General features: G+C 35.1%; 2 protein-coding genes and 1 long non-coding RNA gene across 5 annotated transcripts in view; 2 read left to right on the forward strand and 1 right to left on the reverse strand.

The window, feature by feature from the left end:
• The window catches only part of LOC126725551 (protein MLN51 homolog), a 7,734-nt gene extending 5,646 nt beyond the window's left edge, over window positions 1-2,088 (forward strand). The window contains exons 9-12 of one of the 3 annotated variants that reach the window (XR_007655497.1): window positions 1-2; window positions 80-158; window positions 1,505-1,595; window positions 1,689-2,088. The exon at window positions 1-2 is cut by the window's left edge and continues 66 nt beyond it. The gene's annotated coding sequence lies outside the window, so the exon portion shown is untranslated. Of the gene's footprint in view, window positions 162-1,504; window positions 1,596-1,688 lie in introns of those variants that run through there. The other 2 variants (XR_007655496.1, XM_050430332.1) reach the window with 2 other exon arrangements.
• Window positions 2,089-35,882: 33,794 nt separating this feature from the next.
• Window positions 35,883-42,990, forward strand: LOC126725552 (uncharacterized). Its single transcript, XR_007655498.1, has 4 exons — window positions 35,883-39,625; window positions 40,750-40,959; window positions 41,610-41,795; window positions 42,837-42,990. It is a non-coding gene; the product is annotated as an uncharacterized LOC126725552 (long non-coding RNA).
• A 24,212-nt stretch (window positions 42,991-67,202) lies between these two features.
• Window positions 67,203-70,520, reverse strand: LOC126725553 (putative receptor-like protein kinase At3g47110). Its single transcript, XM_050430333.1, has 2 exons — window positions 67,728-70,520; window positions 67,203-67,601 (listed from the first exon to the last, which is right to left on the reverse strand). Exon 1 carries the CDS (start codon window positions 70,411-70,413, stop codon window positions 68,806-68,808), a length of 1,608 nt encoding a protein of 535 aa, XP_050286290.1. The 5' UTR covers window positions 70,414-70,520; the 3' UTR covers window positions 67,203-67,601; window positions 67,728-68,805.
• Window positions 70,521-72,089: the final 1,569 nt, after the last annotated feature.

Consider the following 72,089-nt stretch of genomic DNA (forward strand, 5'->3'; position numbering starts at 1 on the left):
AGGTTTAATACCGCCCAATTAAACTTTTGTGTTGTCTGGGTGTCACAAAATTCTGAGTTGTGATTGCTTGGTGCTGCAGGCCTTCCTCCAGGCCCTTTGTGATCTCCAGCCTTTGTTCTGGAGCACTTTGGGCCGCAATAGGTTTCATGATATTTTAGGTAATTAATCTTGCTCCAATTAATATATTTATCTTTTATGTATTTTGGGTTTCAAAATTTTTATTTTTTATGAATATGTTCCATGAGATTTAGATAAATAATCTTGCTCTGATTAATATATTTCTTTCCATGTATTTTGTATTTCTCAAATTTTACCTTTTATGTTCACTGGGATATAAGAATAATTTTAAATGTTTTTTGACCTGGTATTCTGATATTTTTCCCCCCTTCAATCTGTTATGCGGTCTTTCTGCAATTTAACACAAAATGTGAGATCTCAAATTTATCTTTGCAGTATACTGACCCTCAATAGGAAGACCTATTAGTAATTTCTGCGAGTACTTCAAACTACAGGACTGGTTTAGTTCTTATACAAATTGAACTCACTGGTTTAATTTTTTCTAGTTTGTCTAGAATCTAGTCAGAATCAGTTTTAGTTAACATGCAGCATATGAAAATGTCAAATTTAAAATTAGTTTATGATAGGAATTAGTATGTGAAAACATCAAATTTTAAAAAGGACAAAGTTTAGCTACAAAATAAGTTGTAACTTAAGGCTACAACCTTACTCAGTACCTTTTTATGGGATATGAATTTTGACAAATCCTCCTCTAGATTACATTTTCTTTTTATATCATCCATGCTAGTGAAATTTCTAAAAAATTAAAGATCAATAGTTATGTCATTAATAAATTGTTTAAATTGCAAGTTTTTGTAGTTTTAAATTATTTATAAAATATAAACTAATAGATCATATAGTAAATAATATCCGATTGGCACAAAATTTGATATTTGTATTAAGAGCGTAAAGAACATAGAAGGTTAGATTTTTTAAATATGTTGTAACATTAATGCTTTTAAGGGAAGTTGTAGCCTTAGGCTACAACTAATTTTGTAGCTAAATTTTGTCTTTTTAAAAAATATGATTTTGTATGGAATATATTTGAAAGAACCAAAGTTAAAATTGGTTTTTTATATGGGAACATATCTGGTCCCATTTTGAACCAGTTTTTTAATGAAAAAGCTACCAAACTAAAAACAACTAAAACCAGTTTTCTTGTACTTTGCTTGTGTGGTTTTGTGGTTTGCCAGACACCCCATATGATTCAGTCTTAGGGAAAGACCTATATTACAGGGTTGATTATCATGTAATTAAAGCATTAATCAATCTCTGGAACCTGTATGCCTTCGTCAAGTTTTAGTTTTGGTGCTTAGTAGATCCATAATATCTCGGAATCCCACCATTTCTTTGTATCTACTCTTTAGTTTGCACATGCAGTTATTAACTTATTATTTGTCTCTGTTTTAACCTCCCTCTGTCTCTGTCTCTGTCTCTGTTCATGCAGTTATATATGACAAACACCTGCTCATGCTGCACTAAATAATTTAAAAACAATATTGTGGCTTGACGGGTGGCAGTTCCTTTTTAAACTTGCGGTAAGAATCTACTTCAAAGGATAATCCTTGACCTTCTAAATTCTCCAATTGACATTGGAAGAACTGATAATGTCCTGCTTTTGTTGATTTCAGGTTTTCTTGTGGTTTGGGTTTTTTATTGAAGCTTGTGAGAAATGTAAGCCAGCTTCCAAAACTATAAAGAAAAGGGAAAAAGAACAACATTTATTGTGCAGCAGCTGTTTGCTTGGTGGAGTTGAATTCTTCTATTTATTTATATAAATGGTTTGGGGTTTTTATTATTTTTTTTCCTGACAATAACAAGTTAAGTTTATTGAGAGACCCTTTCCATGTATGGGATTTTTCTGGAGTCGACTATGCTGTGGGGATCTTGCGGTTAGAGTTTTAGTTGATCATGGGACTTTCATAATAGTATTTGGTGTAATGAAAGGGTACTTGATGTTTTAGTGAGCTATTATCTGTGATTACTGATGTTTTTCTAGGTAATGCAACGCTTGGCAATAATTATTCTGTTTGCGTTATTTTATTTATTTGTAGACTCAGAAGGCAGGCCGAATGTAGCTACAAATGAGTGTCTGTAGAGAATACACCACCTACGTAAATTTTGGTAGAGAAGAAGTGAGAGCGCAAAACTCATTTTAGAATGTGGCCTTTCTAACTGTGATACTGCGAAAGAGTAAAGATGGACGTCAATTATTAATACAAGGGGGAAAAAAATAAGATGGATATCGACAGAGGTCAGGTTGCACATGTGAGGTATATAATGTGAGTTGCAAATTAGGGGGGAAAATAATAAGTATGTGTTTATACACTTGTGGCTTTTTTTTTATTTGTTTGTTTGTTTGTTTGTTGTTGTTGTTGTTGAGAGTTTTAACTTATGATGTCTGTTTTTTATAATAGTTTTTTATCATTAAATCAAGACTCCAATCGGTTTTTGGTATAAGTGAGAATTGAATTATAAATTTCTTATTAAATCATCAGAAATTTTACTAGTTGTTCTAATTAGAACTCACTATCTTGTGGCTTTGATGCTTATGCTTAGTTTAATTCTTTGTGATGTAAGAGATTCAGAGTCTATCTTTATCAAAATATTAATAAAATAAAAATAAAAATCAGGTCCTTTATTTATTGATGAAAAATCTGGTCCTTTATTCGGCACTCACTTGTCACCTGAGCATTGTCCCTTGGATGATTTAAGGGCATACCCACACACTCACTCCTGTGGCTGCTACCATTTTTGTTTTTATTTTATATAAATATTTTAGGGAAGTTAAAGAAGATTAATAATTAATTTATCTATTGATAATTTAATTTATTAAATTAAATTAATAATTTACTGATTTGCTTATTTAGTGAAAGTGGTTTAGAAACAAATTAGGCTTGAAAATTTTTTTAAAAAAAGAAAAAAGAAAAAAGAAAAAACTTATTTTTTAAGTGGCATGAAAAAGCCAACAAGGTGAGTTTAAGATTTGGGGGAAAAACTTTTAAGTAGTGGGATTCATAAGAGACAATTTAAACTTTAAACAGCTGAAAAACTTAAAGAACAGTGGAACTAAATACTCGCAACTGTGTAAGACTCAGGTCAAAAGGTAAATTCATACTCCAATCGTCAACTTACAGTTAAGAAACAGAAAGAGCATTTTAGAGTTGAAAGAATAGGTATTAAATATTCTTAGTCATTATCGAGACATTGTGTGATTATGATCATAGTGGGCATAAATGAGTCTAATCGAGTTAAGCATTAAAAGTTTAAGTTTGTTTATTAATTTTTACTTATAAAAAAAAAAGTTTGTTTATTAATTTTACTTCGAACATGAACTGAACTCGAGTTTATCACTAGTATTACATGTTCAAGTTTGGTTTATATTTTTTGTCAAATAAGCTTAAAGTTTGTTTATGAGTTGCTTGATTAATTTATTCTTTAAAAACGGTTTTTGTTTTCTGTCTATTTTGGGTTGCCAAACAAATTTTTTAGTTTCAAAAATAGAAAATTGTTTTTGGAAACAGAAAATAATGGGAAAAATAGTTACCAAACATACTCTAGTTTTTATTTGGGAACAATTAATAGTAGCCATAAGTGATGGGTCACAAAGTCTTGGGCCCCAATTTTCACAGCCTTATCTTTCAACTTAACAAAATAAATCACAAGTTCACTACAATTTAATAATTGGGCATGTGACTTTAATTAGATTTCCTAATAGAAATTTCATCAACTAGAAGCTGATGCTCTCTTGGTCATCCAGGCCATCAATGATAGCTCTACTGGCAATGAATTTGGCCACATCATTCAAGGGATCTAGCTTGCTCGAGGCACTTTTGTTAGCAGCTGCTTTCAGAATCTGAAAAGGGACTACAACGGGGTAGCATATGAGCTTGCCCAATATGCTAGACGCTGCGAATCCATGCATATTTGGAAGGGAGTTCTCCCCCTATTGTGTCATCGCTAATTTAGTTAGATTTGATGTAGTGGCCCAGTCATTACTGTTTTTTTCCCCCTTTGTTGTAATCCAATTACTATTTGATGATTAATATATCATGATTTCCACCTCAAAAAAAAAAAAAAAAAAAAAAAAAAAAAAAAAAAAAAAAAAACCTAGAAGTCTAGCTTATGTTAGTTTCGTCAATATTGACAATGGTTGCATGTAGCATGGCAGCAGATCTTTGGTGGCTATTGAACTATTATTGGTGAGATTCCCCACTCTTCCTTTTTTATTTATTTATTTTTTATTATTCAATAGTTATAATAGGAAATTGAAAATTTGAACTCTGGATGTCTTGAAAAGACTAAGAGGTGTTAACCACAACCAGTTGAACTATAAGACTCTTAGTGTTGGTGAGAATGAATTTCAGTTCATTACAAATTATACTTCAATATTTGCCAACAACTTTGAATGATGAATGGACCCTAATTTGATTGATTTACATTTGTAAGTGAAGGAATTCATCTGATCGGAATTAAAAATTGGAAATTTCTTCTCAAATTTGGGAAAGTAATTATGTTTGGAAAGAATGCATTGACAAAAAAATTTAAAATTCTCTACACTAGGAAAATAAGAAATCTTACAAAATATTTAGGTGGAAAAAACCCATACCTCTTTCTCAACCACCATATCTAACGGTTTATGTTAATGGTTAAAAAACTTGAAATTGTTATGGTTGATTATTAGGTGTTGCTTAATGAGGAGTAATAATACAAAGTTTGTATGCTTTTCTTCAAGTGGGTGAGAGGAATCGAACGTAACCTTGATTTTCTTCATAGAGGAGGCTTGAAAATATAACCAAAGTATAAGGCTCTTGATTTCTTGACTACATTATAATTATTTCATGAATACACACTTCGAAGAGAATCAGGATCCCATTGTGGATGCCCATTTTCTTTTTTTACCGAGTTTTGTTGCACATTGGGTCCTTGGTGACGTGACTCTTGTGTGATTGTGTCTCTAGGGTGGGATGTGTGTATGTGAGTACTTTTATATATATATATATATATATATATTAGGATTCGCCACCAACCAATGGTTTTGTATTAGTTGTGATTGGTCACTTAGATGTCTAACTTATTTTAAGTTACCTAATTAATTAAACCAAATTTTAAAGGTTCATTAATTAAGGTAAACCAAAAGTCTTTGTCTCTTTGAACCAAAGATCTTGGATTCGGAAGTTTGGTTACATGTGAGGAAGATGTTAGGCATCCCACAACACCTATTCAAAGATAATGCTTTATTTTAATTTATTTCAAACATTAACTTTTTATGACGAAATAGAATACTTGGAATTTTTTTTAAAGGTTTTTGCAAACAATATACATATATATACATGTGAGTAAATATTTACGTATAGGCATGTGAATATTAACTCCAATAAAATGAATACAATCAAAACATGTAAGATATATAAATATATATATATATATATATCTACGTAAATAATACAATAACGTGTGAGTACAAGTATATAATACAATAACGTGTGAGTATTTATTTACTACATAGCTAGCATATGAATATTAAATACTATATAAAACAAACACAACATAAGAAAAGAGTTGGAAGAGTAGCACCTTGCTGTCATCCATTATTTTTTTATTTTATTCATGCAAAAAAAAAAAAAAAATGACAAAAAGAAACTCATTAGTGCCAAGAAATATTAGGGACAATGTAAGCTTATAAGGTGTTCAAAGACTCACGAGAATGAGCCATGAACACAAATCCACAAACTACAATTATTCCAAGAAAAGACATGGAAATAAAAAGTTACAACGTTAACTTTTATTATCTTGGAAAGGCACTTTTTCTTTTCTTAGAAAAGATTTTATTGTGAGGTTTTGAGAAAAAAAAAACATTTTTTTTAAGGAAAATCCAACGTGGTAAAGAACATTTATCTTGGAAAACATTTCTTTCGGCTTTCTTAGGAATGACAAAGAAAACAATTTTCTTTTGAAAACATTTTTTTGGAAAACATGTATCATTGAAGAATCATTACTACCCCCCCCCCCCCCCCCCCCCCCCTTTTAAACGTTTTTTTGAATAAACAAAAAATTCTTGACATATTTTGAAAGGCACTTTTGAAAACATTTATTAAAAAAAGCCTTTTTGAAAACGCTTTGGAAAAACGTTTTTGAAAACATTTTTGTTATCACTTTTTTTTTTTTTTTTCAGGTTTTGGGTTTCCCTTAAAAAAACATATTTTGATTTATATTATTTTTTTGAAAATAGATTTTTGTTTTTTAAGACAGTTTCGGCAAAAAAAAAAATAATAATAATAAAAAAATAGATTTTTGGTTTTGAAAACAGATTTTTATTTTGAAAAAAAGTTTTATATTTCCTTTTAAATTAAAAAAAAAAGTTTTATAAAAAACGGTTTTGGGAAAACAGATATTTAATTGAAAACAGTTTTATAAAAACAGTTTTGGGAAAAACATATTTTTATTCTTTAAAACAGTTTTTTTTTTAGAAAAGCAGATTTTTAATTTTGAAAACATTTTTAGAAAATATTTTTTTTATTTATTAAGAAAACAGTCTTGAAAACAGTTTTTTTTTTTTTTTTTTTTTTAATGAAAACAGATTTTATAAAACAGTTTTTATATTAGTTTTATAAATACAGATTTAAAAAAAAAAAAAAACAGTTTTTGAAAAAACGGTTTTATTTTAAAAAAAGTTTTGAAGAAACAGATTTTTGTTTTTAAAATAAATTTCACGTTTCACCTCCCCCCAAAAAAAAAAACAGATTTTTTAAATTTATTTCGAGAAAAAAAAACAAAAACAAAGAAAAAGTTTTTGGTTTTGAAAACTTTTAAGAAGACATTTAAAAAAAAAATCATTTTTTGAAAATGACTTTATCTTTAGAGAGAGTTTGGAAAAGATTTTAGAAAAAGCATTTTCTTAGAATAGTGTGTAGTAGAAATATTTTGCCCAAGCATATTTATTTTATGGCACATTATTAATGAGGAATGTTTTTTTTTTTTTTTTTTTTTTGAGAATCAAAAACGTGCTTCTTATTAAAGGAGGCCAAAGAGATCAGCCTGTAATACAGATGAACTATCTGGTGGAACATTTTCCATCCAGATTTGACATTGAGAGGCTAACTTAGCTCGCCTTGCTAGAGAGTGAGCTAGAGCATTACATTGCCTTCTAACATGAGTATAATTTATCGATGACACATATGAGGCAATAAACTTGATATCCTGAACTATATGACCAAAGCTAGATAATGAATAAGAGCCTTCCCAGAGTGTTGTGATAAGGATCTGAGAGTCGCTCTGCAGAACTATGTTTCTGAAGCCTGTTTCAACAGCTAGTTCCAAACCTCTTCTCGCTGCCAACGCTTCTACTTCTAACACCGTAGAGGGCAATCGGATGCGTTCAGATAGTGAAGCCATGACCTGTCCATGCTCATTCCTAATAACCACCCCCAGATCGGCTATATTATCTGCCTCAAAGAGAGCTCCGTCCACATTAACCTTGTACTGGAAAGGACCCGGAGGCTGCCACCTTGTTGGTGGACGTCCCACAGGTTCAACCCGTGCTGTGTTGTAATGCTGGAAATCCCCCAGATGCTGCTTTGCCTGCTGCATCAAAATATTCAACGGTTCAGCCTTTTTTCCCAGCCTCAAATTGTTCCTACGATTCCATAAAGCCCACACCACCATAGCAAAAAAAGCCGGCTCCCTGTTTTCTGCAAAAACAGTCCCCAACAAATCAATAAAGGTCACAACTTGTTTTAAATTATCATGACTCCATTGTGGCATTTTTTTCCAGAACTCTTCTAACTTCGGACAGCTATATAGAGCATGCTTCACATCTTCTTTGTGTTCCCTGCACATATCACAGCAATCATCCTGAATAATCTTACGACGAACCAGGTTCACCTTTGACGGCAGAGAGTTTTTTGCTGCTCTCCATATCAGATTCTTGACTTTGTTGGGCACAGGAAGGTTCCAAATGGCTTGCCACAGTGGTTTTACGCCTGTAACATCAGATTGTCCCGGTTGTACATTCTGAAACTCCCTCTGTAGAAATTGATACCCGGATTTAACGGTGTATTCCCCTTTAGGATTATGAGGCCATGTAAGTATATTTGGTTGGTTTGTGCGACACAGGGGTATTGTGCTTATGGTTTCTACTTCAAAGCTGAGCAACATATTCTCCATTACCTCAGTTTTCCATAGCTTCTGCACCGGGTCTATCAGTGAGCTCACTTTGGTCCCTAACAATGCTTCAGGCCGAGGGGATAACACTCTTGGAGAGTGTTTTCGAGGCAGCCAGTTATCCTCCCAAATATCCACAGACTGTCCATCACCTATCCTCCATACTGCTCCTCTTTTAATGACTTCTCTACCTCTGAGTATACTACGCCAGGCATATGAAGCTGAGCTCGGCTTGGCTGCCTCCATGATGGAGTTATTTGGAAAAAATTTGGCCTTAAACACCCTATAAAATAGTGATGTTTTGTCATGTAAAAGTTGCCAAGTTTGTTTAGCCAATAATACATCATTGAACCTTGATAGATCCTTGAATCCCATCCCACCTTGTGTCTTTGGTTTGCAAAGCTCCTCCCATTTACTCCAATGGACCTTTCGGCCCTCTCCCCTTTGCCCCCAAAATTTTTTTTTTGATGAGAGCCTCAATTTCATGACATAATCCAATCGGCAATTTAAAACAGGACATTGTATAAGTAGGAAGTGCTTGAGCCACAACCTTTATTAAAACTTCTCTTCCCGCTTGTGAGAGCAATTTCCCCTCCCATCCTTGTAACTTTTTCCACACCCTTTGCTTTATGTTGTCGAAGCCCTCTTTTTTCTTTCTTCCAATAAAAGATGGCAGCCCCAAGTACTTCTCATATTTTTGGACCGCCGGAACTCCTAGTGCTTGCTTTATTGATTCTTGCATATCTGGAGTTGTGGACTTGCTAAAGAAGAGGGTGGTTTTATCCCGGTTTATCTGTTGACCGGATGCTCTCTCATATGTACCTAATATCTCCAATAATTCTAGCAGTCATTATTTTGTGCCCTGCAAAAAATAAGGCTGTTATCTGCAAAAATGAGATGGGTTAGTTTAGGGCCATAACGAGAGATGGAAACTCCTCTGATTTCTCCCAAATCTTCGGCTTTTTTCAATAGGCCATGAAAGCCTTCAGTACATAGTAGAAAAAGATATGGGGAAAGAGGGTCCCCTTGGCGAAGCCCCCTAGTTGGCACAATGTTTCCATGTGGCTCACCATTTATCAAGATTGAATAAGTGGCGGTAGATATACACCCCATCATTAACTTCACCCATGCATCACAAAACCCCATCTTTGTCATCAATTTTTCCATGTACAACCATTCAACCCTATCATATGCTTTACTCATATCCAATTTAAGAGCCATATACCCAGTGTTCCCTATGCTATGATTTTGCATGTAATGCAAAGTTTCAAAAGCGACCATTATATTATCAGAAATCAAACGGTCCGTCATAAAAGCACTTTGTTGTTCAGACACTATATTGGGCAGCAACTTTTTCAACCTATTTGCCAAAACCTTAGAATATACCCTATAAAGGACATTACTAAGAGAAATAGGTCGATATTGGGAGATATATTTCGGGTTATTTACTTTAGGGATTAAAGTAATAAAAGAGTGACCTCAGTACCCGTGTTCAAATACAAGAGAATAGCATCTACCACATCATTTCCAACCAAAGACCTATAATTTTGATAAAAAATTTGGGGCATACCGTTAGGTCCGGACGACTTTAAAGGAGCCATTTGTTTGAGAGCAACCTCTAGTCTACCTCATGTGCCGTGAAGTCTCCCATTAAATCTGAGTTCATCTCCTCGGTCACAACATGTGGAATTTGCTCCAGTATATCATCAAAACTGGTTGGGTTTGTGGAGGTGAACAGCCCTTGATAAAATTCCACAACTATAACCACCATACTTCTCGGATTAGTGCACCATCTGCCCTCTCTGTTATAAACTCCTTCAATGTAGTTATGGAGTCTACGTTGGGAAGCTTTGCTATGGAAATACCGGGTGTTTCGATCTCCATCTCTAAGCCACTGAATTTTGACTGTTGGGACCACATTTGAGCTTCACGGTCCATCAGTAAATTAACTTCTTGTTCAAGCACTCTCACCCAAGTAACGTCTTCACCTCTGCTAGCTACCAATTCCGCCTTAGAGAGAAGTTATCTTTTCTCCTTCAACTCCCTTCTCACACTCCCAAAACTTGTCTTACTCCACTTCGAAAGAGCTTCCCCACAATTCTAAATTTTTTTAATCACCCTATTACAAGCCGTAGCCTCAATGTCTCTTTTCCAAACCGCTTCAATAGTTGCTCCACACCCTTGCTCTGCCATCCACATCTGCTCAAACCTGAAAGGTTTTTGCAAGCTACACTCCATACCTTTTGGCCGAATCAAAATTGCTTTATGATCAGATGCCGTCACATCCAAATGGTACACCTTTGTATCCGAGAAATTTTAAAACCAATCGTTTGTTGCAAAAGCTCGGTCCAACCATTCCCATACTGTGTAATTTGCAAAGTGCTTATGCCAAGTGAACATAGTCCCCACAAATCCTAAGTCCATAAATCTGCATTCATCAAGCACATCTCTAAAAGCTTGCATTTGTCCATGTGGTCGTGTTCTGCCTCCAATTTTTTCTGATTGTTTTGTGACCTCATTAAAGTCACCTGCACACAACCATGGCGCCTTTCCTCTTGATTTCAAACTCCTCAATCTTCCCCAAGCTTCATGCCTTTTTTGAGTATCCGGTTCCCCATAGAAACCCATAAAACATCATTCCCCTTCCTTATTTTTCTTTATTGTACTATCTATGTGATACTGTGAGAAAGTATCAATTGTTAAGTCAAAATCCTCCTTCCAAAAAATCACCAAACCCCAAGTTTTATTTCTTCTAGGAGCTATAAATTTATTCTTCATCTTCAAACGATCTTGCACTAACACTAGCCTTGCTTCATCCGTCCATGTTTCGGCTAAAAACACAACGGAGGGATCTTTTGCCCACACCATCTCTGCAAGCTGATTTTCTGTTCGTTGGTTCCCAAGCCCCCGACAATTCCAACATAAAATACTCATTGGTCCTGGCGGGGCTGGGATCCAGCCTCCGCCACTATCAATTTGTTTTTCTTACCCCCCTAAGAAACCCTTCTCTTCTTTGGTAACTCGGATTAGTCTTCACTGCTATCCACCCTTCTTTTTTCACCCAAGATATCCTCCATTTCAATATTTGTCTCCATACCTATTCTGCTTAACCTTTTCCAAGTTGCACCCCTCTCTGTTGGTTGGAGTATGTTTTCACTAATAACAGACAGTGGCTCACGTGGTAATGGAGGTGAAAATTTAGGCTGCTGTGCACGTGAGGTGTTAATGTGCACGGGCTGCCCATCTTTTAGAGATAAAGTTGCTAGCAAGTTTTCCTTTCCCGTGTCAGCTATATTATTGGTTGCTATAGTTATCTTGGGATCAAATCTATTTAATTCATAATCAATCTCCCCGATTCTCTCCTCAAATAACTCATCAGCTGATCTACTCTCCTCCACATTTATTGCCTTCAAATTTGAATTCCCTAGGATCCCCAGATCAGTGGTATTTGGAATTGGAAATTGCAGAATATCCTCCTGAAAATCCGCACCCTTGTTTAGCTGTGGCGTATTGACTAGACTTTCCTTTTCCGGCCTCATTATCTCCGGTGAGGGCTTCCCTGTACGAACCACTACCACCGGTGGCTTGCTCACTGTTAGAGGAGGTGCAGTAGCCGTTTCTTTCCCCCTTCGAGTGTAAAAACCAAGGACTATGATCACATGTTTCCTAGATGGGAAGAATGGTGGTGCACGGATCCAAGGTCCAAACTGCTGAGACTCCTTTGACATACTGCCTTCTGATTCAATCCATTGTTCACAGTCCTTATCATCATGCATAAGGGAACCGCACTAGTAACATATATTTGGGAGTCGTTCGTATTTGAACGACATCCATATTTCCTTACCACTGTCAAGAGAAATCACCCTACCATGGCACAAAGGTTTGGAAATATCAACTGTGACTCTGTTTCTAATAAATCTGTCCCCCTCATGCTCATTCTCATCCGTTATCTCATGGACTGTACCAATGGCTTCACAAATCTTCGCAGCGACTCTTTTGTTCCTGAATCGGATTGGTATATCATGCACCTGCACCCAAAACGTAGCCCACTTGAAATCCATCTCTGTCAAATCCACCTCCTTATCATACTTCTGCAGCACCATTAAGTGTTTATCGAAGCTCCATGGCTCCGTTGCTATAATCTTATTCACCTCACTCTCATCGTTAAAGGTAAAGAGAACAATGTGATGCCCCTCCCTCTGAACTTTAAATCCGTTTTTTGTTCTCCATATCGGTGTGAAAGTTTTAGCAATAGCATCTAAATTAAGAGCACGCTTTGTAAGAAATTTTATTGCCAAAACATATTCTATCTCTGCCTGTTCTTCTGTTACACCAAGGCCTGAGCCTTCGTTCTCCGATAATGTAAGGCAGCTCCAAGATTTGGTTAGGTCTTCCATTGTATCAAAGAAAAATAAAACTAAAAAAATGTATCCCAGTAACCCACGAAGAAAAAACCCACAAAGCCTCACAGGTAAACTTGTTACCTCGAGGTATGACGACACCTTCCAGAGAAGGGACTGCAGTTCTACAACCTAGGAGAAGAGGGAAGACCCGCTTTCGCTAGCGAAGAGAAACTTTTTTCTTTTTTTTAATGAGGAATGTAAAATGATACAAATAAAATGTAGATTTTCATTTTTGATATATCAAATAGTTATTTGTATCTTTTATTTTGTTATATTTTTCTAATACTTGAGGGATACTAGTTTTATTTTTCATATAAAATGTGTCATACATCCAACACCCTAGGTATACTAACCCAACATATATGGAGGATGCTTTGATACGTGACCACAAAATTCAATGTTGTTCAGTAATTAGATCAGACAAAGACAAACACCTATAATTCGAAGGAAGTGATCAAGAATATTTCCTAGAAAGGAATTGTGAGATTCGTTAGTTCACATGGAGAAAGGCTAAGTGGCCCTGGTCTTGAATACATGGGGGAAAGAATTTGTGTTGTCATTTATAGGTGTATTGTAAAAAGCAATAAATTTGAAAGAAATCATTGGTGGTACTTGACCTTTAAAAAATTAATAATTTGAGCAACTGATAACGACCAAAGGCTTTTTGAAGTTTAACCATTTGCTCACTAATAATGACCAAAGGATTTTTAAAGTTTCAACTAGTACTTCAAAGTTCTACTACTTGATCAGAAGGCTTGCACAATTGGTATACTTAACAACTGACCATGCTGCTTTGGGCTCTGGTACAGGCTCCAGTTGCCATGCTACTTGGGGCTCCGATCCTATTACTGTCTATGTTGTTGCGGGCTCTCGTCCAAACTTCGATCCTTCTACCGGCCATGCTTTAGGCTCTAGTAGACGCTCTGATCCTACAATTGACCATGTTGCTTTGGGCTCTGGTACAGGCTTCGGTTGCCATACTACTTCGGACTTTGGTACAGGCTCTAGTCCTACTATTGGACATGCTGCTTCGGACTCTAGTCCAAGCTCTGACCCTACTTATGGTCATACTGCTTCAAGCTCTAGTCCAGGCTCTAGCCCTATTATTGGCCATGCTACTTCGCGCAACAATCCTACTCGCCATGCTGCTTCTAGCAAAGATCCAACTGCTGCTTTCTTTAATGCTGCTTTCTTCAACACTGCTCCATCATCATCAAATTCTGATGATGAAGTGCAGTTAACCAATTGAGTTTAGTGATGTTCAGCGCAATATTTCTTGACCATTCACTCTATGCTTGACCATTTACGTGCTCTAAGAATTTAAACCCCTCTAGAGAGTTGAGACTGAGAATGAGAGTACAGAGAACGGAGAGTGAGATTTTATAATATGAGAGAGCATTGTGAGCATTGAGATTTTATAATATGAGAGAGCACTTAAAGGCTGTTTGGCCACCATTTTTTGGTCACTCAATTTCCGTCACTCATCACTCTAAATACCAAGGCTGTTTGGCACCATCACATATGAGTGGATTGTTTGGAAATAGTAATTTTTTTTAATTAAATAAGATGAAGTACTCTGTAGATTTTTTTTTGTTTGTTTGTTTCTTGTTTTTGTTTGAAATTTAAAGTTTCAATTTGAAGGTGGATTTTACTAATGTGTGCTCTAAGAATTTAATTTCCATTTTTGGAAATTTGTTTTTGAAAATTGAAAAAGTAACGACAGCTTTTTCAATTCCTAAAAAAATATTTCCAAAAATAGAAAACTTAATATGTGCCTTTAAGACACACATTAACCGGACCCTTCTATCATTCATGCTTAAAGCTTCTCTGTCACGCAGAGTCCTCTTCAAACTCCTCTCTCTCCCTCATTCACAACAGATTCATTTGGACTCTACCTCATATTCTTTAGATTCATAAATTTTTTGATTCAAATCCTACTTCAGATCTCTTAACAAATGCTTCCCAACTTTCTCATAAATTTTCATAAATTCTTTAGATTCATATTTACTCCTCTATCCACCAACGGCCTATTCTCATAAATGAAGTCTTTCTGATTCAAATCCTACTTCAGATCTCTTAACAACTGCTTCCCAGCTTTCTCATAAATTTTCATAAATTCTTTAGTGTGTGCCCTAAGGACACACAATAGAAAAATTTTATCAAAAATTGAAAAAGTTTTGACAACTTTTTCAATTTCCAATAAAACTTATCCAAAAATGAATTTATTAGAGCACACATTAACCGGACCCTTTCCAAAATTTTGCACACGTTAGTAAAATCCATTTAATAAAGCAACCTAAAAAAAAATCACCTAAGAATCTTACCATAGCAGATTCATCAATCAGAAAGCAGCTTTACTGAGAACTAAGTAGTCACATCATAGAGTCTATGGACTCTAAACTTAAAGTTTTGATTTCAAACGTCAATTCAGTACCATCACTCTATTCTTAAAAGTCTTTATTTATTTATTTATTTTTCTTTCAAAAAATAAGTTAGAGTCTATGGACTCTAAACTTAAAGTTTTGATTTCAAACGTCAATTCAGTACCATCACTCTATACTTAAAAGTCTTTATTTATTTATTTATTTTTCTTTCAAAAAATAAGTTAGAGTCTATGGACTCTAAACTTAAAGTTTTGATTTCAAACGTCAATTCAGTACCATCACTCTATACTTAAAAGTCTTTATTTATTTATTTTTCTTTCAAAAAATAAGTTTTTATCTAGGGTCTGGTTAATGTGTGCCCTTAGGGCACATATTAACAAATCCATTTTTGGAAAAGTTTTATTGAGAATTGAAAAAGTTGTCAAAACTTTTTCAATTTCTGATAAAACTTTTCCAAAATTGGTTTACTATTGTGTGCCCTTAGGGCACACATTAATAAAATCCTTTTATCTAAATGTTAATTTTTCGTTATGTCAAATTATTTTCTAATTTTTTTAAAAATGTTAACCTGATCAATTTTTATTTAGGTCTAAGGCTCCAGACTCAAGTTCTGGTCCTCTAACGAGGGCGTGGGTTCTCAAATCCCACTTCTGACAAAAACAATCTTATTTACCAAAAAATAAAAAACTTTAGAATTCAAAGTTTGAATGTTTATCTTACCCAGTTAATTATGTGGCCCATATATCTGTCCTTAAAGTTGTTTTTTTCTTTTTTTCTTTTTTTCACCTTCACACGTTTTGCTTTCTTTATGTCTTGTCACTTTGCTTCACCACTTTGTTTTGAATGGCTACTCAGTTTCAAACTTTTAGCAGTAAATTTGACTTTTCAATATATTAGTGAATCTCGTGTACTGTTTACAAAACCTATAAATTTTACTTTTCAGTAATTTTTTCATTAAAAATAAGTTTTATGGTATTATTTACATATTTAAAAATTATTTTGTTACAACATTTTTAGTTTTTAGTTTTTAATTTTAATAAAATAAGTTCTATTTAGACGGACCATGATTGGAGGTCACTGGCTTCTTCGTGTGAGTGACCACCTTGACAAAGAAAATTCATTATTATATATAAATTTTAAAATTTTTATAACCTCCATTTCATGATTGATTGAAGTGTATTTCCCCATTAATTGAAATTACCATTAATTGAAATGAATGAATGAAGCACGATTTAAGGCACTACAACAACTTCCAAAAAGAAAAAAGTTTGATTGCATGGTAGATAGCTCTCTGGGGCCTTGGGTTAGTCTTAAATGTCGACCGCCAGATCTTTTGCTTGGAGAAAATGGTTTTCTCACCGATTACTAATAAAAAAGCTGCTCACATGCTCATCAGTACAAAAAGCTTGTCGCATAAATAATAAATTTACTTCTTGGGTTTTCACACCGATTTTTAATAGGATTTTACTAATGTGTGTCTTAAGGCCATACAATAATTAATCATTTTTAGAAAAAAAATTTCTTGAGAATTGAAAAAGTATTAACAACTTCTAAAATTTTCGAAAAAATATTTCTAAAAATGAAAAGCTAGCGTAAAGCAGCTCTTTTACGCCACCAATAATAATGTGCCACGTCAGAAAACTTAATACACCTTATTACACACGATTATAACCCACAAAATATCCCAAGACTCAAGCGTATTTTTCTCTCTGATCCCTCTCATCTCTGTTGCTCTCTCCCTCTCATCAAAACCCAGCGCCGATCTGCCAGAGCTTCTTAGTCCAAAGCATTTAAGCTTTATATTCTAGATCCCGACATATCATTTGTGAGCAATGGAACTTTTTTTGACAATATATAATCCAGATTGAGCCAACAAACACAATCAACAAAACCCCCTAATCATTCGGTGCATCTAGCAACAAAAACCCCAACAACTCAACCAACAAAAAACCCAGCAAATCAAACAAATTTTAGCAAAAAAGAAATTTTTTGCAGCCAATCGACACAAATCAATCAGAAAACGAAAACCCAATGCGCCAATATGAATTTGAGATTGAAAAATCAAACAAAAAAAATTACCTTCCATGGTGTGAAATTCTGGTGATTCCTTCTCTCTCACTCTCTTTCTTTCGATTCAAAAAGTTTTGTAGATTCTGTTGGCTCAGAAAGCAAAACCAATTTGACCAAGAAGCTTGAAGCTAAAGATTAATGCATCAGATACATCAGATATATTTGTAATGAGAGAAATTTTTAGATACAATGTGAAAAGGGAGGGGAATTTTTTTGACTCTCTACTTCCATTTGGTATTTGTTTGTTCTAATTTTACAGATTTTTTGTTTGTTTTTGTTTTTGTTTTTAATTTTAATTGAACATACCCAGCAACCCTTTAGAGTAAAGATGAGAGCTTTTCTGGAAAAACACGCTCACCCCACGCTCTTGCACTCCGCCGTCGTGCTTCTCGATTTTCTGGACTCAGTTGTTGGAGCATCATCGTTGGGTGATGGCAGATCGAAGGTGGTGTGGGTGATGGTAGATCGACGCTGGGTTTTGATGAGAGGGAGAGAGCAACAGAGATGAGAGGGATCAGAGAGAAGAATACACTTGAGTTTTGGGATATTTTGTGGGTTATAATCGTGTGTAATAAGGTTTATTAAGTTTAAAGTTATTGGATGACGTGGCGCATTATTATTGGTGGCATAAAAGAGCTGTTTTACTCCAGCTCTGGACTCCGGACCTAATGTTTGCTCTTTTTGGTTTTATGTTAAACTTTACAATTCACTTATATTATTAAAAAAAAAAAAAAAAAAAAAAAAAAAAAAAAAAAAACAATTCAGTTAGACTGAGATTCTCACTTGTGCTTGTCACTCAATGTCTATCTTCTGCAGCCTAAACTTTTAGGCTTTTTTGGAAAGACCGAACCTTCTTTAAAAAGCCTCAATCAATCTCTCTCTCTCTCTCTCTCTCTCTCTCTCTCTCTCTCTCTCTCTCTCTTAACGTCAGTTTCTCTCTTGTTCACTGTCAGTTTCTTTCTTTCCCTAATAAATTTTCTCAAAAGTAATGATAGAAGTAAAAACTAATCAGCTCTCTTGTGGGGTCAAGAAATTCCACCAAGTCTACCTGTATCTCTTGAAAAAAAAAAAAAACTAAACTGAAGAAAGAAAAGTGAAAATGTGGAGTAATGTTGGGAGTTAAACGCATAATACACATCAAAATTCTAGATTTTTTTTTTTTTTTTTTTTGTGACCAGCCATAGTTATCTGAAAGTTTTGTTAAATATTTGAAAGTAGGGTTTTTTTTGGGGATAAATTTGAAAGTGGGTTTTTTTTAGGGAAAAGTCGAACGTGGGTTTGAAATTTCAATGTGGTATTTGAATTTTTTTGGATTTCTTTTGGATATGATTGATTTTTAGTTTTTAGTATTTTTTTGGGGGGAAAAAAAAACAAACGTGAGATCAGATTGAGGAAACCGATTATTGAAAAAAAAAAGTTTAGTTTTTTTTTTTAATGCAAAGAAAAAAAAAATCAGTCTTGATAAAGGAAGAAAAAAAAAACTAAAGAAAGAAAAGTGAAAACGTGGATCAGGAGTTTTTTTTTTTTTTTTTTTTGTGAGAATTTTTAACATGGTAAGTTTCTTTAAAAAAACCTTATCCCCTCTCTCGGTGTGAGTAATGCTTAGAGTTAAACGTGAATATTAAATATTGCCTATTTCGTAGGCAAGGTCATAGGCGAGAGTTAAAGATGTATTTTTGCTATGTTATCCTCAAGATTTATATCTACTTAAATTTAGGTTGCAGGGGTATTTATTGGAAAAAAAAATCCGGTCCAAACAGGTGTAGCCCCTTAAATAGTAGTACAATTTTCCAATAGATTAAGAAGGTGATCCTATTTTGTAGGAAGTTAATGAGTAGAAGTAGGAATTTAAATCAACGTAAAAGTAGGAGTTAATTATAAGCAGGAAGACATTTCAACGTATAAATAAGAATTTATTAATTTTGTTAATTTACTATTTTAATCCAATTTTTAAGTTTTAGGTATGGGTACTTTTGACAGTAAAAAAAGTAATAACTAACTTTATTTTGCTAATTTACTATTTTAACCCCATTTTAAAGTTGTTGGTTAATTAATTTAGGGATATTTTTGACAAAAAAAAAAAAAAACAGTAACTAACTTTCTGAATTCTCTTAATAAATTTATAGCTCCTAGAAGAAATAAAACTGGGGGTTTGGTGATTTTTTGGAAGGAGGATTTTGACTTAACAATTGAGACTTTCTCACAGTATCACTTAGATAGTACAATAAAGAAAAATAAGGAAGGGGAATGGTGTTTTACGGGTTTCTATGGGGAACTGGATACTCAAAAAAGGCATGAGGCTTGGGGAAGATTGAGGAGTTTGAAATCAAGAGGAAAGGCGCCATGGTTGTGTGCAGGTGACTTTAATGAGGTCACAAAACAATCAGAAAAAATTGGAGGCAGAACACGACCACATGGACAAATGCAAGCTTTTAGAGATGTGCTTGATGAATGCGGATTTATGGACTTAGGATTTGTGGGGACTATGTTCACTTGGCATAAGCACTTTGCAGATTACACAGTATGGGAACGGTTGGACTGAGCTGTTGCAACAAACGATTGGTTTTCAAATTTCCCGGATACAAAGGTGTACCATTTGGATGTGACGGCATCTAATCATAAAGCAATTTTGAATCAAGCAATATTGCGCTGAACAGCACTAAACTCAATTGGTTAACTACGCTTCATCATCAGAATCTGATGGTGATGGAGCAGTGTTGAAGAAAGCAGCATTAAAGAAAGTAGCAGTTGGATCTTTGCTAGAAGCAACATGGCGAGTAGGATTGTTGCGCGAAGTAGCATGGCCAGTAATAGGGCTAGAGCCTGGATTGGAGCTCGAAGCAGTATGACCAAAAGTAGGGTCAGAGCTTGGACTAGAGTCCGAAGCAGCATGTCCAATAATAGGACTAGAGCCTGTACCAAAGTCCGAAGTAGTATGGCAACCGGAGCCTGTACCAGAGCCCAAAGCAACATGGTCAGTTGTAGGATCGGAGCGTCTACTAGAGCCTAAAGCATGGCCGGTAGAAGGATCGAAGTTTGGACCAGAGCCCGCAACAACATAGACAATAATAGGATTGGAGCCCCAAGTAGCACGGCAACCGGAGCCTGTACCAGAGCCCAAAGCAGCATGGTCAGTTGTTAAGTATACCAATTGTGCAAGCCTTCTAGTCAAGTAGTAGAACTTTGAAGTACTAGTTGAAACTTTAAAAATGCTTTGGTCATTATTAGTGAGCAAATGGTTAAACTTAAAAAAGCCTTTGGTCGTTATCAATTGCTCAAATTATTAATTTTTTAAAGGTCAAGTACCACCAATGATTTCTTCCAAATTTATTGCTTTTTACAATACACCTATAAATGACAACACAAATTCTTTCCCCCATGTATTCAAGACCAGGGCCACTTAGCCTTTCTCCATGTGAACTAACGAATCTCACAATTCCTATGTAGGAAATATTCTTGATCGTTTCCTTCGAATTATAGGTGTTTGTCTTTGTCTGATCTAATTACTGAACAACATTGAATTTTGTGGTCACGTGTCGAAGCATCCTCCCTATATGTTGGGTTAGTATACCTAGGGTGTTGGATGTATGACACATTTTATATGAAAAATAAAACTAGTATCCCTCAAGTATTAGAAAAATATAACAAAATAAAAGATACAAATAACTATTTGATATATCAAAAATGAAAATCTACATTTTATTTGTATCATTTTACATTCCTCATTAAAAAAAAAAAAGAAAAAAGTTTCTCTTCGCTAGCGAAAGCGGGTCTTCCCTCTTCTCCTAGGTTGTAGAACTGCAGTCCCTTCTCTGGAAGGTGTCGTCGTACCTCGAGGTAACAAGTTTACCTATGAGGCTTTGTGGGTTTTTTCTTCGTGGGTTACTGGGATACACTTTTTTAGTTTTATTTTTCTTTGATACAATGGAAAACCTAACCAAATCTTGGAGATGCCTTACATTATCGGAGAACGAAGGCTCAGACCTTGGCGTAACAGAAGAACAAGCAGAGATAGAATATGTTTTGGCAGTAAAATTTCTTACAAAGCGTGCTCTTAATTTAGATGCTATTGCTAAAACTTTCACACCGATATGGAGAACAAAAAACGGATTTAAAGTTCAGAGGGAGGGGGATCACATTGTTCTCTTTACCTTTAACGATGAGAGTGAGGTGAATAAGATTATAGCAACGGAGCCATGGAGCTTCGATAAACACTTAATGGTGCTGCAGAAGTATGAGCCAGGGGTTTAAATTCTGTACTCTCATTCTCAGTCTCAACTCTCTAGCAAAGAAAAATAAATAAACAAAGACTTTTAAGTATAGAGTGTTGAGTTTAGAGTCCATAGACTCTATGATGTGACTACTTAGTTCTCAGTAAAGCTGCTTTCTGATTGATGAATCTGCTATGGTAAGATTCTTAGGTGATTTTTTTTGAGGTTGCTTTATTAAATGGATTTTACTAATGTGTGCAAAATTTTGGAAAGGGTCTGGTTAATGTGTGCTCTAATAAATTCATTTTTGGATAAGTTTTATTGGAAATTGAAAAAGTTGTCAAAACTTTTTCAATTTCTGATAAAATTTTTCTATTGTGTGTCCTTAGGGCACACACTAAAGAATTTATGAAAATTTATGAGAAAGCTAGGAAGTAGTTGTTAAGAGATCTGAAGTAGGATTTGAATCAGAAAAACTTCATTTATGAGAATAGGCCGTTGGTGGATAGAGGAGTAAATATGAATCTAAAGAATTTATGAAAATTTATGAGAAAGTTGGGAAGCATTTGTTAAGAGATCTGAAGTAGGATTTGAATCAAAAAATTTATGAATCTAAAGAATATGAGGTAGAGTCCAAATGAATCTGTTGTGAATGAGGGAGAGAGAGGAGTTTGAAGAGGACTCTGCGTGACAGAGAAGCTTTAGGCATGAATGATAGAAGGGTCCGGTTAATGTGTGTCGTAAAGGCACATATTAAGTTTTCTATTTTTTGGAAATATTTTTTTGGGAATTGAAAAAGCTGTCATTACTTTTTCAATTTTCAAGAAAATTTTTCCAAAAATGGAAATTAAATTCTTAAAGCACACATTAGTAAAATCCACCTTCAAATTGAAACTTTAAATTTCAAACAAAAACAAGAAACAAACAAACAAAAAAAAATCTACAGCATACTTCATCTTATTTAATTAAAAAAATTACTATTTCCAAACAATCCATTCATATGTGATGGTGCCAAACAGCCTTGGTATTTAGAGTGATGAGTGACGGAAATTAAGTGACCAAAAAATGGTGGCCAAACAGCCTCTAAGTGCTCTCTCATACTATAAAATCTCAGTGCTCATAGTGCTCACAATGCTCTCTCATATTATAAAATCTCACTCTCCGTTCTCTGTACTATTATGTCATTTAAATTCCAAATTCTTTACTTTTATATCATTTAAATTTCAAGCTCTTTATTTTCCTTGCAATTTATATTCTGCACTTTATTTTTGTTGTAATGAGGAAAGTGCAGAAAATAAATTGCAAGGAAAATAAAGAGCTTGAAATTTAAATGATATAAAAGTAAAGAATTTGGAATTTAAATGACATAATAGTAAAGAGCTTGGAATATTGTAAATATTGATTTTTTTTTTGTTTCCGTTTTAAATAGATTTTAATTTCTTTCAAGTCTTATGGATTCTTCAATATAAAGAAATGGGAGTTCTAAGCCATCACCATTCTTATGAGACATACTAATATTGTGCTCTAATGGAGGTTTAAAAAACCATTTAAGAAAGATGATATAAAATCTGTTTTTTTAGTGTGTGTGTGTATATATATATATATATATATATATATATGAGTGCAATAAAATAAAGGGGGAGAGGGGATATGCAAGAAATTAAATGGGATGACATAAAATAAAAGGGGATGAAGATTACTTGAAAGTACATAGGATGACATGAAATTAAAAATCAATAATAATAAAATCCCTAGATGCCTAGGTGGGATGAGATTTCTTTCCCCTAAGGGTACTTTCCATACATAGCCTAGGAGATGGTCCAATACCCATGTAGGGATACCAACACAATAATATAAACCAACAACAATAATATGAACATTGAAATAAAGAGATAGATATAAACACAATATGTACAAGAACATAGTAAAAATAAAGCAACTATGAACAACAAGCAAAAAAGAAATGATTTTATATATATGGAAATGATGATTACAATATAATAAAAGGGGTGGGATGGGTTTAGTTATTAAGGAACTAACCCATCCCTATAGCCTTACCCACAAAGATTACCAAAAAAAAAAAAAAAAGGATAAGACTTTTTGGTGTAGGGTTTCCTAGAGAGAGAGAGAGGAGAGAGAGATTTTTTATTTTTTATTTTTAATTTTCTAAGGCTATTTTTTTTTCCAGAATTTCCTCACTTTTTCTAACTTTTCCTCACTTTTCTTCTCTATTTCTCTATTTTTTCCACTATTTTTCTCCCTAAAACTCTATACATATTTTTTTTCCTAAAAAATGGGGGTATTTATAGGGGAAGGTGGAAAAGGGGGGGCTGGCATTAGTGTATCAGGATACACGAGTGCTAGCCACCCGTAGCAAGGGGCGGCTAGCATTGGTCTAGCATTGGTGTATCTTGATACACCAATGCTAGCCTCCCACTTTTGCCACTTCATCAGCCATTTTTTCGTCTTTTTATAATTTCTGGCCCAATATTCACGTGGCTATTTGGAGGCCTTTTTGAGCTCTGTTTTCTTTGAATTTTATTTGCACGGAATTATCTAAATGTCTAGTTTCCAACAGTTCTGGCCTTGTTTGATTTGGAGTTACGGTCGTCGAGATATCACGCTCAAAAGAAAGGTGACGCAAAGCTGAAAAATTCTAGACATTTTTTCTTGATAAATTCGTATCTTTCAATCCAAAGCAGATATCATCGAGTCCTTTTGGTGAAAAATAGCTAAGACCTTTTTCTTCAAGATAGTCCAGCCTGCTTATTCCATTTCTTACCCAATCAGTACAGTTTATTGCGTGAAGTCGGGTAAAAAACTGCCAGTTTTTCCTAAAAAAACAGTGAAGATTTTATTAGGGTTTTTAGTATTTTTGTGATATCCTATCCAATTTAATTCCGATTTTGGCCCATAAACCATCGTTTCGAAGCAAAAAATATGCCCTACGAGATGGTCTAAAGTTCAATGTGATCTAGTGGTCGGATCAAAAAGTCTACCTTTTGACCATACCCAGTTAAGGTTTTGGTCTTAATTGCTATAAAATGGACTTTTCAAAGTTGTGACTTTTTGATTCACCATTCAAACATGTTGTACTTATTTTCACCCTTTTTGGCTTTGAAATTCATGATTTGGCACCCCTTTTTAATTTTTAAAATTTTTTTGGTCTTTGTTTTGACGTGTTAATCAGGGTCGGACAAAATACGGTATCGACACCCATCCCCAAACATTTTGAAAATTTCATACTCATCCCCCCCCCCCCCCCTAAAATTGAAAACTTGTCTTTAAAAACCCAAAAGTTAAGTGGTTAACTAGTTTGTATAAGTGCCATGTGGCCCCCTACCACAATAAAAATAAAAATAACTTTTTATTGATAAAACAAAACAAATCCTATAAAAAATTAATAATCTCTACTAAGAAGAAAAAATGCAAAAAACGTATGCATTATAACTGTATTTCATATGAGATTCTGGCAATTGGCTTACTCAAGATCTAATATTAAAGTTTAGCCAAAAAAAAAAAAAAAAAAAACAATATAAAAAGTCTGAGACTTAGTACAAAATTAATCATAGATGAATCTAATGACACAAATAAAATGTAGATTTTCATTTTTGATATATCAAATAGTTATTTGTATATTTTATTTTGTTATATTTTTCTAATACTTGAGGGATACTAGTTTTATTTTTCATATAAAATGTGTCATACATCCAACACCCTAGGTATACTAACCCAACATATAGGGAGGATGCTTCGATACGTGACCACAAAATTCAATGTTGTTCAGTAATTAGATCAAACAAAGACAAACACCTATAATTCGAAGGAAGCGATCAAGAATATTTCCTAGATAGGAATTGTGAGATTCGTTAGTTCACATGGAGAAAGGCTAAGTGGCCTTGGTCTTGAATACATGGGGGAAAGAATTTGTGTTGTCATTTATAGGTGTATTGTAAAAAGCAATAAATTTGAAAGAAATCATTGGTGGTACTTGACCTTTAAAAAATTAATAATTTGAGCAACTGATAACGACCAAAGGCTTTTTGAAGTTTAACCATTTGCTCACTAATAATGACCAAAGGATTTTTAAAGTTTTAACTAGTACTTCAAAGTTCTACTACTTGACCAGAAGGCTTGCACAATTGGTATACTTAACAACTAACCATGCTGCTTTGGGCTCTGGTACAGGCTCCGGTTGCCATGCTACTTGGGGCTCCGATCCTATTACTGTCTATGCTGCTGCAGGCTTTGGTCCAAACTTCGATCCTTCTACCGGCCATGCTTTAGGCTCTAGTAGACACTCTGATCCTACAATTGACCATGTTGCTTTGGGCTCTGGTACAGGCTCCGGTTGCCATACTACTTCGGACTTTGGTACAGGCTCTAGTCCTACTATTGGACATGTTGCTTCGGACTCTAGTCCAAGCTCTAACCCTACTTCTCGTCATACTGCTTCGAGCTCCAGTCCAGGCTCTAGCCCTATTACTGGCCATGCTACTTCGCGCAACAATCCTACTCGCTATGCTACTTCTAGCAAAGATCCAACTGCTGCTTTCTTTAATGTTGCTTTCTTTAACACTGCCCCATCATCATCAGATTTTGATGATGAAGTGCAGTTAACCAATTGAGTTTAGTGCTGTTCAGCGCAATATTGCTTGACCATTTACGTGCTTGGCTCTGTTATGCCATTCCACCGGTTTTTTTTTTTTTTTTGAAATAATGAGATCGATCATGTCTGAAAACGTTTTTCCTTTCCTCCTTTCATCTCTTTCTTTTCTCTCTTTTCTCTTTCTTTCTTCCTCCACTGCTTCTTCTCTTTCTTCTTCACCAGTGCTTCTATACAAAGTCCTTTTTTTGTTCTCAAAGAATGGTCTTTTTATACATATGGCAACCAAACCCTCCTAACCATTGATACACAGTCTGTTCTCAAAAGGTTGATTTGGGTTTGCCAAGAATTTGGGTTTTTTATTTTTATTTTTAATTATATCCTAAGGTGGACTTATCTCAACTCGACATGGAAGAGGTGGAGAAGGAAGTTTTGGAGGATCGTCCTTCTAGAGTGGCAATGGAGGGTGGGGTTATACCAGGTGTAACTGAGAGCCTCCCTACAGATCCTTCCCTCCCTAGTCTTCCTTGAGGATTTTCCTTATTTTTGCAATGCAAAGACATTATATCCCCCTTCCTTGAGCTCATCTATTTCAAGCACACAATTTAGGAATTTGTTTGTCATTTTGAATGTTACTGAAGTCATTTCCAAGTTGCATGAAGAGGTCATATATTTTCATCTTCTCTTTTAGGTCACGTATGAGTGATGATGTTGTTATGTTCTAACATCATTCTTCTGAGTCATGTATGAATGACATTTTAACAACATTGTTTGTAGGTCATGTAGGAATGACACTTTTTGTTATGTATTGATAACATTATTTTTGGCCACAGATGAATGACGATCTTGTTATATATTAATAACATTATTTTAAGTCATGTATGAATGACAATTTTGTTATGTATTACTTTATTCTAAGTCATGTATGAATGACGATTTCATTATGTATTAATAACTTTATTTTAAGTCATGTATGAATGACGATTTCATTATGTATTAATAACTTTACTTTAAGTCATGTATGAATGACGATTTTGTTATGAATTAATAACATTATTTTAAGTCATATATGAATGAAAATTTTGTTATGTATTAATAACCTTATTCTAATTCATGTATGAATGACGATTTCGTTATGTATTAATAATTTTATTTTAATTCATGTATGAATGACGATTTTGTTATGTATTAATAACAACATTATTTTAAGTCATATATGAATGACAATTTTGTTACGTATTAATAACTTTATTTCATGCATGAGTGGTGTTTGTTAATACGTATTAATACTTTTAAACGTCATGTATTAATGATGATTTGGCTAATGGTTTGTAATGTAAGAATCTGGTACATATAATTCTTGAATAGTACTTCTGTGTATGTTTTATTGATAGAGAGACAAAATATTCCTTCATTTATGTAAAGCAGATAACAATGAAAGGAAAAAAAAAAAAGGAAGTAAATATTATAAACATTTTGGAATACTTTGGGACTGTTCTTACTGGTAGTATCTCTTTAAGTGTTCTATGTTCCATGGACAGGTACTTCTTGGCCGTCCAACATCTTTAGGTAGTATGATCCTTCTCTGGAGTGGCGAATGACTTGGTAGGGCCCTTCCCATGCTGGGCCTAGTTTCCCTTGGGACGAGTCCTTTGTTGCTTGTGAGACCTTCCTAAAGACGAGATCACCTACGTTGAATCTTCTCACCTTCACCTTCTTGTTGTAGTATCTGGCCATTGCTGCCCTGTATTTTTCCATCTGCTTCGAAGCTTCGTCTCTCACCTCGTCGATTAGATCCAAATTATTGTTGAGTTCTTAGTGGTTCCTCTACTTTTCGTATGCTTTGACCCGGATGTTTGTCAATCCTATCTCCACTGGTATGACAGCTTTAGTTCTAAATGTCAGTTTGAATGGTGTTTCTTCGATTGGCACTCTTGTAGTCGTCCTATATGCCCATAGAACGTTAGGCAGCTCTTCTAGCCATGCCCCTTTTGCCCCTTCAAGCTGAGTTTTGATAATTTTGAGCAGACTTCTGTTCATCACTTCTGTTTGACCATTAGCTTGAGGGTGTTTTGGAGAATAGTAGTGGTTTTTGATGCCTAAATCTTGGCAAAATTTTCGAAACTTGGGGTTGTCGAACTGCTTCCCATTGTCTGATATGATTGTTGCTGTTGGCTCGGCTTCGACCCACTTTGTGAAGTAGTCGATTGCGATGATGAGGAACTTGTACTACTTCCTTCCTATAGGATGTGGTCCCATTATGTCATTCCCCCATTGGGCAAGAGGCCACAGAGTGGTTATCGGCGTCATTGGCTCACTTGGTCTCGTTTGGATGTTCACGAAGTAGTCTAGTCACATGCTTTGAGGAGGTCATATGCATCCTTCTGTAGCGTTGGCCAGTAATATCCTACTCTAAGTGCTTTTCTTGCCAAAGATCTCGCTTCTGCGTGGTTGCCACAGACCCCTTCGTGTATCTCTCAAAGTACGTAGTTGGCTTCTTCCTTGGTGACACAACGGAGATAGGGGAGAGAGTATCCTTGCTTGTAGAGGGGGTCGTCAATAAGGACGAAACAAGTAGCTCTGATCTATACCTTTCATGCTTCATTCTTGTCTTCTGGGAGTTGACTTTCTTTTAAGTAATGAATGATGGGAGTCATCCATTCGTTCCGTTCTTGTATCTTCATCATTTGCTCTCCCTCTGTGCTGGGATGTCCCCTTGTTTCCATGCACAACCAGAAGGCTTGCATAATTGGTATACTTAATAACTTGACCACAAAAAATTAATTAACCTGTATTTTTGGGGTCTAAACAACCCATCATCATTATTAACATATAGTACAAATTAAATAATCCTAATGATAGCTTAGGGTATTGTCTAAACAACCCATCATCACTCGAATTATTAACCGAATTCATTACTTCAATTCAAATAAGTGGTAAATTTAATGGCATGGTGGCCTAAAGCTAAATTATATAATGAGACCAACGATGATAAAAGAAACGAGATAATAAAATGAAATTATAAACAAGTGTAAGCAATAGGAATAACAATTATACTATTTAAAGCATGTCTAAACTTAACTCTTATTTTCACATCACCTGCTATACAAACCCATAACCAAACAGCAGAAAAGGAGAAGGTTGGGCTGGGTTATGCTATCCGGCCCATTAGTTTTTATTTTTTATTTAGGACCCCTTTATTCAAAATTCACAAAAAAAAAAAAAAGAAGCCCAGCCCAGCTAAAGCCCCTGCACTAGTTATTTAAACCTCTTTTAGCCAGCCACAACACCCAACGGCTCTTTTTCCTTTCCTCTTTTCTCTCTCTCTCTTTCTTTCTTTTCTCTCTTTTCTCTTTCTTTCTTCCTCCGCTGCTTCTTCTCTTTCTTCTTCACCGGTGCTTCTATACAAAGCCCATTTTTTTGTTCTTAAAGAATGGTCTTTTTATACATATGGCGACCAAACCCTCCTGACCGTTGATACACAGTCTGTTCTCAAAAGGTTGATTTGGGTTTGTCAAGAATTTGTGTTTTCATTTTTATTTTTAATTATATGTTGATGATTATTGAATGTATGTAGGCAAGCTGTTTGTTGAAAGGTTTCTTAGTGGATTAATGGGTTGTTTTGGGGTCTGGGTTTGTCCATTTGTTATGGGTTATTGGGTTTTTGTTTCTGAGTTTGTATGTAAAAGGGTTACTTAGAATGCTAGATGGGGTTTTTTAGGGTATTGGCTTTTTTTTTTTTTTTTTTTGAATCTCTGAGAATATAGATTTTGAAAACTTGGATGTTTGAATTGGCTTTTTATTTTATTTTTATGGGGTTTGTAGGGTTTCTAATGCTGTTTCCTTTGTTATTGTCTTATGAAACAGGTTGCAATCTGACTTGATGGCCTTAATGGTAAGAACCTTGTGACTTAACCTAAATTTGTCTATAATTGAGATGGGTTTTTCTTTTGTTATTGGGAAAGAACATAAGGTTTTTCAAAACAAAAAAAAAAATTGTGCAACCAAACGCTATCTTTGAACTCACAATTTGATTTCGGTAAGTGAAGATTTGGTAGTTTGGATTTGATTACTATTTGATTAACTTTATTCCTTGTTTTGCCACATTTTGCTTTTCATTTTCAGTTTGAGTTTTAGTTCAAATATGTTCATTTTTATAATGTTTCTTTTATAATAAAACATAACCCAATATTTGAATTTTTTTTTCTTCATAAAAAAAAAAAAAAATTATGTGCTCTTTGCTGTCAATGTTTCTTTTAGAACTAATTGGTTGCTTTCTGCTAAGGTTCATTGACAATACTTGATTACTTAAATGAAATAAATGCATTAATGAAGTGCAATGATAAATTTGAATACATGTGGCCGACCCTGATTAGTTTGTTTAGGATTTATAGCTGACTCTGAAATTTTTGGATTGTGTCTGTGTCTCTGTTTGTTTAGGATTTATAACTTATTTGGTAAAAAGTGAGGATTTGAAAAATTGTACATAAGAATCTTAAGGCTTTGTTTTTATTTTTTGTTGTTGTTATTGTTCACTGTCCAATCTTTGGTTACTTTCTTTCATTTCATTATTTTAGGCTTCTACTTCCAGTCCACATGAATATATGCCCTTTGGATCATTATATATTTTTCTATTTGTTACTTGATAAAAATTAAAATTATATCAAAGTGAAAGAAAGGTCACCATGTTTTGTCTGTTGCTTTGAGCAGTTAGCTTTGTGTGTGAGTTATTGATGCAGCTTTTTTTTTTTTTAATATTACTTTTTCTATTAAGAGCTTCTATTTTGAACATTTCAACTGTGGTTTGTGTTTTGGTGCAAGTTTACCACCAGTTCAAACATAATGTATCAAAGCATAGTTTTGCCTTCTGGATTTTTACATTGTAAATCCTGGTTTTAAATTGTTTTGTCCCCGCTTTACCTGTGAAGGTTTACTGATATGGAAGCATCTGGTTCAAATGTACCAAATTATGATGCGTTTGGAACAAGTCTTGATGGGTTTGGTCCTACATTTTCTTGGTAGACTATTCATTCTGCCTAATAGTCTAATTAATTGATGTTAATTGGAAATAGTGATGTTCCTACTGTGTTTTGCAGATAATTGTGGATTTGATATGCAACAGGTATGCATATTGTCTTGTTTATATTGCTTTCACTTAAGAAGTATCCATTCTTTGGTAGATTGTGATTCTGTGATGCCACATCTCAGTAACGATTTATTAGAATGAACTATCTTGCTTTTGGAGGGCTTTACAGAGTTGGTTGACAATTATTTGCTGCTTCTTTCCTCTTTGAAAAATTAATGTTAAAACATGTCTTATTTTACCTTATAATTTTGTTGATATTGTTGGTAGTTTTTTAAGGATAGTTGAACTGGATAGACTGGATAAACCGAGAAGGCCCAAGGGCTCGATGTGACCCGAGTGAGCCAAAGGCCTGAAAAATATCTATGCAGAACCAAGAGCCACAAAGCTTAGGCCTTTCTAAGGAACTGCCCAATTCTCATAAGATCCTTGTATAGCAAATGATACAGACAGAGCCCCAGTTTATCTATGGCCTTTTATGGAATCCCAGGCTTGAATTAAAATGAGAGACTACTAGACTAGTTGTTATTTAAAAAGTAAGAGGGGTTTTCATTTTCAAATGACTACCCATTTAAGCCCCTGAAGTTCAAGTTTGAAACCGGCTGCTTCCTTCCCAATGTGGATGTCTAGGGAAATATTTGCTTGGACATTCTTCAGGTACTTATTTTTTTCAATTTTTTTTGCTGGGCTTGTTGAGATCATTTAGCAGTACAATAATATATTGCTGAAAGTTTAATGCGTCGAAGTAATGATATGATTTGGCTGTGGTCTGCTGCTTCATAGTCTGATAACATGTGAAATCTTTATCTACAGGATTAGGATGTACAATTTGGATTTGTAGTTCTAGTGAGTAGGGGAATCAATTTGGCTTCATAATATGATTTGTCTTTAGGTGTTTGTTGGCTCCTTCTGAAATGTGTTAGGGGAACTTCATTGCTTTTCCTCAAACACCTTCCTTGTGGGGGTGGTTAAATTTATTATCTTTTCTTTCCTTGATATTTACATCCACTTTCCACAAACATTGGTGCTTGGATGTTATTTAGGGGTGTGTTTATACTTCCTATGTATGGGGTTTTGTTTTGTTTTTAAATTTTCTAACAAATTAGTTACCTAACAATGAAATTTTATATAAGGTAATGGGAGACTGATATAGCAGCCTTTAGGGCATTCATTACCATGTTAGATTTTATTTTATCCTCCCATTCTCTCTCACACGATCTTAATTTGCCTTGCACTATTTGGTTCTATAATAACATTTTGCTCATAATGTCTTTGCTTGTTTAGATCTTAAAAAACCTCGTCCATCTTTCCAAGACAACCAAAATCATTCAAAATGATTTAGGTACTTGAGAAAAAATTTTACTTGACATTTTTTGAAAGTTGTCATGCCCTACTTTTTTTATCCTGGCCACTCTCATTACACTGTCTCTACAAATTTTCACGTGTACTTTTTGACTTTTTATTTGTGCATGTGTGTGTGGGTGGGTGGTAGCTTTCTGAGCCCACCAAGAAAGAAGATGAGGATTTGGTAGTTGGTTCCTAATGAGTTTGGGTAGGTCTCTTCACTTATTTAAAAAAAGAAAAAAAGAGTTTGGGTAGGTCTCTTCTATTTAATTTTCAATTTTTTTAATGCTTCTTCCTTCTTTATATTTTGCAGATTTTATCTTATAGGTCTTAGATATACCATACTTACTATGACTATGATTAGAAGTCTGCTTGCAACTAAAAATTTGTAGTTTTCTTAATTCTTTTCATCAAATGTCTACTTTTTTATCACTATACACCATAGGGAAGAAAAAAGACATGTTTGAGTTGTCTCTTTCTTTTGGTAGACAGATTTATGGAAGTAAACCAAAATATATAAAATCTATTTGCACAAGGGCATCGCAATGCAGTAGAGGTGTAAGTGGAAAGCAACATGATAGATATAGTTTGGTTATGTTAGTTTTATGAATGTTATTTTTTCTTCTATGATAGATATAGTTTGCACCTGATTTAAGTGTCCGTTTGGAAACAGTTTATCTCATTTTTTCTGAATACCTTTTGCTGAAAGTAGTATAGATAAAAGGTAAAAGTTAAATAAAATAAGTAGGTGACTCACGTGGGGCCAACAAATAGTAGGAAAAATTAGCAATAAGTTGGCTTACAAATGCAGCCCAAATGGACGCCTATTGGTGTGATAAATCATAATTTCTGTTTAAATAAATTTCCCTATAAAAAACAAAATTATGTTTAGATGTTGTAGATGGTACCCCTTAATTGGTTTCTTATCATATGAATTTGATCACTAATGAGAAATAAGATTATTTTTTATTTCAAAAGATTTGAACATGTGCAAAAAAGTAAAGAAAGTCTTTTAATGGCAACAAGAAGAAAGTTTTGGTTGAACTTTTAATTTTGTACTCTTTGCTGCCAAAGTGTGGTTTGGACATCTATGTGGTCTAACTCAAACTCTACTTTGGGACCTTGGGTTTAGAAAGTCAGACAATCTTGGCATTATACTCATACAGCTCCACAGGGTGGGTCTACGGCTCTTTGCTGCCAAAGTGTGGTTTGGACATCTATGTGGTCTAACTCAAACTCTACTTTGGGACCTTGGGTTTAGAAAGTCAGACAATCTTGGCATTATACTCATACAGCTCCACAGGGTGGGTCTACGGGTTCCTTGAACTCATGATTTCTCACCATAAAGTCTTGAGTTCATCTTTATCCATTAGTGCATAAGAGGTTGTCCATATTTGGGAATTGGTTATGTGCTCATGAGTTTTGGACACCTTGTTAGCCAAAAAAGAAAAGACTTTATACCCATACACAAATTCATAGGTTTATTAAGTAAATGGGTTACATACTTAATCTCTAAAAAAGTATGTCTTAAAAATCAATATCAATTTTTGACATCGATTAAATCCCAAACTATGTTGAAAATCTTTCCATGCACTTATGGAGACAAAGTTATTGCCCTTAGGTTTGATGAATAGAGTTCTTGTCCCTCAATCCCACTAGGGAAAAAATGTGTTACGCATGACAAGAAAATTTGGTTAACTAGATATATCTCTCTTGTAAGCCGTGGCCCGATGCCCTTGTAAAGAAGAGGCTTCAAGAGTTTTGCTTAATTACCATCTAATTCACATTGAGTATCCCTTGTACAAATCTTCTGTTGTTCAGTAGACCTTCTGATATGTGTGATATTTAATTTTTGAATTTTAATCTTCCATGTTTCTGTTGTCAAGGAAATGAGCCTCATGGTGAAGTATGGTCACCCCCCTTATGAGCACATGCGTCCTCGCGTGTGGGGCCCACACTTCTAGCCATTGCCCTGCAATCGCAAATTGCTCAATTGCCTGTACATTTCACATGTCATCTAATAGGGTAGACTATATGTGGTCACATGCTAGCATATCTATTTATTCATTTGTCATCACATAGTATAAATTATATGTTATTCTCACATGTTCAAGCACCTCACATGCTCATGCTTTCGTATATCATATGGTCTTCCTAGCTCCTATGTTTATGCATTCTACATGTTAGACCTTATGTTGATTGTACATGTTCAAATAAAAAGGATTTCCTACAAGAAAATAAATTTGTCAAATGACATTCTTCTCACACTTTATAAACATTTAACCATTGTATCCATTTGTTGTCTCTTTGTGTCTTTTTGCTTAAGAAAAATATGTTGAAGGGAAAAAGTGGAAACTAAACTTTTTTTTTTTTGATAGGTACAAACTGAACTTGTTATGCTATGGTTTGAATGAGGTTGGTTGTATTTAATTCAATAATGCAATTTACTTTCCTAGCCAGTGCCACGAATCACATGCATAGTTAAACTCTTTAATTTTATTTTCTAGTGTAAATTGCTAACTTGCCCATTCATTTCACATGTCATCTCCTTGGGTAGACTATATGTGCTCACATTCTCCCATATTCATGCATCCATTTGCAATCACTTAGGATAGATCACACGTTCATGCACCTCACAAGTTCATGCACCTCACAAGCCCATCCTTTCATATATTATACGTTCTCATTTAGGACTGATTATATTATATGCTCATATGGTCACATGACCATGCTTTAGGGTTTAGGGTTTTAGGTTTCATGCTTTAGGGTATAGGGTTCAACATTTGGGGTTTAAGATGTTAGGGTTTAGTGTTTTAGATCCATATATCCAGTCAATTTACATATTGATGCATTCGTATATCATAGGTTCTCACTTGCCCATATGTTTATGCATTCTACTTGTCATCCCTTAGGTTGATTGTACATGTTCACATGCTTCTAAAATTTGTAAAATGTCAAATTCTAAAAATATCCATTTGTGAGCAATTAACCTTTATATCCTTTTGTTGTCTCTATGTATTTAATTCAAGAGTGCAATTTTCTTTCCTATCCATTGTCATGCAATCACATGCTTAGCTATACTCTTTAATGTTATTTTCTAGCATAAATTGCATAAATGCCCATGCATTTCACTTGTCATCTCACATTCTCACATATCCTTGGATTCATTTGTCATCACTTAGGATTGATTATATTTTGTGTTCAAATGTTCATGCACCTCACATGCTCATGCATTCATATATCATACATTCTTCCTTGCCCCTATGTTTATGCATTTTACATGTAGGTTGATTGTACATGTTCACATAAAAAAGATTTCCCACAAGAAAACAAAAATTGTCAAATCGCATTCTTGTCATAGTTTATAAACATTTAACCATAGCATCCCTATATTGTCTTTTTGTGTCTTTTTACATGAGAAAAATATGTTGAAGGGAAAAATTGCAAAGTTTGGCTTACCTCAAGTATTTTTTTAACTGGACATGTCCTTTTGTTTTAAATCTACAAGTGATAGTGTATTTTAATCTCCACATTTTATTTAATTAGTGGGTAACGTGGTAGTCTCTTATAAAAACAAAAGGAGATTCTAGTTAAAAAAGTACTGGAGGTAAGCCAAAACTGCAAATTGAGCATGTTATGATACACTTTTGAATGAGGTTGGTTGTATTTAATTCAAGAATGAAATTTACATTCCTAGACATTGTCATGCTTATCTGTACTTTTTAATGTTATTTTCTATCATAAATTTCTCACATGCCCATGCATTTCATATGTCATGTCATAGGGTAGACTATATGTGGTCACATGCTCACATTTCCATACATTCATTTGTCATCACTTAGGATAGGTTATATTCTATGCTCATATGTTCGTGCACCTCACATGCCTTTGCATTCATATATCATATGTTCTCACTTGCCCCTATGTTTATGTATTCTACATGTCAGCCCTTAGGTTGATTGTACATATTCACATAAAAAAGATTTTCTACAAGGACAATAAAATTGTCAAATGATATTCTTCTCACACTTTATAAGCATTTAACCATTGCATCCCTTTGTTGTCTCTGTGTCTTTTTGCATGAGAAAAATGTGTTGAAGGGAAAAAGTGCAAATCGAACTTATTATGCTATGCTTTGGAATGAGGTTGGTTGTATTTAATTCAAGAATGTAATTTACTTTCCTAGCCAATGACATGCAATCACATGCTTGGTTATACTCTAATGTTATTTTCTAGTATAAATTGCTCCATGCCCATGCATTTCACATGTCATTTGATAAGGTAGACTATATGTGGTCCCATGCTTACATATCCATGCATTCATTTGTCATCACTTAGGATAGATTATATTCTATGCTCCTCTGTTCATGCACCTCACATGCCCATGCATTCATATATCATATTTTCTCACTTAGGACTAATTATATTCTATGCTCACATGCTTAGATGTCCATGCTTTAGGGTTTAAGCTAAGGACTGACATGTTATTCTATGCTTCGGAAAAATTGCAATTTAGTTTCCTAACCATTTGCCATGTAATCACATGCTTGGGTAGACTATATGTGGTCACATTCTCACATATCAATACATTCATTTGTCATCATTTAGGATAGATTATATTCTATGCTCGCATGTTCATGCACCTCACATGCCAATGCCCATGCATTCATATATTATATGTTCTTACTTGCCCCTATGTTTATGCATTCTACATGTCAGCCGTTAGGTTGATTTTACATGTTCACATGAAAAGAATTTCCTACCAGGGCAATAAATTTTCAAATGACATTCTTCTCACACTTTATAAACATTTAACCATTGTATCCATTTGTAGTCTCTTTGTGTCTTTTTGCATGAGAAAAATGCATTGAAGGGAAAAAGTGCAAATCAAACTTGTTATGCTATGCTTTGGTATTTCAATTGACTTGATTTATAGTTTCATTCTTCCCCTGTGAGATGGCTGGAGCCGCTACTGGTAATGTTTTTTCTTGTCTTTTTTTTATTGTGTGTTAAATGTGATTTGGTTTGGGTATTGTGGGTGGATTGGTTTTGATATAGGAATTTTGTTTTTTAAGTTGAGGCTGTTTTTCTTTTCATTTGTGGTTGAGATTTTCTATTACAATCTCCATATAATTGTGACTGCCCAATTGATGTTTTTCATCGAATTTGCTTCTTGGTTGACGTTTTTTGTTTTGAATGGTGCTGGATTAATCCGGATGAACTATGGGCTTTAATTTTTCTTCTTCAGTTTGTATGATTATTGAATGTATGTAGGCAAGCTGTTTGTTAAAGGTTTCTTAGAGGATTAATGGGTTGTTTTGGGGTCTGGGTTTGTCTATTTGTTATGGGTTATTGGGTTTTTGTTTCTTTTGAGTTTGTATGTAAAAGGGTTACTTAAAAAGCTAGATGGGGGTTTTTAGGGTATTGGCTTTTTGTTTATTTTTGAATCTCTGAGAATATAGATTTTGAAAACTTGAATATTTGAATTGGCTTTTATTTTTTTATTTATTTTTATTTTTTATTTTATGGGGTTTGTAGGGTTCTTTGTTATTGTCTTATGAAACAGGTTGCAATCTGACTTGATGGCCTTAATGGTAAGAACCTTGTGACTTAACCTAAATCTGTCTATAATTGAGATGGGTTTTTCTTTTTGTTATTGGTAAAGAACATAAGGTTTTTCAAAAAAAAAAAATTTGTGCAACCAAACGCTATCTTTGAACTCACAATTTGATTCCGGTAAGTGAAGATTTGGTAGTTTGGATTCAATTACAATTTAATTAGACTATTCATTATGTCTAATAGTCTAATGAATTGATGTTAATTGGAAATAGTAATGTTCCTACTGTGTTTTGCAGATAATTGTGGATTTGATATGCAACAGGTATGCATATTGTCCTGTTTATATTGCTTTAACTTAAGGAATATCCATTCTTTGGTGAATTGTGATTCTATGATGCCACATCTCAATAACGATTTATTAGAATGAACTATCTTGCTTTTGGAGGGCTTTACAGAGTTGGTTGACAATTATTTGCTGCGTCTTTCCTCTTTGAAAAATTAATGTTAAAACATGTCTTATTTTACCTTATAATTTTGTTGATATTGTTGGCAACTGGATAGACTAGATAAACCAAGAAGGTCGAAGGGCATGGTGACCCCAGTGAGCCAAAGGCCTGAAAAATATATATGCAGAACCAAGAGCCACAAAGCTTAGGCCTTTTTAAGGAACTACTCAATTCTCATAAGATCCTTGTATAGCATATGATACAGATAGAGCCCCAATCTATGGCCTTTTATGGAATCCCAGGCATGAATTAAAATGAGTGACTACTATACTAGTTGTTATTTAAAAGTAGGAGGGGTTTTCATTTTCGAATGACTATTTAAGCCCCCAAAGGTCAAGTTTGAAACTGGCTGCTTCCTTCTGACATTCTTTAGGTACACTTTTTTTTTTTTTCAAAATTTTTTGCTGGGTTTGTTGAGATCATTTAGCACTACAATAATATATTGCGGAAAGTTTAATGTGTCGAAGTAATGATATGATTTGGCTGTGGTCTGCGGCTTCATAATCTAATAACATGTGAAATCTTTATCTACAGGATAAATGCACCATTAACTGGGATATAAAATTTGGATTTGCAGTTCTAATATGATTTGTCTTTAAGTGTTTGTTGGTTCCTTCTGAAATGTGTTAGGGGAACTTCATTGCTTTTCCTCTAATGCCTTCCTTATGACCTTTTCTTTTCTTGATATTTACATCTACTTTCCACAAACACGGGTGCTTGGAAGTTATTTAGGGGTGTGTTTATCCTTCCTATATATGGGGTTCTATTTTCTTTTGTAATTTTCTAACAAATTAGTTACCTAACAATGAAATGGTATAAGGTAATGGGAGACTGATATAGCAGCCTTTTGGGCATTCATTACCCTGTTAGATTTTATTTTATTCTCCCATTCTCTCTCACATGATCTTAATTTGCCTTGCACTATTTGGTTCTATAAGAACATTTTGGTCATAATGTCTTTGCTTGTTTAGATCCTAATAAACCTCTTCCATCTTACTTTATTTGAAATGATTTCATAATCTGCCTATCGTCTCTGTATTAGTTCTGTTGCAAAGGAGGTTGAAGAATTTCAATCTGACACTGAGGACTCTGGAAGTGTTGATGATGACGCCAATGACTGTGGTCCATGTAGCGACAACAATGATTTGGCTTGTGAATCAGGAAATTCCAATTCAAGAAAACTTTAGTATATGAACCATGAAATAACATGCTGAGTATCTATGTTAGGATTGATGGAAGGTGAATATTCTGATTTCAGCTTAGAATAAAAGTTGAATGCATTAGTGGCTCTAACTTATCTTCTTCTTGCTGAATCTAGTATCAGAGTAGAGGTAATCTATAGACCATTATAGCAATGTTCTTAATTTTGAAGTGCTTTTTTTTTTCCTGTGTGTGGCAAGTGACCTCTTAATGAAAGATCTGCAGCCCTACATACTATAACTCTGTTCAATAGTGAATGTTTCTTCGTTACTTATGATATTTGGTGAAACCAAAATGAAATATGATGATTTAGGGACATTCTTCTTGCTTCTTACCATATCATCATCTTTTCAAATTGGATTTGGGTTCAACAATTGTGGTTTCATCATCAATTTACTGGGTCTTCCCTTACTCTATTGTTGACAGGTTTATAAGTAGTGCACAAAATAAGTGTCTTTTCATTAATCACATGGTAGTTCAATTTCCACACAATGTATTGGTTTTAATTATTCAACTGTAGCTATAGATTTGTGTGTGCCTTGTTGTCAGTTTTAGATGACAGAGGTAAGTGGGAGGCTATCCTTATTGAATCTTTGGAGAAGTGAGAAGCATTTCTTTGTCAAGCAATGTCAAATAAAATAGTCTGATCAATCTGAGCTCGATATGGTCGGAGAGGACAGTTGCTCTCCAGTATCTGATGTAGATAACTTAAGCCTGACTGAGATGTTGGAAATAAGGGAGAAGAACAATAAGAAAGATGGAACCGACTACAAGAGATTGATTCTTGGATATGGAATTATTTTTACTCAAATCTTTACGTTGTAAAACATGGTAAAAGATTGTATCTTGATTCACTTGCTATGTGTGAAAAGACCAATTTGTTGCACATTAGCTTGAGGTGCATTTCTTGATTGTTGAATAAAGAACCATTGTAGACTCACATTAAATTTATTTTGTGTACTAAATACAGAAAGTATGCAAGATATGAGGTAATAATTTAATAAGTACCTTTTTTAGCTTTAAATTCTTATTAAGTTTTTGATGGGCTGGAAATTATTTCAAATTTTATATGCAAAGAATGGAGGGAATGTCAACTGTTGTTTTTTGATTTATTGAGTGGTTTTAGTTGGGCTGCTTCATATTATGCTTCTTTGTTGGTGCAGTTGGTGGTCTAGGCCAAGGAGCGAGAAGCTGTAGGGTTGAGGACTAGCTTGAACACACTGATGGTTGAAGTACAGCGTTTGAATAAACTATGTGCAGAGAGGAAAGAAGCTGAAGATTCTTTAAAAAAGAAATGGAAGAAGATTGAAGAGTTTGATGCCTGAAGATCTGAACTTGAAACAATATATACTGCTCTTCTTAAGGCTAACATGGTATGATATCTCAACTTTACTGTTTGGAGGCATTGTTAGGGCATATTTTGTTGTTCCGTAGAAATTGGATGGTCTTATTTATTTTGTATAGCATTGAGAAATTTAATAAAGCTAGGCACACAACAAAATTTCACAAATTAGCCAACTACCTCACACATGGGCCCGCCACAATTTAAATTATAATTTTTTAAGGGTACCTCTCTGCATGGATTTTAGGCTTTGGTTTTAGATATTTGAAAAATCCAAAGGATTTTTTTTTTGGTATTATTCTCTTGTTAACCCAAACAAAGTAAATGAACATTAGAAATTCCCAAAGAACTTTAAGTAAAATTCCATTTCAAAATTCCTCATCCAGGCACAACATTAGCTTACCAACCAAAAACAAACAGGGAACATTTTTTTAGTTTGTTTTCTATATACAGCCAGGGGGCTCACAATACGTATCTGGGATTTTATATTCATTTTTCCATTGATGTTTTGTATCTTATTCATCAAATCATTTATGTCTTGTGGCGATATATTTATATTAAAATATGGATACGTTTTTGCGTTTTTGGCTGCTGTTTTTTTAGTTAAGCAACATAATTCCAACAGTGTATAGCTTTTTATTTGTCATAAATGATTTTCTGGTAATTTCATTAATCTTGTAGGATGCCGCTGCATTCTGGAATCAGCAGCCATAAGATGTGAGGGAGTATGCGTCCAGCACTATAATTCCTGCTTGCTTAGTTGTCGTGAAAATTTCCAATGGTGCAAAAGTTTTTATTGATAAATAAGTTTCTGCTTTCTTTCGAAGTCCTGATAATAGCCTCTACATGCTTCCGTCAATCCCACAGGTAATCTGTATATTATTCTCATTGAGTATGGCCTATGGATATTGCTGGTAATCAACTATGCCATATTATAATCTAACATTTTTTTTATAGGTAACTATAATTGCTAATTAACAGTCATTGATTTTTGTAGTAGTTTTAGACCCTTTTTTTTTTTTTTTTTTTTTTTTTTTTAGGTGAGACTCAATTGTTCAAATCTGTTGAAGTAGAGAAGAGTAGGTTATGAATATGTAACAGAGTTAGATGAGAATCATTTCATGGTCACAGAGTAATAGTGGATCATACTAAGGTTTGCTTATTGTGCCTAAGTCAGACATGAACGAAAAAATCTATAATAAAATAATTCTAATAAGTTTTTGTAAAGAAAATAATATGCATCAAGAGGTTCTAAGGATGGGTTCTTTGGTCTCACGATTCTAAGCCATGCCCAGTGCTAGTGATGAATTGGAATTGCTAATGCTACCTCACTGTACACGTCTAAAGTTGCGTTCTTTTTTTTAGCATATAAACTTATGCTAATTGAATAATCTTTCCCTCAGTGTGAGAAATTATTATTTTTCCTTGAACTCATGGAACTACTGAACATCCTAAACTAGAGAAAGATTCCTTTATTCTGAAAGTGGTGATGTATTGCCATTGTTAGGTTCCTCATGGCTCTTGAGATACAATTTGTAAAACTTGTGAATGTTTTTCTTAACCATTGCCTGCAACGAAGCAATTTGCATCTTTTGCAAGACCTGATACCTATCATTGATTGGCTTGAGCTATAAAGTTTTTTGTGGTCCAAATACCATAGATATCATTCTGCCACTTATAAAAAAAACCATTGATAATATCTTGTCAATTCTGTGATACATTGACATTCAAGTTGGATGTTGATAATGTTGTCATGGCCTAATGGGATTCCTATAATTGATTACTAGTAACTAATTATGATGTCATATATTTATGGGATTCAAGTTTTCTTTATGATTTTGAGCCCCTGAAATTTTCTGTAAAAACATGAATCCATGAGCTGTTGGACCTATCTATTAATTGCATCAGGCAATCTTGGAGTCCATGGGGGCTAATGAATCTACTGGACATGAAGCTGTTGCTGCTGCAGAAAGAGTGCGGCTTTATTGACTGCAAGAGCTGGTTCCAGGGATCTATCTGCAATTCCATCAATATTCCGTGTTTCAGCTGCCCTTCAATATCTTGCTGGTGAGTTTTGGTCATTAATATAGAAATGCTAGAGTCATGGCTTATACAAGAGGTCCAGTTACCTTCTTGGGTGTTTTAGATCATGTTTTTAAGGATTTGATAGTTATTTATTTTGAAAACTTAAAATAAACAAAAATATATGCTTATACACAACATAAGTAGAAAATACTAGGAAGCACGGTTATGGGAATGGGTATAGGTATGGGTACAATACAGTGACATAACAATTTTTGAAAAATTAGAACTTAGCTAGGAAGCACGGATAAAACATCCCAAATGAAGTGTCCGTGCTACCTAGATAAACTACCTATATATAGACACACACACATGCACACACATATATAAATTAAATTAATTTTCATATCTTTATTGTGCTGTAAATAAATTCACAAAATAACAAAAATCCCCTAAAGTTCAAAATTTGCACAAAAGTCCACGAGGTTATAAGAATCACCATTCCAATACTATATTTCAAAATAAAAGGGGATTTCCTTCAAGCACAATAAAATTGTCAAATGACATTCTTCTCATACTTTATAAGCATTTAACCTTTAAATCCCTTTGTTGTTTTTGTGTCTTTTTGCATGAGAAAAATGAGTTGAAAGAAAAAAGTGCTAATCAAACTCGTTATGCTATGGTTTGGAATGGGGTTAGTTGAATTTAATTCAAGAATGCAATTTACTTTCCTAGCCAATGTCATGCAATCACATGCATAGCTATACCCTTTAATGTTATTTTCTACCATAAATTGCTAATATGCCCATACATTTCACATGTCATCTCCCATGGTAGACTATTTGTGCTCACATGCTCACATATTCATGCATTCATTTATCATCACTGAAGAAATATTTTATTTCATGCTCACATGTTCATATACTTCACATTTTTCATGCACCTCACATGCCTAGGCATTCATATATCATATGTTCTCACTTTCCCATATGTTTATGCATTCTACTTCTCATCCCTTAGGTTCATTATACATGTTCACATGTTTCTAAAATTTGTCAAATGTTAAATTCTTAAGTTGTCCATTTGTAAGCATATAACCTTCCTATACCATTGTCGTCTCTTTGTGCCTTTTTGTATGAGAAAAATGCTAATCAAACTTGTTATTCTATGCTTGGGAATGAGGTTAGTTGTATTTAAATCAAGAATGCAATTTACTTTCCTAGCCATTGCCATGCAATCACATGCTTAGCTATACTCTTTAATGTTATTTTCTAACATAAATTGCTCACATGACCATGCATTTCACATGTCATCTCATAGGGTAGACTATATGTGGTCACATGCTCAATATCCATACATTCATTTGTCATCACATAGGATAGATTATTCTATGCGACTTTGTTCATGCACCTCACATGCCCATGCATTCTGATGGGAATCAAGATCAATTGATTGAGAGCTTGAACTAGAATTGCATTAAAATTAAGAATTAAAGCTAGAATTACAGAGAAACTGGAGAAACAAAGTTTCTGTCCAGGTCTGAAACTAAATTAAATTCACATCAAAAAACTGATTGTACTCTTACATAGTAAGCCTATTTATAATCTTTAACTATTAGGAAATAAAATAGCTAATAGTTACATAAGTCAAAGCTGTAATTAAAGAGGATACATGGCAAATATGAGAAATCAAAATAAGGGGGTTGTAGGCTGCCCTAAGAGGTCAGAAAGGGTGGCTGGTTGTCAGTCCTAATGGTAAAGGGGGGGGGGGGGGGATTGGTTGGCTTGCCTAAGGATAGAGGGTGGCTACATCATACTCCCCTCCATAAAGGAAACTTTCCCTCAAGTTTCAGTTGGAAAATAAGGCTTCAAATGCTTCACATTGAAGGCATTAGAAATGATTAAGAGAGGGGAGAGTTGGACTGTGTAGGCATTGTCTTTGATTTTAGTCAATACTTTGCATGGACCTTCCTTGCTCCCAACGTGGTATAGGAGTCATGAGGACACATTTCTTTAGTCAAAATCACCCATACAAGGTCCCCTTCCTTAAAAATTAGTCTCATTCGATGAATATCAGCAATAGCATTGGAATGTTCAATTCTCTCCTTAACTTGTGCGTTGATAGATTACATAAAATCTTTCATTTCTATTGCTCTTACATTCTCTTTCTTAGAAAGTGGCAAGGGTGCCAAATCTAAGACACTCAAAGGTTTATTCCCATTCACAATTTCAAAAGGAGATGTGTTAATAGTCTAATTAAGAGAAGAGTTGTAAGCAAATTCAGCCAAGGGAAGGATACTTTCCCAATTCCTTGGATTTTCTTCAATCAAGCATCTCAAGAGATTCCCAAGACTCCGGTTGACAACTTCAGTTTGACCATCCATTTGAGGGTGGAAAGAAGTGCTAAAGCTCAATTCAGTTCCTATCTTGTGCCATAGAGTTCGCCAAAAATGGGCAAGAAATTTTGCATCCTTGTCGGAAACAATAAATAGGGGTACACCATGAAGCTTGTAGACTTCTTTGAAAAATAAAGTAGCCACATTGGAAGCATCCGAAGTCTTCTTGCATGGTATGAAGTGAGCCATCTTGGAGAAACGATCCATTGCCACCCACCATTATTGAATCACTCTTTCGTTGTGTAGGTGGAAGGCCAAGAACAAAATCCATACTAATATATTTCCATGGTTTATTAGGCACTGGAAGGGGTAAATACAGACCTGCATTAGTGGTTGTACCCTTTCCTTTTTGACAAACTTGGCACCTTTGAACATGCCACTCAACATCTTTAATCATTCCCGGCCAAAAGTAGTCTTGTTTAAGGAATTCTAGGGTATTTGATTTGCCAAAATGCCCCAAATTATGTTGTTCAACAATCATCAACTCCCTTAGAGAACATTTTGGCACACATAATTTCAGCCCTTTGAAAAGAAATCCATCCTTCAACCAAAAGTCAAACTTGGCAGGTTGCTGTCCCTGCTGCAATTGTTGGTATAGATCACCAAAATGTGGGTCATCTTGGTAATTCTCCTTGAAAACTTCAAAACCAGCGACCTTAGCTTGCATTTCCACTAAGAAATTAGTCCTCCTACTCAACCCATCAGCCACTTTGTTGAGAATTCTCGACTGATGTTTCAATAAGAAAGTGAATTGCTGCAAAAAGCTTACCCACTTAGCATGTCTCTTGTTCACATTAGATTGGCTATTGAGATATTTCAAAGCCTCATGATTGGTGTGTAGAATAAACTCCTTGTAGGCCAAATAGTAACTCCAATGCTTGATGGCTTAAACAATAGCAAAATATTCCTTGTCATAGGTAGAATACCTAAGTTTTGCTTCATTTAACTTCTCACTAAAGAATGCTATGGGCTGCCCTTCTTGCTAAGAAAACCCCCAATTCCCACTCCTGATGCATCACAATTAAGCTCAAATATCTTGTCAAAATTGAGCAAGGCGAGGATAGGAGCTTCGGTTAACTTCCTCTTCAAAAGTTGGAAGCTGTCTTGGGCTTTATCAGTCCAAACAAAGGACTTTTGTTTGAGACAATTGGTGAGAGGTGCAATGGTGCTAAAATTGCTAATCAACCTTCTATAAATGGTAGCAAGACCATGGAAACTCCTCACCTCATGCAGACTAGAAGGTGTAGGCCAATCAACAATTGGCTTAACCTTGTTTTCATCCATGAACACTCCTTTGGAAGACACAACATACCCCAAGAACACCACTTGATCCATCTCAAAGTTACACTTTTTCATATTACCATAAAACTTTTCTCTCCTCAAAATGTCGAGCATAAGCTGTAAATGCACCGAGTGATCCTCCAAACAGCGGCTATACACCAAAATATCATCAAAATACATCAAAACACAAACCTCAATAGTGGTTGCAACATTTGCGTCATCACCCTCATGAAAGTGCTAGGTGCATTTGTCAAACCAAATGGCATAACAAGCCATTCGAATAATCCATGATGTGTCTTGAAGGCCGTCTTCCATTTATCTCCTGGGCCAATTCTAATTTGATGATACCCACTTCGAAAATCAATCTTGGAAAACACCTCTGCACCCGCCAAGCAATCTAGCATTTCATCCAATCTGATTGGTCTAGGGCTTGGGGACTCACCTCTAGTGATTCTCTCCCTTTGTTCCTTTGTTCTCTCTTTTGTATTTAGTTCTTTGTTGTTTTTTGCTTGTTTTCTTGTTCTCTTTTCTTTTTTCTGTTTGTTTCTTCCTCTGTATTGTCTGTTCTGCCTCTGTTTTCATGAGGTAGCCTATTGAATATACTTCTTTCTTACTTATCAAAAAAAAAAAAAAGAATTGAAAAATGATGCTTGTGATCTTGTTGATAGCTCTACTATCCACACACATCCTCAAAGAGGCATCCTTCTTAGGAGTCAAGAGAGTGGGTACCGCACAAGGGCTAATACTAGCTCGAATTTAGGCTCTATCAAGAAGCTCTTGAACTTGTTTTTGCAACTCTTCCTTCTCCTTTGGAGCCATATGATATGCTGCCTTGTTTGAAAGGGGTGCACTTGGTACCAAATCTGTGGCATGTTGAATGTCTCGCATAGGAGGCAAGTCGGGAGGTTACTCATGGGGAAAAACAATCACCATATTGCTGTAATAACTCAGTGATAGCACTAGGAACATCAGTTCCAGCCATTGTGTTGACCGGAATTAATGCCAAAGAGTAGCCACTATTTTGACTTTCTTGAATGAAGCTTTTAGAAGCAAGTAAGGAGGTTGTAGAGGATTTAGAAGTCACTTTTTCCTTCATTGGCAGCAAAGTAAATTCCCGATTGTCTTCGCTTAAGGTATAGGTGTTCTTCTTCCCATCATGCATCGTTTGACGATCATATTGCCAAGGTCTTCCATGAAGGATATGGCATGCATCCATTGGTACTACATCACACCAAATTTCATCAAAATATTTCTTCCGGATAGAAAATGGCACCAAGCAACGCTTCGTTACTTTCATCTCATTACCCTTCTTGAACCAAGAAAGTTTGTAGTGGGTGATCTTGAGTGGCAAGCCTCAACTTATCAACCACCTCCTGAGAGACCGCATTTTCACAACTTCCCCCATCAATGATCATACTACAAACTCTTCCTCCAATGCTGCAAGTTGTATAAAAAATTTTGGTTCTCAACCAATCTTCTTTGGAATTGAATTTTGGAGCAAGAAGAGGCTTTTCTCATCACAAGTGTCAAGCCCTCTTCTTCTTCAAAATCACCACCAACCTCATTTGAAGGTTGATCAAAAATGGGTTCTCCATCTTCATGTTCAAGCTCTTTTACTTCCTCCAACATAAGAGCCTTCTTCTTACAATCCGAAGATCGATGCCCCGGCTCTCCACACTTGAAACATTTGAAAGTACCCACCTGTTGCTGTCTACCCCCGCCAACAGTGGCTGTTTGGGACTGTTTTGGGGCTGTAATAGTAGATTTAGGACCTGCTGGTTGCTGTCCAGCCCCAGAAGTTTCTCCTCTCCCATTTGTACTTGAATTCCCAACCTTATATTGGTTAGAAATCCCCTGCCCAGACCTGGAACCCCACTGTCCAGACCTTAAAGCTGGCCTAGCTTGTTGCTTCTCCTCCAGTAAAGCCCGGTTGTAGGCTTCCGACACGTTCCACAATGATTGAAGACTAAGGACATCTTGGATGGATGGCTTCAATCCACTCAAGTACCTTGCAACCATTTGTTCTTCACTTTCATTCAAATCTACCCTTACTATAAGTTGGTGAAATGCCTCTATATACTCCTCTACACTTCCTTCTTGCTTAATGTTGTGTAGGTCTTTGTAGAGTGATTGGGTGTAGTTGAAAGGAAGAAATTGCTCACGGAGCTTTTTCTTTATCTTCTCCCAACTCTTGATCTTGACTTTACCACTTCTTTGGCGAGAAATTTGCAATTGTTCCCACTAAACGGAAGCTCTCCCTTTAAGGCAAATAGCAACTAGCTTCACTTTCTTTTCATCCATAACTTCATAATAATCATCAACGTTGTTAAGCCAATCTACAAAGTCTTCTAGTTTGAGACTCCTTTGAAATTTTGGAATTTCAACCTTGAAGTTGTATTCAAGCCTTGGCTCATTTCTTTCCACATAAGTTTTACCCTTTGGAGGAGCTCCAAAAGGGTTCTAAAATTGAGAATAAGAGTCATCGGACTCATCGGTAGCCTCATGAGGAGGCTGCATACACTGCACCACCTCTGTAAGTACTTGTCTCCTTAATTTAGCAATCTTGTCTCCTCTCTCTATATTTTGATTCTGTCCTCCATTCCTCCCTATCAGAGGATTGGCTTCAACTCCTTCCCCAACATCCATTTGATTCCCCCTTGTTCCACCTCTCCTTCCTGTCCTTCTTTGGGCCATTAGAAGCTTCACAATCTTTGGAAAAAAAAATTGTAAATAGCAACAACAACACAAGTGATCAAATCTGTGATATTTGCAACAGCCACAGATTTGGTTGGCACAAGGAACCTAGATCTGAATTCTAGGATCTTGAATGGAGGGAGAAAAAAAAGAAACACAATGAAATCTAGAGCTCAAATGATCAAAGTGGTAGGGAAAAAGAGGACCAGATCTGTGCTATGATACCAAATGATGGGAATCAAGATCAATTGATTGTGAAGTTGAACTAGAATTGCATTAAAATTAAGAATTAAAGCTGAAATTACAGAGAAACTGGAGAAACAAAGTTTCTGTCCAGGTCTGAAACTAAATTAAATTCACATAAAAAAACTAATTGTACTCTTACATAGCAAGTCTATTTATAATCTATAACTATTAGGAAAGTTTCTTTGGGGTTCAATTCAAGAGACAAATTGGTGGGTGAGAGTTCGAGGGTTGTTGTGAGGGTATTGATGGGTGCTATGGATGATTTGGTGGCCGATAAATGGATTGAGACGAGGCGCGATACCTCCAAGATGCTTCTCGACTCCATCACAACTCAGTCTTCTGCTGGCTTTGATAGCAAGCCTAGTCTCAGAGTTGATATTCACGGCTTCAACAGTGAGGTGATCTCGGCATTGATTAGATCCTCGAATAACGATCATGCGCAAGTACTTTATTAGCATCCTTGGGTGGTTTAGAATAGATTTGCGCCTCTGATCAACTTGGGTAACCAGGTGGGTTCTAGGTCTGAGGAAGGGGAAGATTTAGAGAAGGTTTTCAGTGAGTGTGGTCAACAGTGGGTTACTCAACAAGCTGATGAGGTGTTGCCGAGCTCTAGGGATATTGTTGGATTACAACAACTTGACCCAAAGCTATTTCTTCTTCTGTTGTTCACAGTGGTGCTAATAGTAGTGGGTGGGGCAGTTTGGAGAATGAGAATCGTATTTTGGAGTGTCCTCCGTTGTCTCTTTGGGATCCTAATGATTCTAGTGAGTTGTTGTTGGCTCAGGAAATTGCAGAGGGTGAACTTGGGGTGGCCAGAGACCAAAAGTTCGAAATGGGTTTCCAAATTGTTAAAGAGTTTTTGTAAACTTTCCGATTGTGAAACATGAAGCTCAGTGTGTGGCTTTGTTTTTCCTTCTTGAACAGGAATGTCTTGCTGTGAGAAAGGAAGGGAGGGGTGCCTAAATGTCCTGCAAATTAAGGGAAGAAAGGTCCTAGAGAGCTTAGGGGGCCTTGGGGTGGTAGAGATAGAAAATTCAAAATGGATTTCCTAATTGTTAAAGAGTTTTGGTAAACTTTCTAATTGTGAAACATGAAGCTCAGTGTGTGGCTTTGTTTCGCCTTCTTGAACAGGAATGTCTTGCTGTGAGAAAGGAAGGGGTGCCTAAATGTCCTGCAAATTCAGGGAAGAAAGGTCTTAGAGAGCTTAGGGGGTTGGCTTCTACTATAAACTATGATGGGTTATCTTCTAGTGGGAGAAACAAAGGTTCTTTGAATGGTTCAGGGACCATAAGTGCTTATAAATGAATTTACGACTCTTATCATGGAATGTTAGAGGACTTAACAACAACCCTCGAAAGCGAGAAGTTTGTAGGAATCTTTTGAAGGAATGGAAGTGTAATATTTTCTACTTCCAGGAAACTAAGTTATCTTCCATAGATGTTGCTGTTGTTCGAAGTCTCTGGGGTAGTCCTTTCATTGATTAGGCGGTTTTGGATGCAGTTTAGACTTCAAGAGGAGTTTTACTGGTTTGGGATAAAGGGTGTTTGAAAAAGTTGATGTTATTGTAGGAAAATTTTCTGTTAATGTTTTAATGAAAGGGGTTGTGGATGGTTTTGTATGGACCTGTATAGGGGTTTATGGCCCTAATGACGATAGACGATGGGCTGCTTTATGGGAGGAGCTAGCACGTGTGCGCACTTGTTCGACCATGGCATGGTGCTTAATCGGTGATTTTAACATTATTAGATATCCAAGTGAGAGACTTGGATGTGATTCTTTCAGTCTAGCTATGTTTGCTTTTTCTGATTTTATTGAGGATAATTATCTTGTTGATTTACTGTGAGAGGGAACTTCTTTTACTTGGTTTAAGGAATTAGTGACACCTTCTATGTCTAGAATTGATAGGGCTTTGGTATTATTGGATTGGGAGGATCATTTTGGGAATGTATCTCAAAGAGTGCTTCCCTGGGTTATTTCAGATCACTGTCCATTCTTGTTGGAAGCTGATGGTTTTCATAAGGGCCGGTGTGTGCCTTTAAATTTGAGAACATGTGGTTGAAAGCTGAGGGTTTTGTTGAGAGAGTTTAGCAATGGTGGAACGGGTACTGCTTTGTGGGTTCTCCTAGTTTTATTTTAGCTAAAAAACTAAAGGTTCTCAAAGTTGATCTCAAGAAGTGGAATAGGGAGGAATTTGGAGACTTGGCCTTTAGGAAAATAAGTTTGCTGTCTGAATTGCTGGGGATTGATGGCTATTGAAGAGGTGCGGTGTCTCTCAAATGAGGAACAGTCTCACCATATACAAATGAGAGGGGATATTGAATATTTAGCTTCTTTGGAGGAGATTTTTTTGGAGACAAATCCCGTGTCTTGTTCCTTTCATAGATTAGCAAATTCCCATAGAAGAGCTAATCAAATGAGATGGGTGTGCGTTCTCAGGTAGTTCAGTTCTATCAGGCTTTGTATCAGGAGACTGAAACAAGGCGGGTCTATGGATGGGTTGGATTTTTCTTGTATTGAGGAGGAAGAGAGGCTGTCTTTAGAGAGAGTGTTCTCTAAGGAGGAAGTCATCCAGGTTTTAAAGGAAATGGAGGGGGATAAAGCCCCTGGTCTTGATGGATTCACTATGGCTTTTTTCCATAAATGTTGGAGTGTTGTAGAAAAGGAAGTTATGGCTTTTTTTGAACACTTTCACCGTCACTCTGTGTTTGAACGGTCTGTGAATGCCTCCATTATTACTTTAATTCCTAAGAAGAGTTTTGCTCTAAACATTAAAGATTTTAGGCCCACTAGTTTGGTGGGTAGCATGTACAAGCTATTATCTAAGGTGTTGGCTAATAAATTGAGGGCAGTTTTGGATAATCTTATTTCTGAGTCTCAAAATTCCTTTGTTGGTGGGAGGCAAATTTTGGATTCTATGCTCATTGCCAATGAATGCCTAGATAGCAGGTTGAAAATTCGTTTACCGGGTATGGTTTGCAAGCTTGACATTGAAAAAGCCTACGATCATGTTAATTGGGATGCCTTGTTCTACTTGTTGGATAGAATGGGTTTTGGGGTGAAATGGAGTGGGTGGATTAAGGCATGTGTCACTTCTGTCCGGTTTTTTGTCCTAGTGAATGGATCCACTAAAGGTTTTTTTGGAAGTTCACAGGGTTTAAGACAAGGTGATCCTTTATCCCCCTTCCTTTTCCTTTTGATTATGGAAGTCTTAAGCAAGATTTTGAGAAAGACCTAGAATTGTGGTTTGATTCATGGTTTTCATATGGGACCAGTGAACTCTATTGGTGTTCGCATTTCTCATTTATTATTTGCGGATGACACTATATTATTTTGTGATGCTTCTAGGGAGTAGTTGTTGTCTATAAGATTGGCCTTGTCCTGTTTTCAAGCTTTTATAGGTTTGAGGGTTAATGTGGGGAAGAGTGAGGTTGTCCCTATTGGGAAGGTGAATAATCTGATTGCTTTGGCTGATATTCTTAGTTGCAGAGTAGGAAGTTTGCCTATGAAATACTTGGGGATGCCACTTGGTACTTCTTTTAAGACGGTTTCTATTTGGAATCCCATTTTGGAGAAAATGGAGAAGAAATTATCGGGATGGAAGCGCCTTTATTTAACAAAGGGTGGTTGACTCACTTTATTGAAGAATACTCTTTCTAGCCTTCCCCTCCCCCCCCCCCCCCCCCCCCCTTCTTATTTACCATTCCTAAAGTTATGACCGATAGGCGGGAAAGAATCCAGAGAAATTTTTTATGGGGTTCTTCTGAGGGGAGTTTCAAATATCCTTTGGTAGCTTATGACAAAGTTTGCTTACCTATTGAAATGGGTGGTTTAGGGATAAGGAATGTGGTGTCTTTTAATCAAGCTTTATTAAGGAAGTGGTTGTGGAGGTATGGTCATGAAGTTACTTATCTTTGGCGGAGGGTTATATCCACTAAATATGGGGAGGGTTATATCCATTAAATATGGGGAGGGTAAAGGGGGTTGGTGTACTAAAGTTTGTAGGAAGACTCATGGGTGTGGTTTGTGGCGTAGTATTAGTGAAGGGTGGGAGAGCTTTTCTATGCATTTTTCTTTTGTTGTGGGTGATGGTACCCGGATCCTATTTTGGCATGATAGATGGGTTGGGGTTGATTCCCTTAAAACCCTCTACCTTGAGCTATATGTAATTTTGGCTGAAAAGGAAGCTAGGAGGGGGATAATGTTAGATATTGGAACTTGAGGTTCTATAGGGATTTTAAAGACTGGGAGTTTGCTGCATCTTTTTCTCTACTTGAATTTATTCAAGCTCGTCTTCCACGAGGAGTAGGCAGCAATTCTTTGTGTTAGGGCATTAATGGAAGTGGAAAAATTGATACTCATTCCTTTTACAATGAGTATCTTTCCTTGGAAGGGTATTTGGAAAGCAAAGGTTCCAAAAAGGTGGTTTTTTTTTTTTTTTTGGATAGCTCATGATCGCATCCTTACTTTGGACAATCTCATGCTAAGGAGTCGCTCTTTGGCAAATCACTGCTGCATGTGCCGCTATAGTGGGAAATCTGTGGATCATCTCCTTCTTCAGTAGCGCATTCTTTATGGGTTTTTATGCTTGAGGCTTACGGTATTTAGTGAGTCTTGCTTAGCTTTGTGGCAAAAGTATTATTTTGTTGGAGTCATTTTCTTGGGAAGTATAATTCAAATATTTGGAATTTATATCCAGGTTGTTTGATGTGGACTATTTGGACGGAATGAAACCATCGTTCCTTTGAAGATTCTGAGAAGTCTTTGGTTGAGTTAAAAGGCTTGTGTTAGCGTAGCCTTTTTTATTGGTCTTGGTGTTGGGGTTTTACAGATTGTTCTTCTCTTAGTTTAGTTTCCTGATTATTGTTCTATATGTTTTTTGTTTTGTTGTTGTTCATCCTCATGAACAAATTGTATGTTTCTTTTTTATTTTTTCATCAATAATAGTTCTCATATTACCTATCAAAAAAAAAAGAAAAAAGAAATGGTTTTAAGGTTTAGGGTATTAGGTGTAGGGTTTATGGTTCAAGATTTAAGGATTTTGGGTTTAGGATTTAAAGTTTTGGATTAAGGGTTTAGTGTTTTAGATCCATAGACCTATGCATTCATTTGTCATCACTTTGGATAGATTATATCTTATGTTCACATGTTCATACACCTCCCATGCCCATGCATTCATATATCATATGTTATTCTATGCTTTGGAAAAATTGCAATTTAGTTTCCTAACCATTGCCATGCAATCACATGCTTAGCTATACATACATTTTAACGTCATTTTCTAACATAAATTGCTCACATACCAATGCATTTCACTTGACATCTCATAGGGTAGACTATATGTGGTCACCTAGGATGCACGGACACGGCAAACTGGCCGCCGCACCCGCGTCTGACGCGGCGAAGCACGAGGGACACCGCTGCCTGTGCGACGAACTGCTTCCAGTTTTCGCTTTTTTTGTTTTTTGTTTTTTGTTTTTTTTTTTTTTTTTTTTTTTTTTTTTTTTTTTCGTTTCGCAATACGCGCCGACATGGGCTGATTCGCTCCGTATCGGATCGTATCGGCCGAAACCACAGATACAGGCCAAAATTCAAGTTAAACAAAAAAAGTGCAAAACGCACTGTTTCAACTCAAACTAACCTTCAAAACCGAAAACCCTAAGTCATTTGTGAATCATTTGCTCAGCCCCTCTCTACCTCTCGGCTCTGTCGTGTCTCCGTCTCCTCTCTCTACTCTGAGCTCACCGTTTCAACTGAATCAACTCAAGCTTCAAGCCTTCAAAATCTTGGTCTCAGTTTCAACTCAAGCTTCAAAATGTCCACTCGGTTTCAACTCCCAACTCCCAAGATCACCGAGCCAACTCTCAACTCAGGTATCAAAGCTTCCCTTTAGAACAATAATTATCACACTTTTTTTTATTGTACTCACCATTCAGTTCACACACAATATTTTTATCTAGACTCTCTATTGAAATCTCGGTCTCATTTTTTTTTTTTTAATCTAGACTCCCTATTGAAATTAATATTTTTATTACGTCAATAAATTGTGAATTACTTGTATGACCATATAAACATATTAAATATTTCTTTATATAAGCTGCCTGTAATAGTGTAATGTTGTGAACTTGGGAGCTGTGACTTGGGTTTGATAGTTTATTTAGTTATTATATATTTGTCAATATATAATGTTTAGCCATATATAGAAAAAAAGGTATGCTTAGTAATATATAGAAAATATAAATAAAAATATTTTTAATAATTTTCTAATCGCCACACCCGGCCGCACCCGCACCCTATTTTTTCAAAAATTGCCGAGTCCCGCACCCACACCCGAATCCGGAAACGCACCTATGCTTCATAGGTGGTCACATGCTCAAATATCCATGCATTCATTTGTCATCACTTAGTATAGATTATATTCTATGCTCACATGTTCATGCACCTCACATGCCCATGCTTTCATATATCATATGTCCATACTTGCTCATATGTTTGTGCATTTTACTTGTCATCCCTTAGGTTGGTTGTGCATGTTCACATGCTTCTAAAATTTTTCAAATGTCAAAATTTTAAGTTATCCATTTGTCAGCATTAAACCTTTATATCCCTTTGTTGTCTCTTTGTGCCATTTTGCATGAGAAAAATGCATTTACGGGAAAAACTGCAAAACGAACTTGTTATGCTATGCTTTGGAATGAGGTTAGTTATATTTAATTTAAGAATGCAATTTACTTTCCTATCCAATGCCATACAATCACATGCATAACTATACTCTTTAGTGTTATTTTCTAAGATAAATTGCTTAAATGCCCATGCATTTCACTTGTCATCTCATTGGGTAGACTATATGTGGTCACTTTTTTATTGAGTGTTAAATGTGATTTAGATTTGGGTATTGTGGGTGGATTGGTTTTGATATAGGAATTTTGTTTTTTAAGTTGAGGCTGTTTTTCTTTTCATTTGTGGTTGAGATTTTCTACTGCACTCCCCATAGAATTGTGACTACCCAATTGAAGTTTTTCATCGAATTTGATTCTTGGTTGACGTTTCTTGCCTTGAATGATGCTGGATTAATCCGAATAAACTATGGACTTCAATTTTTCCTTTTCAATATGTATGATTTCATCTTTTTATGTTTTTACTTGCTGCTACTTATTAATTTATATAAAAAGACGTAGTTTATGCCTTAACAGCTACGGATGTCAATATAATTTTTATACATGGTTTATGCCTAGCTTCGTGATGGCTCTTTGCATGAGTAACTGTTACATCACTGGAACCAAATGAGGGCATTTTTGTTGGAACAAACGGTGTTAACTCTCTTTTTTGGTTGGTTAAGAGGAATTCTGATGATAGGTTTTGTTGGTGATAAAAAATTAAAAAAAAAAAAAAAAAAAAAAAGATATTTGGATGACCAATTTGAATTTTGAACAATTCAAGAATTTCAAGATGACAACAGTGTGTACACTTTGGGGGCAAAGGTTGCAGGATGATTCAGGTGTGGCATTGTGATGCAGGGATTCTAAGGGGGCTGCTGTTTAGGCTTATAATTGATTAAGGGAAATGAGAGTTGCTTAGAATAGTGAACAAGTTGTGACAAAAGCTTCTTAATAGAAATCCATCTCTTGAAAATAGCACTAGGCTAATCTATGTAATTGCATTCAAAAACTAATCACTAAGTAACTACAATGTGGGACTTATACTATTTGTTTGGCATTGGAGCCTTCTAGATGCTTGACAAGTGTCTAAATCCTATTGGCTATTGCTTAAGCAATCATCTAACTAACTTACTATTCACAAGAGGATTAGGATGCAACAACTTGAAATGCCCTGCACTGCATCAGGACTCTCTCTCTTAAGAAGCACTTGATGTCAAGTGCTCTTGATTGCCGCAAGATTTGTATGAATTTCTAGCCTTCTAGGATGATGCAGTTGCATTGTGTAATGAGTTTTCTACTCTTGGCAGCACACCAAAGGCTGCTGCTTCTGCACAGCGAAGTCCCACACAACTGAACCAACCTTCATCTTGACCATTGGCTTGGGGTTTACTTTCCTTTTCTTTGGTTGCAAATAGTAGGGCTGTACCATATTGTACATAATGTGTGTGCTACACCTTCTACCATGGATGATTTTCCTATCATGTTGACGTGGCCTTCCACTTGCAAGTAAGAGATGACAAACATTCATGGTCTTCTCATCATAAAGAACACAATCTTGAAAGTTATTGATTGATAAGAACCCCAAGCACCCTCTTGAAACTCTAACTTCACCTCCTTCTTGCTCTATATCAGCATCTACTTCTTCCACAAATGGATCATACACAGGTTCTAGCATGCATTCCTTCACTTTATTGTTTTCAATTGGCAATATGCTATCACTGACTTCCTCTTCTTCATATTGATCATACACGGGTGCATTCATGAGCATATCTTCCTTGGGTGCTTGCAAGGTATTATCAAGGATCAAAGTTATACCTTCTTCTTTAATCCCTTCTGCCATCAAGGATTTTCCTTCCAACTGCATGGCTGACTTCCACTTGTTACTTCAAAGACTTGTCCTCCACAATTATAACACTTGAAATTTCCATTGCTTGTGCCATGCTTGCATGTAATGGCTGCCTTTGATAGACCAGGTACTGCATTAACAGGAAAACATTCTGCTGCATTTCCCTTGTCCTTCTTGGTCTGCCAATAATCATTCTTGGTTGGCCAAGATTGCTGCCAAGGACTTGCACTTGCTGTTACTTGGTTTCTTGAGGCCTCAGATTGCAATGACTTCCTATGCAAATTTTGGAAGATAGTTTGCATGTAGTTGAAAGGCAGGAATTGCTTTTGTAATTGTCTCTTCATTTTGAACCATTCTTGCACCTTTACTTTTCCCATTCTCACTCTTTGGACCTGCAATTGCCTCCACCAAACAAATGCACTGCCCTTGAGTTTATTTGCTACCAAGTTTTCACCTTCTTGTAGTCTGGTACCTCATGGAAATCAAAGATTCTTTCCACTTGGTTAAGCTAGTCCACAAATTTTTCATGATTAAAGCTACCACAGAACTTAGATAATCTTGAAGTTGGATTCCCACTTTTTCTCATAATCCCTTGGTTGCAGAAGAAGAATTTGCCTTTTATGTCTTATCCTTGGGTTGTAGGCAAAAGGATCCTCATAGCTCTCTTCATTTGATGCCTCACTTCCATGATAATTGTGGTTGTCTGGCTGCTGTATTTCGTCTCTTCGAACCTGCTCAGTCAAGGCATGGATTTGCCTCCTCAACACTTCCACTTCATATTCTAAGGCAAAGTGCTGCTCTAAAACTCCTGGATCATTGGCAGCATGAGTCTCCAAGGCTGCCTCTTGAACCACTACTTTCATCCCTTTGTCCTTCCTTTCCTTCCCAAACACCATCTTTCACTACTGCAGAATCTTGCCAGCACAATTGAAGGCTTCTATTTTGATAAAGGTAAGGTATTAAGGCTGGGAATGAAATCAAGATAGGATCTTGACAGGTTCTTGATGAAAGAAAATGAGAAACAATACAAGAACTTAAATCCTAAGGATCTCAAGCTCTGATAACAATTTGATGAGGGGATTCTAAAGGGGCTGCTGTTTAGGCTTAGAATTGATTAAGGGAAATGAGAGGTCCTTAGAACAGTGAACAAGGTGTGACAAAACCTTCTTAAGAGAAATCTATCTCTTGAAAATAGCACTAGGTTAATCTATGTAATTGCATACAAGCACTAATCACAAAGTAACTACAATGTGGTACTTATACTATTTGTTTGGCATTGGAGCCTTCGAGATGCTTGACAAGTGTTTAAATCCTATTGGCTATTGCTTAAGCAATCATCTAACTAAGTAACTAACTATTCACAAGAGGATTAGGATGCAACAACTTGAAATGCCCTGCATCACATTGGGTTACATTCATCAGGTAACCTTTTTTGAGATAGGACTATTTGGCGGAGTTATGAATTTTTTTTATGCTTCGCTGCATAATGGAAGACGGTATTGATGATACTTGTAAAATTTTCAGCTTGTCAAGGTAGCATCCACTTCCGATGAGCTGTCACTGCTCATTCACGAAGTAATGATCCCCTAATATGAAATTATTTTTTAAATTACAATGGGAGAGATGTAAACAAACTTTGAACTTATAAATCCATTCCTATTCAAGAATAATAGTAGATTTTGATGTTAATACTGATGGTTTTGAAGAGGCTTTGGACAAGTAGATTTTGTTCTTCATTTTTCTGCTGCCCGTTACTGTCATAACACTAGATTGTCTTTCATTTTTTTTGTTGTTCAGATTTGCCCAGTTCTTTATTAAACCTTTGTTGACAGCTGATGCAACCATGAGGGAAATCAAAGCTGTTGATTCTGGTTTTTTTTTTTTTTTTCTTTCTTTTCTTTTCTGGCTCTAACACTGTTACTTGCCTCTTTTTTTTATTTATTGTTGATCATCTCTCTCTCATGCAGAGAATCAGAAAAACTTGTCTGATGCTTGGAGAATGAAACAGGTACTGGTTATTACCTTTGCTAAGCATTGGTGCTCTATATATGAATCCTAAAATACTATGAGTGAAATTCAAGGCAGTTGATAGTTTTTTAGGAAAACAGATCTTTGAAATGAATGTAGAAACTACTCTCATATCTATGGTGCTACCATTATTACTATAATTCATTGGTTAGATATATGCCATATGGCCTGTATGGTTAAATTATTTTCAGATATAGGCTTCCTCTTTTTAAAGCTCTAATATTTAGAAGCCTTTTTGGAATTTGGCCTCATAGTGTTTTCCAATTTCAACATGAGTTTTTTTCCTTTTGGGTCAGCCCCCTGTACAGCTCCATACATGAATTTCTTAACCCAGTGGGCCAAACTTTGTTAGTTGGATCAACCCAACTCAGTAGTCATTCCCTGTTTCATCAATGGTTATAGGAAGCGTTTTATAAGGGTGTCTCTGTTGAACTTTGAATTGCTAGTAGAAAAGAGAACAAAAAATTATGTACCAGATAGGGAATCTAAAAATAACTGAATGGATTCCTTAGAAGTAAAACCCTACTCACAAGACCAATCAAAGAAGGTCCCTGCAAATAAAGCTAGGTGCTGATCCCTGGCAAGCTCCATATCAGCCACAGATGCCTCCCTATAAGTGGCAAGCTCCATATTAGGAAAAATTATTTTTTACACTGGGAGGACTGCTGATGTGGTCCTCCTTGACCAACAAGATGATGTCATCTATGCAAATGTATGTATGAGTTTCATGTATGAGTTTCCTAATCAGCACAAGAAATAAAAAATAAAAATTACCAAATGATGTCACATTTGCATAAATAACAGCATTTTATTGGTTGGGAAGTCAGGGAGGACCACATCAGCAGTCCTCCTGGTGGGCCTAATAATTTCTCCCATATCAGTCACAGATGCCTCCCTATAAGTAGCAATGAGGGAAGGTTATTGTATGATTAGTGTTTAAATGGTTTAATTTTTTGGGCTCTAGTGAGATCACACAATAAGCTTGCTTTCTTGGTTTTTAGTATTGAGCAATAGCGGGCTCTCACAATAAGAATTTCTGATCAACTTTGTTTAATTAGGGTAGCGTTTGGGATTAGAGTTTAATTAAAGTTATCTTATTTTATTATTTAGCTTATTTTTGCTACTATTTATGGGTCCCACTATACCTTTTGGTACTATTCATGAGTTCTACTGTACCATTTCAGTTAGTTTTTACTTTTATTTACAGTATTTTTAGCAAAAAGTTTTCAGTTTCAGCTAAATAAGTTGTTCTTAAATAGGCCCGTGCCCTAGGTAACCTCATGTGGAAAGAGTCATGAAAGGTTGAGGAGTCTGGTGTTTTGAATAATTTTTTGATGTCTTTGCTTAGGTCTATAGTCTCCAATGGATATGATTTCCTCTTTTATGGCACTGGGTTGCAACTTAGAATCTCCCTTGTTATGGAAGTTCTAATTTCTTGACTTGGTAACATTAGGGGTGGCAATTCGTGTTCACATGTTGGGTTCGTGTTGTGTTAACTCATGAGTATCCGATTATATGGGTCAACTTAAATCCGACTTTTTTATTAAACGGGTCAAGATTTCTCAACTTTAACACGACCAATTTATTAAACAAGTCAGTCATGTTGACCTGTTTATCAAATTTTATCAAAATGGATAAAAAAAATTTTGAAAAAACAAACAAATAAATATTTTTAATATAAAATTCAAAACTAATGAGTAACTGCATCACAACTAATCATTCAAAACTAAAGCATATTTCAATATCACAAATAATTAATCACAATATGTCAAAGAAAATAAACCATAACAACTAATAAGTTATATACATAGGGTTTGAAGGGTATATTGGTAAAATATTATTTAATTAAACGGGTTCCATGGGTTGAACACTAACTCAACCCGTTTATTAAACGGATCAGTCATGTCAACCTGAATATGACATGAACCCATTAAGCCTCAACCATAACCTGCAAATTTTGTGTCGTGTCGTGTTAGGTTCATGGGTCATGTCCATTTTGCCACCCCTAGGTAACATCATAACTTATTCAAATAAAGATAATCCCTAATTATTTTGGTCATAGATAATCATTCCTCTAGTGTCTCTTAGGTTGTGTTCAGTTGGCAAGAATTTAAGTTGAGAATTTAAGATTCTTGGGAGTTACCAAAATTATGGGTACTCAGTTGGGAGGACGGATGTTAGTGGGCCTAGGTGGAAAGCTCCTACTTTTTCCATCTTCCGTCTTTTCAACCCAACCATATGGACCATTAAAGACTTGGTGTTGCTAAGGAAATAGCAGTAAATTCTTGCTAGAGTTGTGCTTTTTATTTCACCTTTTGAGCAAGATAACCTAGTACTTATGTTGCACATAGGAAAATTTAATGGCCATACCGTTACATATTATGTATTTTGTTCCTTTAATTATCACATTTTCATGTTAAACAAACCATGTTGATTAGTTTTATAGTGGTACTGGTAGTGTTCATGTGAAATATATACTTCTAATTGAATTCTCCTTGTGAAATTTGTTGCTTATGTATAGCTTCAGAAACATTTAAGTATGAAGGGTCATCAATATCATAAATTTAGCACAGTAGTTTAATTATTATTTTCTTGGAAGATTTGTGTTTAATTCGTAGTTGTATTTTAATTCCATAGTTTAATTCATATATTGTTGTAGACACCTTATTTCTTTCCTCAATTATGATGCATACCCTTTTGTGTGTGCATCCCCCCAATGATGAACTAATTACACAAGCATAAACTCTCAAATCTCTTTCTCATTTGCTGTGTTAACTTTGCTCTTAATTTTACTTTTTCATGTTTTCAATCATTCTTGACCTCTATTTTATCAAATTCTCAATTTCAAAATATACAAAAATTCTTATTTTATTTTTTGTCCAAATCCCACTCTTTTATTTAAACTAGCTGAGTTTTATTTTAAAGTTTAATCACAAATCAATTTTTCATCCTTTTGTCCAACATTTGATTTTAGTGTCTAAAAAAAAAAAAGAATAGGCAATTAAAATGAGAAAAAAAATACAAAAAATGGTGTTGCTAGACGGCTAGTGATGGTGAGGCCTGCACAGTGTACCCCACCTGCGAAATCAAACAAGAGAAACAGAATTCTCATGTTCACTGCTGGCACTGCTTTGAACCGTTGGGTTCAGTGTGGAAGAGACAAAGCCAACAGCTAGTAGCTTAGAAATAAAAGGCAAGAAGTTAGGAAAAACAGGGGAGTCTTTCCAATGGGTGAAAATTGAACATCTTTGAGAGAGTGTCAAGATGCTCTCCAGTTTTGAAAAGGAAAATCTTTGATGGAAAGAGTCTCAAGGACTCTCTAATCATCAGGCTCCATTGAACAAATTTTAGAGAGAGTCCTACGAGTACAAAAATCAAGGGAATTTCAGTGTCCTTCATTTTTCATCTCTTAAAATCATTTTACCACACATCTTCGTTTCTAGTTCTTTCTGTCAAGTTTACAACAAAACACTGAGTGAGATTGAAATATTTTTGAGAGAATAAACCTAGTTGTGGTGGGGGGGGGGGGGGGGGGGAGATGAAACTAACTTCAATCCAAAAAGCAAGAAAAACATTAGGTGACTTAGAACATTCTTGATTATGGGCTTGTCAACGGGTTTCCTTTAGGCTAGTCTTGTAGATTAGGCCGTGACTGAAAATAAGAGTTAAGTTTAGACATGCTTTACATAGTATAATTGTTATTCCTATTGCTTACACTTGTTTATAATTTCATTTTTATCATGTTGTGTCTTTTATCATCATTGGTCTCATTATATGATTTAGCTTTAGGCCACGATGTCATAACATTTACCACTTGTTTGAATTGATGTAATGAATTTGGTTAATAATATTGTATCCATCAAATGATTAATTAAACATCGAAACCGTCATTACTTACTTAGTAGAGACCAGTAAACATACCAAGCATGCGTGGGTGCCTCACACCTTCCCACGACATAATTTGACCCCGAAATCTTCCATGGTGAACATAGATCATTTTTTTTATCCATTGAGTCAATCAAATAAAAAAGGGTATTTGGTATTTGGTGTAATGAATGGGAACTTGATGTTTTAGTGAGCTATTATCTGTGATTACTGATGTTTTTCTAGGTAATGCAACGCTTGGCTATAATTATTCTGTTTGCATTATTTTATTTATTTGTGGACTCAGAAGGCAGGCCAAATGTAGCTACAAATGAGTGTCTGTATAGAATACACCACCTACGTAAATTTTGGTAGAAAAGAAGTGAGAGCACAAAACTCATTAATACAAGGGGAAAATAATAAGATAGATGGATATCTACACAGGTCAGGTTGCACATGTGATGTATATAATGTAAGTTGCAAACTAGGGGGGAAAATAATAAGTATTTGTTTATACCCTTGTGGCTTTGATGCTTCTGCTTAGTTCAGACTACATGCTACTAAAAGTTGTCAAATTTCAAATTCTAAAAATATCCATTTGTGAGCAATTAACCTTTATATCCCTCATAAATTCTTCCTTGCCCCTATGTTTATGCATTTTACACGTCAGCCCTTAGGTTGATTGTACATGTTCACATAAAAAAGATTTCCCACAAGGACACAAAAATTGTCAAATCACATTCTTCTCATAGTTTATACAAATTTAACCATAATATCCCTATATTGTCTCTTTGTGTCTTTTAACATGAGGAAAATACGTTGAAGGGAAAAAGTGCAAACTGAACATGTTATGATACACTTTCGAATGAGGTTGGTTGTATTTAATTCAAGAATGAAATTTACTTTCCTAGACATTGTCATGATTATCTATACCTTTTAATGTTATTTTCTATCATAAATTTCTCACATGCCCATCCATTTCATATGTCATCTCACAGGGTAAACTATATGTGCTCACATGTTCACAAATCCATGCATTCATTTATCATCACTTAGGATAGATTATATTTTATGCTCGCTTGCCCATGCATTCTTATATCATATGTTCTTAGTTGCCCCTTTTTAAGCATTCTACATCTTAGCCCTTAGGTTGATTGTACATGTTCACATAAGCTTTTGACCATTGTATCCCTTTGTTGTCTCTTTGTGTCTTTTTGCATAAGAAAAAAGCATTGATGGAAAAAAGTGCAAAATGAACTTGTTATGCTACGCTTTGGAATGCAGTTAGTTGTATTTAATTCAAAAATGCAATTTAATTTCCTTGCCAATGCCACAAAATCACATAACAACTTAGTTTTAAATTTTAGTATATTTCTTAATCTTGAATTATCTTTTTTTTCTTCTTCATATTATGGCCCCCCATGACAAATTCCAGGTTTTGTCCTTGATTATGAATATCCAAGTAGGTTGTAATACAAATTTAATCTTACTTTTGTAGTAGAAGAATGTTCTTTGAATCCTACTTTGAAAGTGGAAGAGTGTTTTTATTCTCTAGAAGAGATAAAGGAAAAGAAACAACAAAAATTAATGGAAGTGAAAATGCAATTGTGTGACTTCATCATATTTTAGCCTGACATTGGGTCGATCAAGTGAATGTCAAGTGAAAGATTATGTTTGATAGTTTTAATGTGCTTGCTCAAAACTTAATTTCAGGTGAGATTATTTTGAATTACAGTTTCTACAAAATTTATTGCTAAGAGTTGCACCACATAATTTAAATGTTTGTGAACATTGGGAGATTTTTTCTAATTGTTTTCCAACACTAGTAATACTTTTATTTGTGAATTTTCATAGTATATATATTATTTAAACTCTGATTATTAACACGAGATTAATTTTTCTTGTGAACTAAGAAATTTTAAAAATACAAGAAATCTGGTGGGGTCTTTCCAAAATTACTATTTATAAAACCTAATAGGCTTGGTTGTATCTCGAAGACAAATTTGTGAAAATCCTTCAGTAATTTGTGTGTGGAGCAATTATTGTCTAATGATAGTGATTTCATCGTGCCTCCTAGCCATTAAAGTTTTCTTGTTTGTTCATTAATTTTAATCATTTGTTACATTATTTGCCCATTTGTTATCTAACATGAGTGTTTTCTGAGTCTCACATCAAGTATACACTAGATTGATTTAGGCTTTAAACAATTACAAGAGGTTTCAATTCTGATTAGATTAAATCCTTTTACAATATGACATAGTTGTGACTAACACTTTTTCCTTCCTTGTTATAAGTTTTTCTCATGTATCTCTTAATACTTAAATATAGAATGACAAGGAAGAAAATGAACTTCTTTAACAGGGGAATTTTTTCGTAGAGGCTATTGATTGGTATGATGTGGAAACCTTGTAGGAGGAGAATGGTTGAAAACAAAAGCAGAATGTAATTGTCAATCAACTGCATTTTATTGTAATAGGGATTGTTTGCAAGTAATGCAAATATACTCCAATTCTTTGTTGGACACAACATATGTATCTTCTTTGGCTAGCTCCTACCATGTAAACCTTGTGGTGAAGCTTCCCATGAAAATCTTGTATAATAAACCGTCTTTTCTATAATTTTGTAAATCTTGTCTTAACAATCAGAGGCCGAATCCTAGTATAGAATTAAAATTATTAAAACCATGACTAAGTTTTTTTGAGATGAAAAATCATGACCAAGTTGATTAGGAAACGTATCTTTGAAATTATATATGCGTGAACTTGTTTATCCTATCTTGTCAAGCATGGTTATGTGATTACTTTTGTTATTGAAAATTTGGTAATCAAAGCATGGCTATGTGAATTTTATTAATACAGTAAAATCAACATGCTATTATTTGAGTTTGAGCTTTGAAGAAAAATAGATAATCAAGTGAAGATATAAATGATATATATATATATATATATATCTATCTCTCTTAATATTGACTGTAAATATCACGATTAATTACAAATGAAATTATATAGTAATGAGATAATTTTGAGTCATTTAAACACACCTAAAATATAGAGATAGGATCAACTATAGGAACCCTATAGAATACTCTTCAATAAACCACAAGCATACTTGAGCAAGTTTTTCCGTCCATTGCTGTTTTGTTTCTGCAATAAGTAAATAGAAAACACCGTAAGGGGGAAAAATCATGATATGTAAAAACTTCACACCAATGTAAAGAGGGTGAAATATTTGATTCTTCTAACCTTCCATATAGCCAAGAACGTTGCACTATATCCTAGCACTAAGCAGATTGTTCCTGACCAAGTGCAACTCAGAGATAACCTTGCTAATGTCCCATCGTTCTTGTGGCAACATCATAGAGCATGCCACTCCAACTTTGACCATAGATATCAAACACTCTTCCGTTCTGTTTGTAGTGCTACATTTGTTATTGCCAGTCACTTCATCATCATTGTTTAAAAGTTTTGGGTCCATAATCTCCATTACACAGTTAGGCAAGGCCATGCTAGCATATTTGTGAAGGTTAAGGCCTTCACTAAACATACTATCTGTGGGTCTCTTTCCTGTTATCATCTCTCACAAAACGATTCCATAGCTGTATACATCCCCTTTAGTTGACACAACACTTCCTAGACCATATTCTGCCATTCAAAATATTTGATATAGATAATAAAAATCACATTACAATTAGGGAGCTCAAAAAGTAATTATGGTAAATGTGGGAAAACATATGTTTACGATTAATAAGTTTAGTAAATTGTTGTTACCTGAAGCAGTGTAACCAATTGTTCCTCTTATTCCAATAGAGCTGCTTTGTTTTGGATTCATGAGTTCTAAAAGAAATTTCGCAAGCCCAAAGTCTCCAACATGAGCAGTCATTATCATAATCAAAAAGAATGTTGCTTGGCTTTAAATCACAGTGAACAACTGTCATTGGGCAATGGTGATGTAGGTAATTTAGTGCACATCCAATATCAACGGCGATGTTTGTTCTTTGAAGAAGGTTCAAATTTCTCTCTGTTTGCCCAGTTTCCGTTTCAATATCCATATGTAACCAATTTTCTAAACTTCCATTGGGCATGAACTCATAAACTAGAGCTTTAAAATCATTGCCATGAAAATCCATACTTGAGCAAGAAGTTATGATCTTCACAAGATTCCGGTGACGAATATTTTTCAAGGCTTCACACTCAGAGATGAAGCTCTCAGAAGCCCCTCGGCGTTGAAGATTAAGTACCTTGACTGCAACAATTGATCTATCCTCACCAAGAGTTCCTTTATACACTGAGCCAAAACACCCACTCCAATCAAATTTGCCGAAGAGAACTCATCAGTAGCTTTAAGAAGCATTTGGTAACTCAATTTCAAAAGTGATTGTCTCAAGGAAGAATTTGAAGAGTTATCTTTTTCTCTCTTTTTGTTCCAATAAAATAAGAAATATGACATCATGGTCATGGTTACTCCAACAATCACACATGCCACTGAGATCACCATTGTGAGTGCAAGAGACCACTTCCTTTTCTTCTTTGTTAAGCACCTTGGCAAATTTAATTCTAATATGCCCCCACAAAGCCTACTATTGCCAACAAATGATACTGCACTAGCATTTTTGAAAATTCCTTTTGTTGAAACCTCACCCTGAAAATCATTGAAGGATAAATTCAAATTCTTCAAGGACAGTTCCTCTAAGAAATTTGGAATTTGACCTGAAAGATTGTTCCTAGAAAGATCTATGTCTTCAACACCTCTCAAAGAACTCAAGGGTGTTGGGATTACTCCTTGAAAGAAATTGCCATCCATGTAAAGGTACAGAAGGCTAGTGCAGTGGCCTAAGTTGCTTGGAATTTAACCAGAAAGCTTATTATCAGATAACACTAATTCCACTAAATGAACAAGATTGCCGACCTCTGATGGTACTGATCCAACAAAAGAGTTTTGAGCTAAATTAAGTGAAATTGATAGCATGGAAATTGCAAATAGCTGCTTTGGAATGGTACCAGTGAGATTATTTTCTGATAGATTTAACAACAAATTTTGGCAATTTCCTATACTTGAAGGGATAGTTCCTTGCAATTTGTTATTATCTATGCTCAAATAATTTAGCAATGATAGGTTTCCAAGGGTAATTGGTAACCTTCCTGAAAGTCTATTCCCACCTAGATATAATCGCTGCACTTTTTGAAGATTACCAATATCACTGGGAATTGTACCTGTTAATTTGTTATCAGCCATATATAAGTTGGTCAAGTTGACCAGATTACAAATTCCTGAAGGAATTTCTCCAAAAATAAGATTTTGGCTAATTGAGAAAAATTTAAGCTGTGTTGAAAGATTGCCCAAAGCTTTAGGTAATGTACCTTCGAATTGATTCGCTGCAAGACCCATATACTGAAAACTGCTACAATTGACTAGAGATTGAAAGAAATCCATTTCATCAGCATCTCCACTTCCTAAGTTATTTCCATAAATATTAAGTTTCAAAAAACGTTGTAATCCTCCAAAATTGACAGACACTTTTCCTGTAAAATTGTTCAATTCAGCTGAAAAGACTTTCAACTCTGAAGCATTAGATAATGAGACTGGAATAGATCCGGTAAATTGGTTTCCATAAATCTGAAACCAATGGAGATGAGGAAGGGTGAGGAATAAGTCTGTAGGAAGACTTCCTCCAAGATCATTGTTGGCCAATGCAAAAATCACAATAGACGAAAGATTGTATAAAGATAGAGGAATCATACCGGAGAATTTATTGTCACCTAGTCCAAGAAACGTTAAGCTTCTTAATTGACCCATGGAATCTGGAATATGTCCTCCCAGGACATTATAGGGGGCAGATATACGTTGTAGAGAGCTAAGGTTCCCGATGGAAGGTGGGATTTCTCCATTAAGATTGTTCATGTGAACAGAAAGCGACTCCAGCTTTGACAAAGATGTAAGCTCCACTGGGATTGAACCGGACAGATTATTTTTTCCTACACTAAGGAACTTTAGGTTGGAGCAGTGGGAAAGGTTTGCGGGAATTTGCCCATTGAAGGAGTTGTTATACAAGAACAATGCTTCCAACCTGAATAGACGACCAACTTCATCAGGTATTTCGCCACCAATGGTGTTGTTGAAGAGCACGATTTCTCTAATGAAACTAAGGTTTCCTATGAATGGAGACAAGGAACCCACCAAACCTCTGGACTGAAGATCTAATATAGTGACTCTTCTATGCTTGTGGCCGCATGTAACACCTTCCCATTCGCAGAAGTGGAGGGAATCATTCCAAGAGCTAAAAACGTTTTCAGGATCATGACTTATCTGCGTCTTGAAGGCTAACAGTGCCTGTCGATCTGTCTCATTCCCAATACTACCAGCAAAAACAGCAAGAGTTGAATTTATATGCAGCAGTACAATGAACAAGAGAAGGATGGCTTGGAAGTGAATCGAGTACAATAGTCTCAGACTCATTGCTGCAAATGAAGATCCCCCTTCCTTACTTTTTCATTTCCAATGTGCTGGTTTTGAGTTGTGTCTAGGCAGTGGACATGACGATACACCACACCAGTGTGTTGATGATGACAAAATAGGCGTCTATTCTACAGACTTTTAGGTGCGGTTTGACTTGTACTGAACATAGCGTTTCCGTTTTAAGTCTGCGTTTTACTTTCTTTTATTTTATTTTATTTTTTTTTAACACGTTTTAGGAGTAATGCGGTTACGGTTTATGTACTTTATGTACTGTTTATGAACAGTAACAATATTTAAAAATTATTTTACTACAGTATTTTCAATTTCAGTAAAAATAAGCTCAATTTAAACATACCTTAGACCTGTTTTTTTATTAACCAAAATAGCCGCCTATCACGTCGTATTCGAGAGCACATACTAAAAGTCTAAAAAAAGAGAAAATTGGCGTCTATTCTAGCCAAGAAGTGGCATTTTATTCAAGCCACTTGCTGACATAGTTGACACTGGTATTGGTTTAGAAAAGTAAGAGAGTTGGAGAGTAAACAAATCCAAGACCAGCGTGCAAGTGACTAGAAAGTAGAATAATGGTCAGCAATGGTGACTAAAAGATAGAATTTTTAGCTATCTTTGATTCAGATTTCACAAAACTTTTTAAAATAAATAAATAAAAATTCAGATTTCACAAAGAATAAAGAAGTAATTATATATGATTTTTTTATAATTCAAGTGTGGACTTATTCGAGATTTATATTTTATTTTCCAACCATAATATCACTTTTACCTTTTTATCTCTTCATTACTCTCAACCTTAATGTCACTTTTTATCTATCCCTTCCTCTTCCTTTTATTTTGGCTCTTCTTATACCCATTCTATTTCTATAAATATGTGATTCTTTCTCCCATTCTATACATATTTTCCCACATGAAAAATGTTATTACTTTCTCTCTCTCTTTCATGTTTTATTTTTGTGTGAATTTTTATTTTTTGTATCTCTATTTTAGATTGATGAATTTATGTGTTCTTTAGAATTCGACTTTGGGTTGATACAATTTGTTTCTATGTTTTGAGTTTTTAAGTTATTATCTTTTTTTTTTTTTTTTTTCCTTTTCTATGATTGCTTTTTTATTTTTAGTAAAAAGTAATACTTATTAGAACACATACGAAAATAGTAATACTAGTGTTTTAAACCAGGTTTATAATACATTATATAATTAGAGTACAACTACAAAATGGTCTAACCTTTATAGTTGTAGATTATGGTTATAAATAGCGAAAACTAGATACATATAATCAATATGGGATAAACATCCTATTGCATATAAAGATAGTTTACAAGAATATAATGTTATTTTATTATAAATCATGACTTGGATAATTTGGTGTTTGACTCATGACTATTATTTTGATGCTTCTTCTTCTCATTTTATTTTCTATTTATCTCCCAAGAAAGGTAATTATTCTCTCTCTCTCTCTCTCTCTCTCTCTCTCTCTCTCTCTCTATATATATATATATATATATATATTATTTATTCTTTTTTGCAACTTTACTTTAGGTTGATGAATCATTGTATTTTTTTTTATAATACTATTTTGGTTTAATATGATTTGGTATTGTATTTTTTTTTTTTTTTTTTTTTTAGATTTCTATCACAAGTCTTCTCTCTCCGTCTTGTAA

Source organism: Quercus robur, chromosome 5, assembly GCF_932294415.1.
Source record: "Quercus robur chromosome 5, dhQueRobu3.1, whole genome shotgun sequence".
Lineage (NCBI taxonomy): Eukaryota > Viridiplantae > Streptophyta > Magnoliopsida > Fagales > Fagaceae > Quercus > Quercus robur.

Bases quoted from the DNA above. Each gene is read 5' to 3' on its own strand.
- LOC126725553 (XM_050430333.1), bottom strand. From the start codon at position 70,413: ATGAGTCTGAGACTATTGTACTCGATTCACTTCCAAGCCATCCTTCTC.